The sequence below is a fragment of the Colias philodice genome, chromosome 25 (assembly GCF_061535455.1).
Source record: "Colias philodice isolate Cphi_HAF_F1 chromosome 25, ilColPhil1 Martin Lab GWU primary, whole genome shotgun sequence".
NCBI lineage: Eukaryota > Metazoa > Arthropoda > Insecta > Lepidoptera > Pieridae > Colias > Colias philodice.
The window spans coordinates 1-59,307 of record NC_143110.1 but is presented as its reverse complement, the minus strand read 5'-3'; the positions used below and the strand labels follow the sequence as shown (position 1 = coordinate 59,307).

General features: G+C 40.8%; 5 protein-coding genes and 1 pseudogene across 7 annotated transcripts; 3 read left to right on the top strand and 3 right to left on the bottom strand.

The window, feature by feature from the left end:
* The first annotated feature begins 18,062 nt into the window (after positions 1-18,062).
* On the top strand, positions 18,063-26,246 carry LOC149477120 (toll-like receptor Tollo; annotated as a pseudogene). Its single transcript, XR_016317601.1, has 4 exons — positions 18,063-22,108; positions 23,066-23,166; positions 25,443-25,556; positions 26,107-26,246. The product of XR_016317601.1 is annotated as a toll-like receptor Tollo (transcript).
* LOC149477119 (uncharacterized) lies at positions 25,668-27,107 on the top strand. The gene is made up of 2 exons (XM_089711032.1): positions 25,668-25,674; positions 26,120-27,107. Exons 1-2 carry the CDS (start codon positions 25,668-25,670, stop codon positions 27,043-27,045), a joined length of 933 nt encoding a protein of 310 aa, XP_089567158.1. The 3' UTR covers positions 27,046-27,107.
* A 2,460-nt stretch (positions 27,108-29,567) lies between these two features.
* Positions 29,568-32,655, top strand: LOC149477118 (uncharacterized). The gene is made up of 5 exons (XM_089710539.1): positions 29,568-29,982; positions 30,747-30,947; positions 31,019-31,151; positions 31,311-31,452; positions 31,631-32,655. The coding sequence occupies exons 1-2, from the start codon at positions 29,743-29,745 to the stop codon at positions 30,903-30,905; spliced, it is 399 nt and encodes a 132-aa protein (XP_089566665.1). The 5' UTR covers positions 29,568-29,742; the 3' UTR covers positions 30,906-30,947; positions 31,019-31,151; positions 31,311-31,452; positions 31,631-32,655.
* Positions 32,656-32,917: 262 nt separating this feature from the next.
* On the bottom strand, positions 32,918-36,970 carry LOC149477117 (uncharacterized). Of its 2 annotated transcripts, none has more exons than XM_089710537.1 (8): positions 36,563-36,970; positions 36,423-36,471; positions 34,750-34,901; positions 34,061-34,240; positions 33,914-33,986; positions 33,722-33,820; positions 33,420-33,488; positions 32,918-33,212 (listed from the first exon to the last, which is right to left on the bottom strand). In XM_089710537.1, exons 2-8 carry the CDS (start codon positions 36,460-36,462, stop codon positions 32,932-32,934), a joined length of 894 nt encoding a protein of 297 aa, XP_089566663.1. In that variant the 5' UTR covers positions 36,463-36,471; positions 36,563-36,970; the 3' UTR covers positions 32,918-32,931. The 2 variants fall into 2 exon arrangements, with proteins under 2 accessions (XP_089566663.1, XP_089566664.1); XM_089710538.1 differs by having other exon boundaries at positions 33,731-33,820.
* A 10,059-nt stretch (positions 36,971-47,029) lies between these two features.
* On the bottom strand, positions 47,030-53,161 carry LOC149477116 (uncharacterized). Its single transcript, XM_089711031.1, has one exon. It carries the CDS (start codon positions 53,057-53,059, stop codon positions 47,030-47,032), a length of 6,030 nt encoding a protein of 2,009 aa, XP_089567157.1. The 5' UTR covers positions 53,060-53,161.
* Positions 53,106-55,505, bottom strand: LOC149477115 (uncharacterized). The gene has a single exon (XM_089710649.1). It carries the CDS (start codon positions 55,176-55,178, stop codon positions 53,106-53,108), a length of 2,073 nt encoding a protein of 690 aa, XP_089566775.1. The 5' UTR covers positions 55,179-55,505.
* Positions 55,506-59,307: the final 3,802 nt, after the last annotated feature.

Genomic DNA, 59,307 nt, shown 5'->3' with positions numbered 1-59,307 from the left:
ACCTTCTCGCGGCGGAAGCTAGACGCCAATGAAAAACATCCAGCGCCCGACATTATCGTGCGCCCCGCCACCTGGTGGAGAGGTGTGCGAGAGAGATAGCATACATACAACGGAAAGAGAGGGAAGAATAGGCGGAAAAAGCTAGGTGCCTTCTCAATGAAGTAAGCTTCAAATTACGGTCAAGTGTTTAATGAGACTTGTGACTTTTGCCTCTAGCTCGTGGTAAAGAGAGTGTAGTAGCGATGGCCTCTCTAGTACGTAGTACATATTATCTCTATGGCTAAAATAAACATTTGAATGATTTTCTTATTAGTAGTTCTGAAAAGACCAACTCAAATCCTAGTAGTTACCTACCTACCTAACTACTGCTCAAGCACTTTTGTAATATTTTTCTTTTTACATTTATACATATAATTAGTAGGTACCTACTTACCTTTTCATTTTTAGCACATTTTAAGTTATTTATAATAAATAAAAATCAATATTTTTTAATTATAATAAGATCATTGTAGTTCTTTCACACATATAAACAATGTTGACTGAAATTGAAAGGCCCCCACAGCGAGAAACCTCTCGAAGCAGTTGGGCTGATTTTAGTCTCACGCTCACCGTCAGCGCTCATAGCTCAGCGCGTAGTTTGTCAGCGCTGAGGCTCAGCGTGGCTCGTTTTAGTATCGTACTGACCGCCATACTGTACAGACGACGACCAAAATGCGGAGTGTGTTAATTATTGCTGCTTTGTACTATCTATCCCAAAAAAATAAAAACCGGCGACGACGAAGACTCCATGTTCATCCATTGATTGAGCAGAGAGCCGTTGCAGGAGAATTTGTCTTGTTATATGGCACTTTGAGGGCTGACGAAAGTAAATTCTTTAATTACTTTCGAATGTCAACTAGAACTTTTGACGAATTACTGGCAAAGATCGATAATATCATCGATAACTCGACTTGTATCCACTTCGCGATTCGCCATGACTGTACGCGCTGACGACGTCCGCTCCGCTCGACGCTAGAACGCTCACTGAAAGCAGAGGCGCTCGGGCGATCGTCAGCGCCGACAGCTACGCGGGGCCGACGCGCGACGCGTACGGCCGCGTAACTATCAGCGCTGACCACTGTGCGCGCTGATAGGTACGCATCATTTAAAAACGCTTTCTAGAAGTCCATATATCTCGGCCATCAGCGCTGACGGTGCGCGTGCCGTCGGCGTAAAACTAAAACCAGCCTTACTGCGCGGAGCAGCACGGTCGGTGTGGACGATCACAAAATCATTTTATTTATTTATTACTCTTTAATAAAACTATACATGGGAAACTTATTGCTAATTTATACAAACAAAAAAAAAACAGTATAGTTTATTATCATTTATATAAAGTTTATTATTCAATAGAAAATACTGGATAGATCACACCGCAGGGCACAGCTAGTATATTATGCTAGCTCTTCACTCTCGTCGAGGCTAGGCGAGGGAACGCGAGCACGAGAGTGTAGTCGGAGCCCTCGCGTCACATCGCCGTGCCTCGTCTCGCCTCGTCTGGTCTCCGCCTGGAGTCGGTTTTTTGGGCGCGAGTCAAAGGACGCGAGGCGCGAGAGCAGACGAGGCGAGATGCGGCGTCCACATTCTCGCGTTCAGTCAATCAGTATGCCACAAGACTTTTCGTTATCAATCAATATTTCGTTATCCACCATCGCCTTCTTCTCCAATGCTAACTAACTTTATAAAGTGTGATATACTTTAAAAAAATACTTTTATTGTAGTGATTAATTTTAATAAATTTTAATATAATTGTAATTGAATAAAATTTGCAATTTTAATAATAATTATTTGAATTCTGTATATAATTAATTACTCATTAAATTTTTATTATATCATATTTTTTATAATTTGACGAATATAATTGTAATTTTAAATTTGTAATTGTAATACTTTTTTGGTTTACCTATATAATTAATTTTATTAAATTTCTTTAATTTTTTTTTAAACTAATATTTAAATTAATAAATTGACGAATTGTAATCGTAATTAACATTTTGAACGCTGTAATTTCCTATAATTAGATGTGCAGAAGATCATGTACTTGGATTAGATGTAACGAATGGAATCTGTATCCTCTGTCGGAAATTCTAAAATAAATAAATAAATAAATAAAATTAATATACGCAAAGACGCATAGAGTTGCGGCTATTGTCACTTCAAGCACGTCCATTATGCTCGCGACACAGAGAGAACTGAACAAAGGCGAGAGTGAAGATGGATACAACCTCGTGTTGTCTCGCCTTGCTTAACCTCGCTAAACCTCGCCTCGCCTAACCTCGACGAGAGTGAAGAGCTAGCGTTATATGTATATTGATAAGATAACTTATTGAGTTTGAGTTATTATCGGCGTTTTATAAGATTCGCTTACATTTTGTTACAATTTAATTGAGTAGGTAGGTATAAGGCTTCTTTTTCAAATTTATTATATTACAGCGGTCCTAAGCCATGGTAACACACGATAAAATTTAAAATTAAATAAATATCTTTCTTTCTTTCTTTCTTTCAAATAAAAAATAAATAAAGGTCCCGTGATATAAGTACCTATAGCTACGGTATGTTTCAGAATCACTAGCAGGTTTTATGAGAGTAGGTACCTACGTACAGTCACGAAAATTGGAAATTTTCCATGGCGTATAGGGTTAGTTAAAGATAGGTATGCGTTATGTTATATATTTAAAGTAAAGATTTTTAATAATACTTTTAGGTAGGGAAAATTGTAATTGTTTTATTTATTTATTTATTTATTTATACATTTATTCAGGAAAACATTTAAGTACAATTTTTAAATACTAAACAATAAAATAAAACAAAAAACATTTAAAATCTGAAATAACATTAAAGAAAAATTTATAAAAACATTGTTTCCTGAAAAGGTCTTGGCTCAGCACATTGTCATGGTTCTAAGAACCACAACGCTGATATTCTGCCAAGACCCATTTGAGGAAGTTCATCGTACCAAACATAAAATATAAATATTATAGATATTAGCATGTATAAAAGAAATAAAGTAAGTATATAGTTATTATTAAATTTAAAAACCAATAGTTACATAAAAGTAATTTGAATAAATAAAAATAATACATAAAATACAGATCGGATAGTATAGAAGTAAAATGTAATGAGAAAAAGAAATGATTTTTAGTGGCAGCCCTAAGTCTGTGCAGTGCGGAGTGAAATAAATATAATTCTACTTTTGAATTTGTGTGTTAAGTAAGTGGATTTTGTACTTTTTTTTAAAAGAGCCCTTTGAGCACACTTGTTTTATCGGCGTTGGGATATTGTTCCAACACTTTGTCGCACAGTACTTAAAGCTACCACGGAAAGCTTGCGATCGATGCCGAGGGACGGACAGCACGTTAGTTACGCTCCTTACTGGATTCAAACCATGATCTTTTCTCCATCTTAATTTTTCGTAAAGATACTCGAAGGACGCTTGGATTTAAACAGGTCAAAAAGTAGACAAGCCAAATATAGATCTTGTCTACTTTTCATGTTTAGCATTTTGGCGGAGTTTAAAAAAGGTGTTATATGTGATCTCGGAGGGACGTTGAAGCCTTGTTGAAGCAGTACCTAACACAAGCATTCTGCACTCTTTGAATTAGACGTTGCGAACGTTGAAGCAAACAAGGTCCATACACATTTATGCAATAATTTAACTTAGATAGTACTAGAGATTCAGCTAAAAGTATACGGAGGTTAGTGCTTATGTAAGGCCGAAGTTTGTAAATAACTTTTAATCGGTAGAAGCAACTACGCACAACTTCAAGGACATGACTTTCAAATTTTAGATGCTTATCGAAAGTAACACCTAAATTACGAGCCTCATTTACCTTCTGTATGGGAACATTTTCAATATAAAGAGAAATATTAGAGTTCTCTATTGCTTGCACTTGTCGCCTGGAGCCAACAATCATGTATTTCGATTTATTAGGGTTCAACACTAATGAATTATTATATGACCACTTTGATACACCATTTAAATCCTGAGATATTTTATTTAACGATGAAGACAAATCCTTACAATTCACAGGCAAATACACCTGCAGATCGTCTGCATAGATGTGATATTTGCAAAGGTTAAGGCAGTTAGTAATATCTGCTGCATATATTATAAAGAGAAGAGGACCTAGAATGGATCCCTGAGGTACTCCCTCGTGTCACAAAAAGTTCACTAGATGTTGAAGTGGAACCATCACTATTGTTAACAATAACCTTTTGTGAGCGACCACCTAGATAACTATGAAACCACTCTAAAGAACTGGTATCAAACCCATAGAAAGAAAGCTTAGCGACCATAAGCTGCAAATTTAAACAGTCAAAAGCCCGAGAGAAATCCAAAAGTACTAATGCTATCGCATATCCCTCATCCTGATTAGCAAGCAGATCATCGGTGACATTGAGCAAAGCTGTTGTAGTGCCTCGTTGCCTTCTGAACCCCGACTGTAACTCCGGAAAAATATTATGCTTATCACAGTATTTCACAACTTGAAAGTAAACAACCTTTTCGAGTATCTTAGATAGAAATGGAAGTATACTTATAGGTCTAAGATCTTTGAAGTCCACCGGATTGTCAGTTTTAGGCAGAGGACGAACGAGCGCAATTTTCCAAATAGATGGAAACGTAGATGTAGCCAGAGAGCGATTTACAATAGCTGTAATTACTTTAAGTGTCGTAGGAAGTGTGAGTAAAATCATATCTCTAGGAATACCATCATAACCCTCAGCATTGGACTTCAAATTAATAATAATTTTAGCTACGGCATTTTCATCAACAAGATCAAATTTAAAGACACCTTTGCCGTAATTATTATTACTGAAGTAGTCAAGGATGGATTGATCTACATTGCCAGTGCCAGGAATATTCAAAAATTGTGAGTTAATCTTATTTGGATCTCGAAGATGGTCAGGCAAAACGGCACTAGTTTTAAAATTAGGCAAAATTTGACTCTTTAATTTTTTCCACAAAACTTTACTATTTTTTGAATGAGCATTAATATGGGAATCATAAAATGATATCTTTTCTTGGTGCAAACATATATTGACAAAACTTTTTAATGATTTATAATAAATCTTGTCCTTTTCACACTTTGTTGTACGGTATTTAACGAGTGCATCATCCCGAACCGACATCAAATGTCTGAGATTACTTGTCAACCATGGAGAGCGCCTATTCTTAAGCGAAATGGTGGTTTTAGCAGCGTGTTTATTAAACAGAGATATAATATATGAATTAAAAGCAATCACCATATCGTTTACGTTTAGCATTTGGCAAACATTGTTCCAAGGAATTGAGGCAAGGTCGTTATTGAAATCCATCAAGTTGATATTTTTTAAAGGTCTGTAAGTGATAAAAGTACTAATTGATTTAGGTTTTTTAATTTTGAAGTTCGCAAAGACCATAGCATGACCGCCGAGCTCAAATGTGGCAAACGAGTGTGGAAAAAACGGACATATTTGTACATAGTAAATCGAGAGTAGATTCGCTGTGAGAAGTGAAATGTGTGGGTTCAGTAATGTGGTTATCTAAACCGCAACACTGAAGGAATTGTTTGAGACTAACCGACATACTGCTCTGGCTATCATGAATATTGATGTTGAAATCTCCAAGTAAAACAATGTTATCAAAGTCGGAAAAATACGAAAGTGATTCTGAAAGGGCGTCAAAGAAAATATCTATGCTTTGCCAAGGTGGACGATAAGCAGTCCCAACCAATATCTTGTTGCAATTATTAATATTGACAGATATCCACATCTGTTCAATACAGTGATTAATGTTACTAATAGGGTGTTTACATATACGAAAGTAAATTATTAAAAAAACAAAATACCCGACTGCACACTAAAAAAAGAGTGATTGAAATGAATCTAATGATACCGCATACATATTTTTTTAAAGGGAAATTTAGAAAAAATATTATTATGTCTTTATCCCGTGGGACTTTTAGGATAAAATGTATCCTATGACACTCCCGTAATCAAGACAAATCTAACGATACCTCATACATCAAAATCCATCAAGCCGTTTAGGCTACAGGTGGTCACAAAGGAAAAGACATACATACATACTTACATACACTCGAAAAACATTACCCTCCTTCTTTGGCAGTCGGGTAAAAAGAAAGCTGTTGACTAATAAAAAATCCTACTCCACCACCACGTGATCGCGTGCCCGGGGGGCGAGGAATGTGACGAAAAGTATAACCGGGGAGACGCGGCGCTTTCCCCTCATGACCTTGTCGCAGCCAGGTTTCATTAATCGCAAGAATATCTGGCATATGTTTCTCAAAAGCAACTTGGAACTCATCATGGTTTGTACATAGTGAACCAGCGTTAAACAATCCAATTTTTTGGTAAATATTTTTAACCATTTTTGTCATATAGGAAAATGAAAATAGAATAATTACATAATTTAAATGTGACTATAGAAGTTATTACATAACAAATAATAATATAAAGATGTGGATAAACAATGAAGTAGTGAAATGAATAATGTAAATTATAAATCTATACCTACATAAGTATACTTATAATAAATCTGTAGAACAAAATTCTTTCATAATAAATGTAACTGAAGAATCTAGCGATACTGAATAGTGATTTAAGTAATTTTAAGACATTTTTTTTCCATTAATAATAATTTAATGTTTAAAAAAATGTTTGTACTTTTTCTCCACTGTGAATACACCCTCATCCTGTAGTTGCACTGATGACTCACTATTTTCTTAACGCGAACGGACTATAAGTCCATAATATAAACAAACATCACCTTTGTAACACCGACACAGGAATATTGCGACGATGTGTTGAAACATTTATATAAACATACGCGTCATCGACGTCTCTCAATTACCGCTTTAATAAATAAATAAACTACCTATAAGAAATGACGTGTGGTTATTTCTCGTTAAAATAGTATTAAAAATTATGAAGTGCTAGAAAGGAATTCTCAATATTTTAATGAAGTAATAAATTTGAATGTAATTAGGTACTTATAGGTAATAATTTGTCTTAAATTTTATGTTATTATGATAACTATTACAATGTTATATTTAATCAGTCAGACAAATTGCAATGACCAAACATCTAGGGTTGCCAACCGTACTATCTATACATATAATAAAATCGTAGGAAAGTCAAAACTGTACATTGAATATTTTTTTAAAAGAATACATATTCCATGATCTATAATCGATATAGAAGCCAAAAATATAGTTTTTAGAATTTTTGTCTGTTTGTCTGTTTGTCTGTATGTTTGTCCGAGCTAATCTCGAAAAGTACTGCATAGATTGACTTCAAATTTTGCATGAATATTACTAACAGGTCGAGTGAGGTTTTTTTAAACATATAATCATGCTATCACCTCCGGGGGAGGAGCTGTGAGCCTTTACTTTTCTTACGTATTCCGTGTACTACGACAGCGTACAATCTAAAGACTCATGTTTAAATGTTGTTTTTGAGTAAGCCATGCTATTATCTAGCTTTACACTATAAAAACTACGTCATTTACGTAATTTGGGCAGAGAAACTGTTTAATGAATCTTAGTACTATAAAGACAAATTTGATTCAGCGCCATCTATGAGATTTCGTAAAATCAAATCAATTTACATGTTAACACTACTGAACACAATGTTAAAAATTAATAATTTAAATATAATTATGTTAGTTATTTATTTAACTCTTTAACCCATAATAAATCTTCCCTTCCCTATAAGGTGCGCTTATATAATTCGTGTGAATATACTACATTTTTAAAAGTGAGGGTAGATGTATATTATTTTAAGTCAAACTAGACACCATTACAGTTAATCTAATATTGATTGTGTTCATTGGTTACATTTTTAAAAATCTTCGTGTTTTAATAATTCGATCACGAGGCGGGACTCTAATACAAAAAGGTTAGTTCGTTGATAATTATTATTCCTTCATCATTTACATGTTGTTAGTAAAAAATAATATACTTTGACTGTTAATACTTTTGTTCAGTATTTATCTATATGATTATTGCTTGGTAATTAATATATTTTCATGTCGTATACCTAATTATAAACATAAGTGTGATGTGAAACTAGCTGGATTTATTTTTACACACTCACAGTCTTATATTTTGTGTTAATGTTAAAATAGTATTAATAATAGTGTAAATCATAATATTTTTTCAAAGTTAAAAATATTTCCTTTTTTCTGATGGTGTTGCCATCGAATTAAACCGCGCTGTCGTTTCGTTCACAAAAAGTCATGTTATTAGGACCGAATATGTAGCCGCCTCAACTTACGGAAACGAGAGTAACCTGCGTTGTCTGTTAGTTATTGTATAGTCGAATTTAACGTTACATGGAAATTGGAATCTAAATATATGTATACCTACTTATATTAAATCTGTAGAGGTCAATTCTGCACATGAAATATATTTCCTAAATAACTATTATTTTTCATATTCGTGAGCAGAGCAGCAACTCCATTTTTAAGCTTTCGTCGCGTGTGCGTTCTTAATGCGTGTATCTTAATGGTTAAAGCTACACAGAAATCAAGTATGAAAGAAATGTTCTCCATATTATATAAAAAATATCTCCCGACATCATAAATGTCTATCTTTTATGGTTGAGCTTAGGAGTTCAAAGCTTTCTGATTATATTTGTCTACTAGCTGTCCCCGCGACTTCTTTCGCGTGGAATAGTGACTATGGGACCTATGACCATGGGCTCAGGGTGGGGCAACAATAAAAAATCATTTTTATTTTCATGCTCCCACTCCCGCGCCCACTCGCACTCCCACGCCATATGCCACGTTCAGTCCCAATCCCACGCCCACGCCCACTCCCCTTCACAATTAGTACCTACCAGATCAAAGCCAGGGTAAGCGCCCCACCCAGCCCCACCGTGGCTACGCCCATGCTGAATTACTACTTAAGATACAATTATTGAGTAAATACGTACTAAAGTCCGGTCGCGAAGCAGAAAGAATTTCGTACAATGACCTCTTTACCTACTGACAGTGGTCACAAACATTTTTGAATGAAGTGCATGAAATATTTGGAGGAGAAAATGTTTTTTACTAATTTATTAAATAAATGTCCTCTATTCATTTACAATACTTATTAGTTAGTTACATTTTAACTTTTTCAATAACAACGATATATTATATAAAAAAAAGTGTGCGTGTACACACATAAGAAGTGAAACTTCTTTATGACCTTATTTTTCAAAAAATAATTTACTATGTAGGTACAATATTACAGAAATACGTTATTCTAACACGCGATTTCGACTTAGGCGGATTTTGATTGGACATAAAGAGTTTGAGGTTTATTCTTATAAATTTTGAATTCACAAAATCATAATTGAACACCTGACACCAATCAAGCAAACACAAACCTTACGCTCTCAGGTTAAAGGTTTACAATCCCTAAGGACGGCGGTCATTGCACCTGTGCGAGCAAGACACATTATTTTTACAAGGGAGTGACAGTGACAGGTTAATGTACGAAATTCTTCCTGCTCCGCGACCGGACTTTACCATAAATAATTAAAAGAATTGTTATTAAAATTTCTTACTAAACTGAGCTAAAAAACTTACGTACCAAATTATTAAAGAAAATCAAGAAATGAAATGCCTAACCTATACCAAATAGTTACTACATAATGTAATTAAAAATTATGATTAGTATATAATATCGAAAATCAAAAAAGAAACGCCTAACTAATTCTACGTACACGTGTACGTCTACGTAAAATTTCTTTTAAATTATGTCATATTATTTTTTAGGAACCAGGGGGGGGAGAGGAGCAAATTCTATTTCCTTCCTTTCTTAAACGGATGTTTTTAATAATCTATGGTGTAGCCACTGATCAGCTTAATCGATACTCAGTTTTTATCAAATCCAGCAACAAATCCAAATTAGATCTTTCCTGTCTCACGCACGTAACTAAAGGCTGAAGAGAGAGAGAGCACGTAACTAAACCGTTTAGACGAAGAAAAGTGTATAGAAAAAGGAATAAATAATTTCATAAACTTTCCTACGATCTTTAAAAATAAATTATAACTTTCATTTTTTTCATTCCCACTTTTACCCCTATGTAGGTATAATAAGTGGATGAACCAATTTTGATACACTTTGTCTAAGAACCAGCGTCGGAAAATATTCTGCCTAACAAAAAAAACCGCATCTAATTCGGTTTACCTGTTAGCCAGCTACGGTGCCATAGACAGACACACACACACACACACAGAAATACATAGCGGTCAAACACATAACACCAGTCTTTTTGCGTCGGGGGTTAAAAATATAATACGACATAATTTAAAGGACATTTTATGTGGAAAATTTACCTATACACCAGGGTAGATAATTTTTGAAACAAAAAAAAATCGCAGTAGGATGAAACCCATTAGAAAAGGATATGATAAAAATGTAAGGAAAAATAAATTACGGTCAATCGGAGTTCGGGAAGTGGGAGGTCAGGAAGTGGGGGGGGAGCTTTTAAGAGAAAAAAATGGTTTCTCTCGATTTCTCGATAATAATAACACCTGCTAATTTTTTTCTACATATTTTAATTGTACAGACATCACTTTTCCACAATTTTATTATATGTATTGCTTCACAAGCATTGGCAGACGACAAGCGCTTGTCGCCATCCGTCGCGATTTGAACTGAGCGTTCCCACGGCATGTGTGCGTATGGTAAGCACTGGCGAGCGACAAGCGCGCCGATTCCCATGGCATGTGGTGTGGTGTGGCGCGGTTGGATTTGTGAAGCAAACATGTCGTGGGAATCAGGCTTTAACTTAATTTTTATTCACCCGCATCAGTGCCACCTAAAAAATCTTTATATCGAAATTCGAGCAAAGTTAAGAAAATGAGAAATAAGAGTTCTCAAGGATCGTTAGAGATAAGAGGCTTACTATTGACCGAAAACAACATGTGTTATGCCGAACCTGAAACCGCTTCACAACGAGAATTGCGGCTCACAGCTGACCGCGAACGGCATGTACTATCCTGTGAGACCGAAACCTTCACTGAGAGGGTATAACGTCTCACAGCTGATCGCAAATGGCATATTGTACTATCCCGTGAGACCGAAACCCTCACTGAGAGGGAATTACGTCTCACAGCTGATCACGATCGTCATATTTTATCTCGAGAATCTGAAACTTTTACTCAATATGAAGACCGTTTGACAAATAATAGGGTGCACCATAATATTATTCGATCTCTCGAAGATGAACATGAGCATAAGCAATGACTAGAGTAGGGACGCGAATATTACCATTATTTGAGACAAGAACGATTAATAAGTTTGTTTAATGAAAGATTAAGAATTGAAACTATTGGTCTCTTGAAACGGACGAATAGCGAGAGGCCCGTCTTACTGCAGACAGATTTCGACATAGTCTTAATGACTTAGAGGTAAACATAGAAGATCAATCTACAAATTCGGTGGTGTGGTCCGACAAATATAAAAGTGGGTTTGCTTATAACCTCACAATTGATTACCTACAGATCATCTTCTGTATAGGCGATATTAACGTAGTATGTTCTTTTTGTAATGCTTTAAAGTGGAGTAAGGAGTCGGCTTTCGTTTGAAGATACGCCGGAACCTTTGAAATCACTACTTTTAAGTTTTAGAGGAACATGTGCAATCTAAACAGTTCTTAGACAATATTAGCTCTTATAGTATTGCGTTTTAAATGATCCTTTGGTGCTCAACAATTATCAGATGCTCCTTTCATTCTTACTTTTAAGATACAAGGTCAAGTTTATCATTTGATAGGATCCCTTTTGCCTGAAGGCCAACCTAAGTTTCTTTAAATATATTTTGTATTCGACTACGACGAATAATCGAATACAAGAAATCAATATTTCTCGAATTTAAAACTGAACTCATTTCACAATTTTAGAACATGTTAATTCATCAGGTTAATCCGTATATATGCGTTTTAAATCGACATTAGAAGCTTTTCCTCAAGATGGTGATATTAATATAAAATTGGTATAAATGCCGATAGACGGAAGTCTATCAGCACTCAGGAATTCCCTGAGCGTGTTATAACGCCCAGGCCACAGTATTACAATTTTTCCTACAGTAGGGCGACGAATGTATTTTCGCATAGCAACGGAGGGGAACTCGTGGGGGGTAAAGTGACGCGGGCCACGTACCACAAACATGCTTAGTTTGTGGTACCGAGCGCGAAAGAAAGTCATCGTGTTTTTAGTAAAGTTACTATGTACACTAACGTAATTTATTACTTAGGTACATATTCTATAATGGTGCGCTCAAACTGTTAATCTACATTTAATTTAGATTATTATTTTAATTACTAAGAAATGTAGAATTTAAATCACATTCATTCATGTTTTCGTCAGATATTCGATGTCTATGATTTTCGATGATTTTAAGATTTTCTTATCAGAGTATTCAATTTTAATGTAGTTAAATTTTATAAGAGACAATTAAGAACATTCAAATATAAAGTGTCACGTATTTTTTTTAAACGACGAATGATGAAAAACGACCGAATCGCGGACGAAGTCGCGGGCAACAGCTAGTAACATATAGTATTGTACTATATTTCGGGTCTGCGTACTATATACTGTTGAAAACATATATAGTACGCAAAAATACTATATTTTCAACACCGACAAATGTTACAAACAAATCTTTAATTAAAAAAAAAATGGCTAAGTCATATGACCGCATATACTAGTGGCGAGAAGAAAGAAACAGAAGTAGTGTTTCATTAATAAAAAATGAGCTTTTGATTTATATTAATTTAAAAATTGAATGTGACAAAGCTTGATACTTTTATTTTTTTAAACATAAAAATAACTGCGTTAAAAACAACCGACTTCAAAAACGGAAAAGTACAAAATAAAAAAGATTTGATATCATTAATTACTACATAATATTATTTAGATGTGCTTTTTATTAAATAGGTTTGAAGTCGGTGCCAAACACTTAGTATTAAGCCCGTGCACCGACATCAAACCTATTTAATAAATAGCATATCTAAATAATATGTAGTAATTAATGATATCAAATCTTTTTTATTTTGTACTTTTCCGTTTTTGAAGTCGGTTGTTTTTAACGCAGTTATTTTTATGTTTAAAATAAAAGTATCAAGTTTTGTCACATTCAATTTTTAAATTAATATAAATCAAAAGCTCATTTTTTATTAATGATACACTACTTCTGTTCCGACCGCCTCCTTGGTACAGTGGTTGACGCGTGAGCGTAGAACCGAGGGGTCCTGGGTTCGATTTCCGGTGGAGACGAAGAAAAAAAAATGTCTCGGTCTGGCAGGACACAGAAGGCTGATCACCTACTTGTCCCTAAAGAAAATTGATCAGTGAAACAGATGTATAATGCATCTGCCCCTTACCCCACTTGGGGATATGGGACTTCACTTACAATTAATGATATCAAATCTTTTTATTTTGTACTTTTCCGTTTTTGAAGTCGGTTGTTTTTAACGCAGTTATTTTTATTTAATACTTTTTAGTGTATTTTTCAACACGAATCAAACGAGCCCAATCTCAATAAAGTTGAGTCAATGTATTATGTACTAAGTTCCTATGGCCACCTTCCGATTCCATCATCAAATCAGCTCTCTGTCATGATAATTTTTCATCGCTATCCAATTTACATACGTACATACAAAATTTCAGCTCAATCGGTTACCGGGAAGTGAGTCAAAGTTACTTGGTACATTTCAATTAAGTCATCTAGTACAGACAAAAATGCTCATAAAATAAAAACTACTGGGCCTATCCGAATAAAATATTTCTGGGATCAATTCGACACCATTCCGCATCTAACAAAAAAAGAATCACGTAAAACGGTTAAGAAACCTCGGAGTAATCAGTGTACATACTTAAAAAAAATTATACCGGCCGAATTGATAACCTCCTCCTTTTTTTGAAGTCGGTTAAAAAAGCTGTTACACAGTGCAAGAAGTGCAAAAAAAATATAGTTTTTATAAAAATAAATATATATTTGTTAATTTTTTTGTTTTTCCTATAAAATACTATATTTTTTTTAAATGTACTATATTTTTTACACCTTTTTTGGAAAATACTATATTTTGATGATGAAGTGTTGGCAACCCTGCAAACATCCCCTAAACACTAAAATTACTCAACCAGTATGACCGCGAGACGCGAGAGCACTATAGGTACTTACATGCGTTTTAGATCGAGTGAGACATCCATGGTAGGTAATTGGTAACTCGGTTCCCCTTCTTAAACTCGCAATCTTGTAAGTATGTTAGTTTATTTTTCCCTATACAATGCAATATATTAAATTATTTTTAAAATGATCAATTATTACTTTAATTATAAATTTCATCTTAATCAAATAGATATACATATTAAAAGCAGTAGGTACCTAAGTATTTTTCAAATATTAAGATAGGGTAAAGTACCTTTAGTCGTACCAGCGCTTAAGTCGTACCACGTCGATATCTGCGCACCCGTCATGAAAAGGTGACATCTAGCGGTGCAATATGGTTCTACTCAGTACCACGGGTAAACAGCAACACGCGGCGGCTTGCCGGAATTCGCGATCAAAAAATAATGAAAAAGTAAGTTTTTTGCACCGTTTTCACTAATACTTTTACGTCATTCATAAGCAATTTCACAAAAGATTGTGTTGAAACGAATATTTTTTTTTATTCATGTCTGTTTTTATAGTGTTTTCTGGTTGATATGAGCTAGGTTAAATGGTAAACGGTTTCTAGGTTATGTTATTAATTTTGGTTTTTAACTTTGTACACCCCGTTGCCTAACGCGTACCTGCATAAACTTCCTAATTCGTACCGGTACGACTTAGGTGTTACAGAGATATTTTTTGCTAATTTCAATTTTTTCTTTTAGGTGATCAATATGGCAAAGAAAATTTATAACTCTTGGAAGACCTATATTAAATTTGAAAAACATTAAGAAAGAAAAAGGAACACAAGTCACTAGTAAAAAAAGAAAGATAGACAGGAAATCTAACAAAGATAAGAAACTAGACGCTAAAGAAAATTGGTTGTGCAAACTATGCAACGAAGATCGCAAAGAAAATATGACCCAATGTATTAAATGCAAAGGATGGGTACATGATTTATGTGCAGATCTCGAAATTAAAATTAAAAATTACATTTGTGATATCTGCATTTAAAAAAATGATAGTTTTATTTCCTAAAGGTACTCATTATTACGAAATGAAACTAACATTTTTTTATTATTATTATTATAAGTAAGACTGAAATTGATCTCGTAGCATATAAGTCTACGCAGTAATGTAATTGTCCTTAGAATTCTAGTTGGAAAGATATATGTTTACTCTAAGTACGACTTAGGCCATGGGTGGTACGATTAAGGCAACCGGTTGCCTAAGTCGTACCGAAGGAAGGTTTTTGTAAAACCTATAAAAAACATTTTATTAAAAGATTTTTATATGTCTTATTAGTCTTTGTTGATTCGTTAATAAATGAAGAATTTATAAATGCAAAGATTTTTCTTTTATTTATATTACAATAGAAATTATAGCTATTTTCCTTGAACTGGTAGGTACGACTAAGGCGACCTTACCCTATTTTACTTTGAAGCGCATGCGCATGTGCTCTCGCGGTCATAGGTAGGTACCTACTAATGGTTGAGTAATTTTAGTGTTTAGGGGATGTTTGGTCATTGCAATTTGTCTGACTGATTAAATATAACATTGCATTTAAAAATAAATTAACCCTTATTCAAACGCGAGCCTGTGGAGGAGCTAACAAAAAAGTAAGATACGTTCCTGGGTAATTTTGGGTCGTAGATTTCAAAAATACACACAAAAAAGGGGTTAGTGGGGGGGAAGTACCCTTTTTTCGGTGGGAAGTATATATCCCGTCATCTGTTCTCTCTTGTAAAAAGTTTGGATAGGTGGGAACTATAGCTCCCAGTGTCCACTCCAGACATCAATATTTTAAAACACTAGTTAGTTGCCCTGACTCCACTTGTGAATTTAATGTTATCGTAAAAAATTATAAAGATCAAGTTTTTTAATAAAGGAGGTGAAAGTACTCATCAATGCAAGTTTATTTTACTGAGGGAAGAATTCGGGAATTGAAAAATGAATGACTTCAACATAAAAATGGCATTTTTCTAAAACAAAATAAAAACAATAGGTAAATACTAATGAATTGAGTTAAGATTTCTAATTATCTGATCAGGAAATAACGAATAACAATAAACAAGTTGCTTATACCAACTAAAAAAGATTTTTTAGACACACAGATTTTATATATAGAATTTCCGAATGTCGTGTGCAGTGACGAACACTGGGATGATATCTTCCCACTTAAAGACTTAATTTCAATCGACTCTACCAAGGTATAAACGAAAGATTCTGGGCATATTTTTACGTTTCACGCAACCGTAATATAATCTAGTTTACATAGCTAGAACTCAAATCTACTTATCTAATTTTTTTTGAGCACTACATCAAAAACTAAAAAATAACGGTCGTTTTTGGCTGCAAAATCACGTCACCTGACTTTGACGTGTGTTTACCATGACATGTAATAATTCTCTGAAAAGTGTTTCCATGAAAAAAAGTTCTCTGAAATGTTAAGATTGCGTAGATAAATATTACACTGCATTAGGTTTAAGCATATAAAAATAAAACACGATTTACTTCAATCTGAGACGTGGGAAGTATAGCTCCCAGCGTTTTAATAAGGGTTAAGTTCATTTATTAGAGCTTTTTTACACGCTTTATATTAGCTTCACCTGTATGTTTGTATGTTTGTAACCGACTTCTTTGGGCGCGATTTTGACCAACTTTAAACGGCCAGATTTCGTTCAAACTTTGTAGATTTATTGAGGACCGATGACAATACACTAATTTGATAAAATTTTCTATTTTTTAGTTCGGTTTTCTATAAAAAGCGTGTTTTTTAGTTTTTTTAAACTATTATTTTATTTTAGTTTTGACTCAGGTGGCGCAGGTGTCACCGGTAGGTAGAGCTCCACAAACATTCAGATATTAAAAAGTACACTAGCGACTACTGTGAACCGAAACTTAATTGCTTTAGGAAATAAGTTGTGTCTTACGGCTCTGGGATCTTACTCTAATAGCCTTCCTCTATAAATGGGCTATCCAACACCGAAAGAATTTTTCAAATCGGACCAGTAGTTCTTGAGATTAGCGCGTTCAAACAAACAAAGAAACAATCAAACAAACAAACTCTTCAGCTTTATAATATTAGTATAGATTTAATAAGCTCTAGCTGCTAGAGCGTACGGTAGAGCTAATTCTCGTAGCTAAATAATTTTTCTATAAAGTTATAAAGTATGAAACAAAAACTTCATCGTTACATTTTATAGATTAGTGACAATTATAAATTTGGTTACTAATTTAGTAAGTACCCACTCAGGTAACAAGAGTTCCTTAGAAACAGTTTAATATTACCTAACTCATTGACCTAACTTGCGACTTACGACTTGCGTGATTTGTCAACAATGGTCTTAGTAGGTATAGAACAGAAATAATTTTGTTTACTTACATCTATAAACTGAAAAAAAATTGAAGGTACGTTACTAATTTTATACAAATTATTGATAAAATAAAATCGTTAAAATAATTAATCGTTTTACCAAATTTTGTTAAGTAATAAAATAAGAAATAAGAAATCCTAAAATACCTATCAAATATCAATAATAATATTAACATGAAAATGGTTTATTTTCACATTAATTATATCGTTCCTACTTATCCTAAAAAAATCAAATACCTACGACAAATCACCAAAGCGTTAATTAATAAATCTCCGAACAATTAACAAAATAAACGAGACGCGAAGTTCACAGGCAAATGATATCATCCATTTATTTACATTTTAACCAGCCCTACACAGACAGAGACACACATACTCAAAAGCACATGTCAAACGAGGATAGAAAACACCCCATGACCACGCCCACAAACCAGCAGGCATCGGATTGGTTTCGAATCACAATCACATTGACACTTCGAGTTTAAACTTTAAGTCAGTCCCACCCCAGTCCTCGGCGCGGACGCACGCGTGACGTGTCTCGCACCGCAACATACTTACGATCTTGTCCAATTAGTGTTCGCGCGGAACAAGAGTGACTGGTTTCGGTTGAGAAGTAGTTCAGTTGCAAGTACAAACGATATGAACTTGTCGATAGAATTATATAATTATGTGCAGTTATAGTGCGGCGAATAATAAATGAAAGTATGTTCGAGTTAAAGTGAAGTTTTTGATACCAAAACAATGTGTATAATGTGGTTCACGAGCGCTCTTTTGGCGCTGAGCGCTGTTGTACCAGCCTGGAGTGCTTCGTTGTCGACAACAGGAGCTCGTTATCAGGCTCCTGACGAGTGTCGGTGGACCACCGACGATGAAGATGCCGGAGTGGCTTTACAGTGCAGACTTAGGACTATCAATAGCGAATTGGAAAATACTAATTTTAGTGCTATTCAACCTCACCTCACAGTACGCCTGCGATTAGAATGTAGCGACGCACTATTCTTTCAAAGCTCTCTATCTCCCGGCAGCTTTCGTCAGTTGGTAGAGTTAAGAGAACTAACGATCGAGTATTGTAAAATCGGAAATCTATCCGACGGCGCTTTTACGGGTCTTCGAGAACTAAGAAATTTAACAATACGAACGCACAACACAGATTGGTCTACTATGTCACTTGAAGTTACACCTACTGCGTTTTCAAGGGATGTACAAAGTTTAGAACGATTGGATCTCAGTGAAAATAACATGTTGACGTTTCCCGATGGTGCTTTATGTACGCTGAGGAATCTAGAGTACTTAAACATGACTGGCAACAGAATGAGAGATGTCAGTCATTTTCAGTTTTCGACGGCGCATCGTCACCCTAATGAAAAATGTGGTGATAGTACTTGATTTATCAAGAAATTTAATAGATATGCTTCCGCCAGGACTTCTATCTGGTTTAAAGCGACTGCAAAAATTACATATACATTCAAGGGAATGGATTAACATCTGTGGCAGATAGAGCTTTAGAAGGGCTCATTTCGCTAACAACGGTTAGATTTTCTGACAATCAGCTGACAAGCTTACCACCGGAATTATTTAGCGATACAAAAGAATTAAAAGAAATTTATCTCAACAACAATACAATAACTGTTCTCGCTCCCGGATTATTTAGCGATCTATTCCAACTTCTTGTCTTGGATTTATCTCACAACGAATTAACATCTGATTGGATAAATACATCTACTTTTTCCGGATTAAAAAGATTAGTTTTTTTTAGACTTTTCACACAATAGAGTTTCAAAGATGGAAATCGCTTTGTTTAGAGATTTACACAATTTACAAATATTGAAGATGCAAGATAACTTCATTGAACATATTCCAGAAAATGTATTCAGTTCGCTCGGCAATTTACATACGTTAATATTATCAAATAACCGATTAACAAACATTGAAAGTTATTCATTCACCGGACTGTCCGCATTATCCGTCTTGTCGATAGACAGTAACCGAATAACAAAGATACACCCGCATGCCTTACGCAACTGCACGTCTCTACAAGATTTGCATATAAATGGAAATAGACTAGATGAAGTTCCCATCGCTTTGAAAGAAATCCCACAACTTAAAACTTTAGACTTGGGAGAGAATTTAATAGTGAGCATTGAAAATGCATCTTTTATGACTATGCAACAGATGTACGGTTTGCGTTTAACCGAAAATAATATCGGGAATATCAGCAAGGGAGTGTTTGACAAAATGACTTCACTGAAAATTCTCAACTTATCTAGAAATAAAATCCACAAAATTGAAGCTGGCTCGTTAGACGGAAACGTGTATCTACAAGCAATCCTACTAGATGGGAATTACTTGACCGACATCGGCGGTCTTTTCGCAAAGTTACCTAATTTGGTATGGTTGAACATTTCCGATAATCGCCTAGAATGGTTCGACTACGCTATGATTCCGACTGGATTGCAGTGGTTGTATATTCACGCGTTAGCGTGTTCCAAGTTCAGCTCTCATTCGAGATTGAATCACAACTGTCGCTGAGCACTTTTGACGCGAGTTCTAACAGGCTAACGGAAATAACAGGAAGTGCGATACCGAACTCCGTCGAAATGCTATATTTAAATGATAATTTAATATCCAAAGTTCAATCGTATACTTTCTTCAAAAAACCTAATTTAACGAGAGTGGATTTATACGGCAATAAAATAACTAGTTTAGACCCGAATTCCTTACGAATATCCGCAGTGCCTCAAGATAAATCGGTGCCTGAGTTCTTCATAGGCGGAAATCCATTAGAATGTGATTGTACGATGGAATGGCTACAAAAAATAAACACTGGGAACAGAGCGCGAACACAACCCAAACTAATGGACTTGGATAGCATTTATTGTAAATTGTTGTACAACCGCGGTAACTCATACGTGCCGCTCGTGGAAGCCGCGTCTCATCAGTTTTTATGTAAATACGAGTTCCATTGTTGCGCCCTGTGTCACTGCTGCGATTTTGATGCCTGTGATTGTGAAATGACCTTCCCGAATAACTGCACTTGTTATCACGACCAATCGTGGTCCGCGAACGTAGTGGAATGCTCGAGCGCGGGATATGTGAACACTTTACCCGACCGAATACCGATGGAGGCCACACAACTGTACCTATCTCGACGGTAATGACATAAAAATGCTTCCAAGCCATGCATTTATCGGCAGAAAAAGACTAAAGGTATTAGGTATATCTAAACTCGTCTAACATTGAAACTATTCATAATCGCACTTTCAACGGATTGAAGGAACTGGAAATATTACATCTCGACTACAACAGTTTATCTACAATTGAAGGTCAGGAATTTGATGGATTAGATAACTTGCGCGAGCTATACATAAATAATAATAAAATAAAAAGTATTGGAAAAGAGATGTTCAATCACATGGCGCGTTTGAAAGTTTTACATCTCGATCACAACAGATTGATTACATTGACAGTGTGGCAAATAAATCCTTCCATAACATCGTTAACTCTTTCATACAATCCGTGGTCTTGTGACTGTGAATATACAGAGATGTTTCGCGAGTGGACAAAACGAGTGTCTTCTATAACTGACTTATCAAGTATTAAATGTATATACTCCCGCAACGATACGAATGTGACAGTGTACAATGACAGTATGTTCAGTGATCCCAACTCAGGTTTTAATATAATTGAAGAAAACGGAACAATTTGCACGGGACTTCCAAGTATAAATAATAGCATCAACGGAAACTTAACCGCTACAAAAACTATAATCACAACCGAAGATGTTCAAGATTACATTCCATTATTGGTGTCGACGCTCGGAGCATTTTTACTCGTATTATTTGTCGTCATGATAGTGTTTATATTCAGACAAGAAATGAGGGTGTGGTTTCACTCCAAATTCGGAATGAGATTATTCTACAAGGCGAGTGAGGTAGACCGTGACGATAGAGAGAAGTTATACGATGCGTTCGTGAGCTACAGTTCTAAAGACGAAGCCTGGGTCACAGAGAAGCTTGCGCCTGTGTTGGAGCGAGGCGACCCCGCCTACAAACTGTATCTGCATTACCGCGACTTTCCCGTCGGCGGCTATGTAGCCGATAACATACTTTGAGGCCGTTGAGTCGTCGCGTCGTACAATCATGGTACTAAGTGAGAACTTTATAAAGTCTGAATGGTGTCGATTCGAGTTTAAATCTGCGCACCATCAAGTGTTGAGAGATAGAAGACGGAGGTTGATAGTGATATTATTAGGTGAAGTACCACAAAAGGATCTCGATCCCGATATAAGACTGTATCTGAAGACGAATACGCATATACAGTGGGGCGATAAGATGTTTTGGGAAAAGTTGAGGTTTGCGTTGCCTGATGTGAGTAACAAGCAGCGGTGTAGAGGCATGCCGAGTCCTGGGGCGAGCGCGATGGCGATGCACCGACACCATCATCCCAGGAACCACCTGGGTGCGTTGCCACCGCCGCCGGTGCCCGGGGCGCACCCCGTGCTGCCGCCGCACCCGTCCCACGCGGCTCACCAGCTGCCCTCCCGCTTAATGTAAAGATTATAAAGCTAGCAATACAAAAATAATATTATCATTACATAATGTCTGGATTAGACCACTAACGAATGTTTAGAGGTGAATTTATAAATGATAATTAGCTGACACTAAAGTAAAAAAAAAAAAAAAAAAAACAACCATTTGACTTAAATACAATCACGATTCACAACGACTTCCATCTGATTGTTTCTATTTCTGTAATAAAAATGTTTCAATTCACATTACTTTTTACCGCGGAGAGATTAAATTGCTTTCCACTTCCAACAATTTCTAGTATTTAAACAATAAATTATATTGTTTTACCTCTACTGGTTTGTTTTTCGAATATAACGAGGGTCACTAGAAATAATTGGAATGTTAAAGTTTAATTTACTGAATGTTTGTTCAAGTTATGATATGTGCTAGTGTTTTTTTGTTCGTGAAAATTATCGACAAACTCGCGAGTGGTCTTGAAACGGTTTTTATAGGACTAATTGGTGTTGATTTTATTATTTTGCTTTATGCTCGTGTCCTCCCACTGTTTGTTTGTATGGACGTTGGGTATGCTTATCAGTTTTAATAATTAAATTAATTATAGAATACAGATGCATTTTCATGAATATTTTTGTGGTATTGTGAATACAATAATTTAAAATGTATTGAAATAATAGCAGTGTTTTTAAAATATTTTTTTAAATATGCGAATCTCGAGCATTATCATCGAAATTAATACTAAAAAAAAGATCGCGTCATGGCAATACCGTCACGGCATAGACTGAGGCGACGATTTTAGCATCTTTGAATCTTGCTAAAGAAGTTTCACTTCTGAGACGTGTGCTTGGCACACGCTCTTTTTTTACATAAATTTTCATTTAACAGTCTATATAAAAACATATATGCCTATGTCCTTTCCATGGCAACAATTAATATGAACTGATGATCACGCACTCTAATGATAATTTGGAAAATTCCAGGCACAAACACAGATGGGAACAGCTACCTCAACCGGCGGCCCATCCCTCCGCCCTCCCTCGGGCCCGGCCACGAAAGGATACCTATACGACCACCTGGACAGGTAAGTTAGAGGATAATCTATGTAAACAATGTCAAAGATTAATATTTATTCAATTAGGGATCTTAATATAATCTATGCCAATTCAATACCATTTATTCATTCAGTTAGATATACCTAGAAGCATTTTTGAATTTTCATGATGTTTTTTTTTTATTTCCGATTTACCACCGTTCTACATTTAGTCCATTTCCTTGTGCTAAGTATAGTATGTACAATCTGCATTAAAATTTCGTCAAGTAGGCAGTATAAGGTAAAAGCACCTAATACGGAGGTATTTCACAACATTTGAAAGTAACTAACAAAAATAAGCATTTGTAAGTCTTTCTTAAGGTGCCAAACAACTTTATCGTTAAAATTGGAACTTAAATTTTGTATTGCTGTTGAATCTATGTTTATTTTCATGATATTTCTTATTGAAAAAAAATATTTAAATAGTCAGGTCGATTTTCCCTAATACGGAGGTATGATTTTGGTCAGAGCCTATTACTGCGGTAGACGGCTCCTAATACGGAGGGTCAGAAATTATATTCATTGAAGTTCCGTACAAATAATATTTATTAAATAATATGAATGTGTTAGTAAAGTAAATTGTAAGTTTTTCATTCATTGACCATTGGTTTGATTACGTTGATTCACTTTTAATGTGTTTCACTTATGCTTTTGGTTTAATCAACAAAAAAAAAAACACGCATATCAAATAAGAATCCACAAAAAAAGACACAAAACTTCTTATTTATTTACGCAACCCTAAATCTGGTAATTTTATGATTTATGAATAGGGCCGTAATAGGAGATCATATTATAACCTAATACAGAGTTACCTGGAAATAACTACCACCGTAATAGGAAAACTACTCGTGTTTTTAATAATCCTAAAGCGCAATACACATTGAGCCCGCCGGGCCGCCGACATATGTCGGCAACTTTTTGTCGGCGGTCTAGTTGGCGGCTTCACTTATTACAAGCCGGAAAATTTGGTCGGCGGCATGTCGGCGGCTTGAGATGAGAAATTTATTTGGCAGTCAGTCATTGCCGGCAACTGAGCGCAGGCGTACCCAAGCCGCCAACATGACGGCGGGTAACACGCGCGGGCGCATGTTGCCGACATGATTCTTTTCATACAGGCCGCCGGGTTGTGTCGCCGGGCTTTGTCGGCGGCCCGGCGGGCTCAGTGTGTATTGCGCTTAATTCTGACCCATCAAAAATTCGATAAACAAGAGAATGTAAATGCTTAATCAAACGATAACAGTTTTTTGGCTCAGATGTGTAAAACTCAGATCAACAGTTATACAAAATAAATGATTTGTGATAAATTAAAATACACCTTCCTATTTTTACCGCTTCAAAGAAACAAACATTTTGTACTCAACCGTTTTCATATTTATCTGGATTTCTAATTAAGAACACATACCGCAGAATATGGTTTCTAATTTATCCGATTAATAATTATTTCAACTAATCTTGGAACTAATTCAATAAGTAAATAAATTGAAAGTTATAAACAATTAAACATGCCCAGTATTTTTCCTATTTCGGAGTTATACCACCGTATTAGGATTAATCTATAAAATTCGTATCGTATTACGGCGGTATTTTATTTCTTATTTTTTGGGTAAAAAATGACTTACAAATATGAAACAAGTTATTTAAATAGTGAGTGTAATAGTACGAAAATGCTATAAACAATTCATATACAAACTTGAACAGCTTATTAATACGAAAAACTTAGTTAATAAATATTAGTGTACTTACTTTTGTTGTTTCGCGTTTGTATATGGAAACACCTCTCACGTCGATGCCGTTACACAGATTGATTGATTTTGTTGTGTTTTCTATGTGCTATTCTTGCAAACGTTAGTTAAGTCATGAAGTGATAAATTTGGAATAAATAGTTTACGTTTTGGTGTACTTAAAATTAATAAAACAAGAATAAAACACGAAAATAGAAATACCACCGTAATAGGAAGCGATTTTGACTACCGCCGCGCCGTGGAGCCTTTACCTTAGTCACAGTATTACAATATTATTATTGTAATACTGTGGTATAGTAATGAGTTCCATGGTCAGATAATTGAGTATGAAAATATGATGTATTTACCATTTAGGTATATCTGGGTTGCCTGGAAGAAATCGCTGATAAACGATAAGGATGACTATTACAAATAATTCTTGTTATTGTTAATTGTTGTTATTGACCACGTGACCACGCTCTCTGTGGTATCGAATGAAGAAATCGTGTTTAAAATCTGTTAAAAATATTCCAATTGCTATTCCAGGAGATATCGTCCCCGCAAGTGCCAGCCCCTCCCCCCGCGCCGGTCGTTCCGCCGCTGCCGCCCGCCGGCCTCGAGCCGCACAAGAAAAAGGCCCTTAATACTCCTAGCCATAAGGTAGGTTATTCTGTAAAGGCTAAAATTTATTACGAAAATATTTTTTTTGTTAACGCTCTTTGAGTTTAATAGTGTATTTCTTTCTTTCTACTTGTTAAGGTTGGTTGTTAAATGTTTAGTTAAACAATATTATATCGATAGAGAATTTGAAGAAAATTTGCTTAAAATATTTTTTCAATTTATTCTAAACTTATTTATATATAGACAAGCTTTGTTAGAAAAACTTTGATAACTTTATTAAATGCTTTGATAAATTTTTCATTTCATAAAGTTTAGAAACTTCTACTTATTTGTTGTTATAGAAAATAGGATTTATTTTTTAAAACTCTTGAAAAAGCATCTACCTATACTGTTTATTTATTTATTTAATAACAAGTAATTAACAGGTTTTACCCCAAAGCATTACATGTTTAGTTTTACACAAAATATTAAAAATAGGATACAATTTTCATTAACTATCGACTTAAGCATTTAAAAATATTGAATTTATATGTATTTATTTATTTATGTTTGATGTGTGCTAAATTTTATTTTTTTTAATTAATTTCAGCCTGATGAACTAGACGGTGACAAGCATGGCACGGATCAAGCAAACTTCACCGACTTCGTTCCCAATTCCCTCAACATCCCCACGATATCCGGGATCCTGTCCGGCTCCAACGGCAGAAAAGAAGACATTCCTGATGTCCTCCTACGAACCGTCACAGCTAAACCTCAACACAACCAAGAGAAAACATCCAAAAACGATGTCTTCGTAACAAAAGATGCAGGAGTCACCATCAGCGACAACAAAGATGTCTCCACAGAGGGCGTTCTCGCCGTCCTAGACCCAGAAATGAACAACCTAGATAGACCGCTAATTATAGACCAAAACGGCGAAACCAACACGCGGCGAAATCTCCAATACGCGACTAAAGATAAAAACGACAGTAGAAAAGATTACACCCCAGCTACCACGATAGGTTTCGAGCTAAAAGACCCTGAAATGTCCACGGAGCGATATCATAACTTAGCCAATGTAAACTCAGATAAAAAGATTCTCAAACAAGATACGAAAAACAACGGGCCCGTGCAAAGGGCCGGCGTCACGTGGCCGTTCGCGTGGAACGTGCACATATATCTAGCTACCGTCATGTTCACTATATTAGCCGTGTACTCAATATTCAAAATCATCTGCTACAATAAGTTCACTCATCTCTTCACTCAGTACTACTTTATCATTTTACATTTGATATTAGTGTTCGTTTGTTTAATGAGAATATTCTACATGTGCTACGATCCGTATAATATTAACAACTCGCTGCCGATATTCATCAGTGAGATTCTCTTGCACGTGCCAGAAATATTCTTAAGCATAGCGTTCTCTAGCACGATACTGTTTCTGTTGACGATAAAGTTCTCCATTTCTTGTCTGAATATAAACACTATCATGACGACAAATAATACGAGTAAAAATGCTCCGAGCGTCGACACCAATAATGGAATGTAATCTTGAACATCTTCGGTTGTGATTATAGTTTTTGTAGCGGTTAAGTTTCCGTTGATGCTATTATTTATACTTGGAAGTCCCGTGCAAATTGTTCCGTTTTCTTCAATTATATTAAAACCTGAGTTGGGATCACTGAACATACTGTCATTGTACACTGTCACATTCGTATCGTTGCGGGAGTATATACATTTAATACTTGATAAGTCAGTTATAGAAGACACTCGTTTTGTCCACTCGCGAAACATCTCTGTATATTCACAGTCACAAGACCACGGATTGTATGAAAGAGTTAACGATGTTATGGAAGGATTTATTTGCCACACTGTCAATGTAATCAATCTGTTGTGATCGAGATGTAAAACTTTCAAACGCGCCATGTGATTGAACATCTCTTTTCCAATACTTTTTATTTTATTATTATTTATGTATAGCTCGCGCAAGTTATCTAATCCATCAAATTCCTGACCTTCAATTGTAGATAAACTGTTGTAGTCGAGATGTAATATTTCCAGTTCCTTCAATCCGTTGAAAGTGCGATTATGAATAGTTTCAATGTTAGACGAGTTTAGATATAATACCTTTAGTCTTTTTCTGCCGATAAATGCATGGCTTGGAAGCATTTTTATGTCATTACCGTCGAGATACAGTTGTGTGGCCTCCATCGGTATTCGGTCGGGTAAAGTGTTCACATATCCCGCGCTCGAGCATTCCACTACGTTCGCGGACCACGATTGGTCGTGATAACAAGTGCAGTTATTCGGGAAGGTCATTTCACAATCACAGGCATCAAAATCGCAGCAGTGACACAGGGCGCAACAATGGAACTCGTATTTACATAAAAACTGATGAGACGCGGCTTCCACGAGCGGCACGTATGAGTTACCGCGGTTGTACAACAATTTACAATAAATGCTATCCAAGTCCATTAGTTTGGGTTGTGTTCGCGCTCTGTTCCCAGTGTTTATTTTTTGTAGCCATTCCATCGTACAATCACATTCTAATGGATTTCCGCCTATGAAGAACTCAGGCACCGATTTATCTTGAGGCACTGCGGATATTCGTAAGGAATTCGGGTCTAAACTAGTTATTTTATTGCCGTATAAATCCACTCTCGTTAAATTAGGTTTTTTGAAGAAAGTATACGATTGAACTTTGGATATTAAATTATCATTTAAATATAGCATTTCGACGGAGTTCGGTATCGCACTTCCTGTTATTTCCGTTAGCCTTTTAGAACTCGCGTCAAAAGTGCTCAGCGACAGTTGTGATTCAATCTCGAATGAGAGCTGAACTTGGAACACGCTAACGCGTGAATATACAACCACTGCAATCCAGTCGGAATCATAGCGTAGTCGAACCATTCTAGGCGATTATCGGAAATGTTCAACCATACCAAATTAGGTAACTTTGCGAAAAGACCGCCGATGTCGGTCAAGTAATTCCCATCTAGTAGGATTGCTTGTAGATTCACGTTTCCGTCTAACGAGCCAGCTTCAATTTTGTGGATTTTATTTCTAGATAAGTTGAGAATTTTCAGTGAAGTCATTTTGTCAAACACTCCCTTGCTGATATTCCCGATATTATTTTCGGTTAAACGCAAACCGTACATCTGTTGCATAGTCATAAAAGATGCATTTTCAATGCTCACTATTAAATTCTCTCCCAAGTCTAAAGTTTTAAGTTGTGGGATTTCTTTCAAAGCGATGGGAACTTCATCTAGTCTATTTCCATTTATATGCAAATCTTGTAGAGACGTGCAGTTGCGTAAGGCATGCGGGTGTATCTTTGTTATTCGGTTACTGTCTATCGACAAGACGGATAATGCGGACAGTCCGGTGAATGAATAACTTTCAATGTTTGTTAATCGGTTATTTGATAATATTAACGTATGTAAATTGCCGAGCGAACTGAATACATTTTCTGGAATATGTTCAATGAAGTTATCTTGCATCTTCAATATTTGTAAATTGTGTAAATCTCTAAACAAAGCGATTTCCATCTTTGAAACTCTATTGTGTGAAAAGTCTAAAAAAACTAATTTTTTTAATCCGGAAAAAGTAGATGTATTTATCCAATCAGATGTTAATTCGATGTGAGATAAATCCAAGACAAGAAGTTGGAATAGATCGCTAAATAATCCGGCTGCCTTATTACGGATCTTGCAGACGATCAGCAACAACCAAAAATTGCGCAATAGTTGTTGTCAATCGTCTATTTCATATTACGTAAAAGCAGACGACAAGCAGATAATCTGCCGTCAACAGTGCTGCCTCTGTCGAGCAACTGGAAAACTAAAAATGCAGTTGTCGCTAATGTAAACTCAAAGGTTGCTTTGCAAACGGTATTATCTATGACTTGCGACAGCCACACGACAGCAACTACCAAGCAATTGATTTGTCAAATATGCGACAGCTCTAATACTTGTTGTTGACTTGTTGCTGGTTGTAATAGGAACAATATAGTATATAAAAATCTCAAAATAAAATAAAAATTATAGTTTAGAAGATTGATTCTTATCTAAGATCATCGAATACTTAAAAAAAACTTGTTAAAATATATTACGGTAAGTGTGCAAAATATTTTCATCGGTCTAGAAAAGGTGTTCGACAAGTTTTCGAATATATTTTTACTAATAATTACATATTATATTTACTTTCGGGAATATTAATCATACCTTCTTAGACAGTTTTATATAAAATGGCACGAGCATTCTTATTAATTGAGGCACTCGAGGCCGAAGTTAGAAGACAAGAAGCTCATGATGTGGCTCAGTTACGGCGAAGTCTTCGTAACCAAGCAAGGACTTTGAGCATGACAGATGTTGAGTTCAAGGCACACTACAGAATCTCCCAAGATTCATTTGAAGAGTTGTGTTCTGAACTAGCTCCACTAATGGCTAGATCAAAGAGGCAAACAAAGGTTTCTGTAGAGTGTAAGGTAAGAAATTGTTATAAATTCTTGACTTGAATACATTCATAATATTGTTAGCAGCATTGTAAGACCATGTTTGTAGTCTGCCCATTTATTAAATTATAATAATCACTAGGGATGCATCGATACGCCTTATCGCCGATACGATACCGATACCGATACTCTTATAAAAATATCGGCGATACCGATACCGATACCGATACGCTTACTGTGAATTCAAAAATGAAGGTATAATAAATAAATCACAAGTCAGATTTTTCTTTTATTATGAAATTAGGCGATTAAAAATTTTAGTAATTAAAATTAACATTGATAAGATTTTTGTTTAAAAAACAAAGTAATCTTAAGTTTTGCGGAGAAAGGCGATTTCGCAAGTCTGTTTGAATAAGACCTGCGCTGGAAAACAGTCTCTCAGATGCAACAGAACTCATTTGGAAACTAAAGTACATCTGCGTAATTCTTTTCAAGTTTGGGCATAAAACGTCATTGCGCCAGAACACGAATGGGTCTGCATCTCTCGATATATTGGGACAACTCAACAACACACTCACAAGCGCGGGGTTTCCCCGAGCATAGTTCATGCCTCGTTTGCAACGGAATAGACAAGACAACACGCTCGTTTACACTACATTGCAATTGTTAAATTAAAAAGTATCGTTGAATCGGTTATTAAAATATCGTCGATACCGATATATCGGCTAACCCGAAGTATCGCCGATATATCGGTATCGGTATCGGTATCGGATGCACCCCTAATAATCACTTTTCAGGTCTTAACAGCTCTGTCTTTCTTTGCAACGGGTTCATACCAAAAGCCAGTAGGAATGAGCTTTTTGCATGGTTTAAGCCAGCCTAGTGTGTCAAATGCTGTGAGAGAAGTGACAACAGCACTAAACAATATTAATATACTGAATAAGTATAGGTATTAAATTTCCACAAACACAGCAAGAAAGAAATATCATCATTAACAAGTAAATTTCTATACCTATTTGATATGTACCATGAAAGTTTCACTTAACATTAATTTTGTCTATAATTCCAGATTTTATAATAAATTTGGAATTCCTGGTGTCCTGGGCTGTGTTGATGGTACACATGTGGCATTAGTGAAGCCTTCAGAGCATGAAGAACGTTTTTTTAATAGAAAACACTACCATTCTAGAAATGTTCAAATAGTGAGTACTTACTTAACTAAGCTTTAATTTATTTATTACCTATATTAATTATTTTGTACAAACCTTTTATTATTACAATTATTAAAAAACTGACTTGCACAATGTTTCTAATACTGTGAGAATAAAAGAATTAATTTCTTGTAAATAATGTTTTTTTAGATATGTGACAGTGATCTTAATATTTTAAATGTGGATGCTACTTTTGGCGGAGCTACTCATGATGCATATATTTGGCGCAATTCGGAAATAAATAATCATTTGCAGCAGCTTCATAATAATGGTGAAAGCATTTGGTTATTAGGTAATTATTTTTTGTATTGTTAATGTAGTATGTGTGTGTGTAACAGAATTAATGTTCAAAAAATACCTATTTACTAAATATTTTAATTTTATTATTTATTTTATTTCATTTTTAGATAGGTATCAATGTTGTAGTAATTTATACATTATAAAACACTGACTATGCTTTACATTTGCAGGCGACTCTGGATATCCACTGCGGCCATGGCTTCTGACTCCTATTGTTAACGCTGTTCCTGGGACTGCAGAAGAGCATTACACAAAATGTCCACTGCAGTGCTAGGAATACTGTTGAACGTTGCATAGGAGTTTTGAAAACTCGTTGGCGATGTTTGTTGGCACATAGAGTACTGCATTATGACCATCACACTGTGGCAAAAATCATAAATGCATGCTGTGTTTTACACAACATCGCTAACCAACAAGGAACAGAAGTCATAGAGCTATCAGATGAATATACTAGACATGATTCTGCTCGCCAAATATCTGACACCATCAGCATTGATGATGAAACACAACAATTAGAACGTGGTCGTTTACAGCGATCACTTATTATGCAGCGTCTATGGAGGGAGAGGAGACCATAGCCTTTATTTAGACAACTTTTTCTAGTATTTAAACCTAAGAATATTTATATATTTTATAAAGCAGAAACCAATGATGATATCATTGTTAATATTTGTGTGTGGTTAATAAATATACTGAAATAAAGGCACTAACTCACCACCTGTAATGTAACGTTACAAAGTCGAGCATTACATAGGTAAGCTAGGAAAAACTGTCATCACAAAATCGAACCTGAAATGTTAGATTATAGATTGTGAGGAAGCACCTTATTCAAAAAGTTTTTACTTGAACTATCTGTAGGTACTTACTAATAATTGTGTAAAGATAAAAATATTATACAATATAGCAAAAGTAGTTTATGATAATAAGTAGTTAATTTAATACTGTTCACTGATGATATTATTTTAAATTTAAGAGTTTTGTTTGGGCATAGGCAAATAATTGTTTAAATTTTTTCTGGTTATTATAATGTATCGTTATTATTTAGTTACTTATTTTTAGTTTTACAATTTTTAGATTATTAGAAGATTTAGATTATGTTTAGATTATAAATATAATGATTATCTTGTGTACTGAACCTTTCTATTTTTGTGGTGTGAATTGTGTGATGCAATAAACATGTCTATGTATGAGTCAATGTGTACTGAAACTGTAGGTATGTACCTTCTACCTTCATATTTCACTTGTATCGTGTAAATTAATTCAATTTTTTTATATCAGATATTTCAAATATTAATAACTATATTAGTAAAAAAAATGAAATATTTTCAAATAAAACAATTTTAAAAATGTGAATGAGAAAAATGTCACAATCTATAAGAATAATAATTAACAGGTTTTGAATAGTTAATGTCAAAAATAATGAATTTGGAATTAAAATAATGATAACACAAACAATTAAATAAAATAAATGTTATTTATTTTCTACACAATTTTTTAATAAATTCGTCAGTTCACGCAGCGCCTGAGCCAGAGTCTCTGTAAGGGCTAGCTGTCTGCGCGATACATCTAACTCGTCCCTCCTAGCCTCTGCAATAATTATCATTATTGCATCTACCAGCTTCTGCTCCGCGTCGATCCGTCTATTTTCCATATCAACGATCCAAGACGGGTCAACTCTTTGACGAGTCCTGAGATCAGATATATTTCGGCTCCTAACAGAGCTCCTGGGTAGTCGCCGTGACACTGGACTATCTGAAAAAACTAAATAAATAAATAAAACTAAATATTTTAAAGCATTCGTATTTCAACTTTCAGTTCATGGGAAGCAACACCAGCTTTCAAGTAAAAAAAAAAAAGAAAAATTAAAATTAGTTCACCCAGTCGATAGTTCTGACTTCTGACATCAAAAATATTAAAAAATAAAAGTGACAATTATTAGAACTATATCTCACCAGTCACCAGCATTTGATCTAGGACCCCGCCTCCTGTTAGGGTCAGCAGAAGCCGGTGCCTGCACTCTATCTGAAACTAATAAGATAGGATATTTTGAAGCAACAGTATGTTTGCAATTTTGAAATATTTGAATCATTTGTCAGGTTTAATACAATATAATAAATATTATAAATGTGAAAGTAACTCTGTCTGTCTGTCTGAATTTTACCTAAATTGTTAAGAGTTACATATAATAACAATTGATTGTTTAAGTAGGTATGTTTTTCTTATATTATTTAGGTAATGTAGATAGTCTAAGCTCAACTAACAAACTTTACCAGTATTTCCTCTCGTTGATGGTGATATTGGCGTTGTGGTCTGCCCAATATCTATGAGCTGTTCACTGGCTGGTGGTGGTGGAGAAGACTCTAAAATTGAAAGGGTTTTGGATAAATTACCTATATACTTAAGTAACAGATTTTTTTTCACTCCGAAGTTGGTTAAAATAAATGTCTGTTTACCTATGGTTATCTCTACACATTCAGAGGCTATATCCTCATAGATGGCCGAGGAGGTACTTGGTGTTGGTATAGGCTGCAATGCAAAAATATGATTATAATCATTATATATTAATTTCAAGGATAAAAGACTATTTTTTTTTCTCTTACAAATGCTGGCACTCTATGTTGAGTATCTCCATATGCAGCACCCTCTCCAATAATGGCCAACACCTTTTTATCAATTTCTGATAAGTCGTCTTTACAAGCCGGCCCACCACCAGTACCAGAAGCTGCCCGTCTTTGGGCTGATGCCCTTGCCTTTACCTTATGCTTCAGGTCAGCCCAATACTGTAAGCATAATGCATGCAAGCTTATTTAAATTTATTTGTTCGAAACCCACAGCTCTTAATATATAATATATTATATAGTTACTAGCGGCCCGCCCCGGCTTCGCCCGTGGTACATATGAAAAATAGATGTTGGCCGATTCTCAGACTTACCCGATATGCACAGAAAATTTCATGAGAATCGGTCCACCCGTTTCGGAGGAGTATGCAGACTAACATTGTGACACGAGAATTTTATATATAAGATATATATATATATATATATTATATAGTTTATAAACTTTTTTTAACCTTTTATAAACTATAATTTTATGCATCAATATGGAATTTATGTACTAAAAACTAAAAATGCAAGTAGGTAGGTATAGACAGTTATTTAGTATTTCTGTGGTGTAAAAATACACACATGGCGGTGTGAAATCAAGTGATGTGTTAGAAATACGAGCAAAAAGGATTCAAATTGTATAGAAATAGCAAATAAATAATTATTTATCAAATATACTTAGGTACACGTTTCCAGCGATATCCAGATTTTGAGGCACCACTGCCATGGGCGTTTAATTTGGAAGCTAGTTCTTCCCACTGGCGATCGACTGTTTCTTTCGATCGTGGACCCAAACCAATGCCTTTGGCCAGAGCCTGATGCTCCATTAAATAATTAACCCTTAAATTGATTTCGTCCGTTTTAAAGGACATAGTATTTACACACATGCTGGCGCTGTTACAGTAGATCTAGGCATTGCCAATCGGTATATTGGGAAGGTACTAGCTATGTCCTTCGCGTACATGCAGGTTTTGTTAGCGAAGCGAAGTACAGCCGCGAATGTTGACCATTTGAAATTTGCAAAAAACGGATCTTTTGACTCTCCTGATAAAATTGGTAATAAGTAATAACTGTAAGTATTTTGGCTATTTTGCTTATAATGTTATATTATTAGTTAGAATACGATTGTAAGTAAAGTATTTTGACATAACTTTTACATATTTTACAATATTTGGAATAAAAATCTTAGTTTATTTATGATGTCCCATAAAACGGACGTTGACAACTTGGAGTATAGACTAGGGTATTCTTCACATGTCCTATGTAGCGGACGTTGCCAATAAGGCCCTCCATTTTCAACGTCATCATTTTGATATATTTTTCTCTATTTTTATTATGTTTTACAGGATCATGACTTGACAATCAATAAAAAATTCCCTCACTACCTCTGGCGGAAGCTGAAGAGTCTGGCGTTGAGTTGAGATGACGATTTCGAAGGAAATGTAGACCTACGGGAGTGATTTCACTATGATAACAGCGTCAATTATTTACCCCCAGCACCATACTTCCGGAATTATACGACATATTGATTTGAGAAACAATGAAGACCCAAAAAGTCAGAATTTTTACCATCAACAAAATATTATTGCTGCAGAATTACAGCCATTACATGCGGTGCGAGATGAATCTTCCCTACTTCTCAGTAGTTCTTCAGCCACAGCATCATGTTACTTACCAGAAATACCACCCAATGTTTGAAAATTTAAATAATATTACCTTACAACTTACAAAAAAAATGGCAGCAAATGGATAAATATGCCTAAGAATCCAAAAAAAGCTATTTAAATTTCCTGTTTATTTTGGTACTTCAGGCATGGTATACGACTTCCTTGCATACGATGAAGCAAACACATTTCAATCTGTACAATTTAGTGAATGGGAAGAGGACTTTCTTGGTGTATTAGATAAGTTCTCAGGCTATGTAATACTATTTTCTATTCCAATTCTTAGCATATTCTTATGCTGTTATTTTTGGTAGGGTCGTTTTTTAAAATCCATTATTTTTAACGATATCGTTAAAGTTTTAACCAATATTTTAAGACAGATGTTTGAAAAGCTTATACTAGATCGTCCATAATTATAATTTGATAATAATTTTGAATTACAGAGTTGAAAATGTGCATTGTATTCATGTACCACGGTTGGAGGAATAATGTGCAATGTCCGTTACATGTGACGGTTCGAACATGTACATATAATTGGCAATGTCCGTTTTATGTGACATAGTGAAAACAATAGAAAAAATTAAAATTTTTAATTTTTTTTTTCATTTTCCTCTTTTCTATCCTAATTCCAACACATCCTCCAAATTTGGACATTATACACACAAGTTATCTAGGGGTGACAATTTAAGGGTTAAGGAGGTCCTCTAATTGAGACTTGGAAACTCGGTGTTCCATTTTTTTCAACTGAAAAATTCACAATATTTTGTGAGTAAACAAGTAACGTTTAATGCATATATTGTAACTAGCGCCTTCACAAACAAAGAGTTAGACTTACCTACTTGTGCAAAATTACGAAAATTGTAACACTAATATTCACCGCTGAGCACAAACTAAGACAAATCACATTCACGAACTTATTACTGAATACCTTTCCCATAACCCAGTAATAATATATTACGTTGTTTATGTGACAAGACCCACTTACAAGGGTTATCGCAAAAAAAATCCCTGGAGTGGTCATGCTGGGATCCATCCACTTCACAAGTTTCTTAACTTTCTTAATAGTTGTTTGCTAACGCAGATGTGACGCAGTTATGAGAGCGAGTATTGTTTAATGTTTACAAACATACGTAGTACCACCAGTTGCCACCTGATTGTGAGTGGCGCTGCTTTCCATACAAAATCAAGTGCATCGGTCGCAGGAAGCAGATGTTGTGCGACAGCGGCGCAACAGCTTACATAATACGAAATTTGTCGCTTGCTATCTGCTAATTTTTAGCTAATAAGGCTGCGGGAGCGAGAACAGTTATTGTATTGTTGTTGAGATAAATTTCTTTTAATTCTTTTGTATCGCTAAATAATTCCGGTGGTAAGCTTGTCAGCTGATTGTCAGAAAATCTAACCGTTGTTAGCGAAATGAGCCCTTCTAAAGCTCTATCTGCCACAGATGTTAATCCATTCCCTTGAATGTATATGTAATTTTTGCAGTCGCTTTAAACCAGATAGAAGTCCTGGCGAGGTTAGGTTAGGTTAGGTTAGGTTAGGTTAGGTTAGGTTAGGTTAGGTTAGGTTAGGTTAGGTTAGGTTAGGTTAGGTTAGGTTCCCGTGTGGAGTTTCTGGTCTCCCATCGGGCGCGTCCTCAGGTGGCGGATAGGGGGAGGCCTCCCAGATATGGGGGGTACCGGTGGTCTTGCCGGCGCGGACCAAAATCAGCGTGGAGGAACTCGAGGGCTACCACGTCCTCGTTGCATTCTCTGCTTTGCAGAGAAATTGTTGGGTTTGTTTTCGAACAGTGCTGCTTTTGCGGCGAGGTATGGCGACCAGTGGTTGCGGACGATTTAGTCCTACTGGACGACGGGCTGCTTTGCAGCGATGGATGGCGGTTGTATCAATCGCGGCGCGGCGGGCTGGGCGGCAGGTTTTTCTGTCGCCTGGTTAGAGGCTTCGGCCTCCCGTCGGGCAACCTGTTATCCGTCGTAGTGTTGTTGTCACGTCTAGCAGCTACGACGGACCAGGAGGCTTGCCTTAATCGGCTGGCCTGAGAGGAAGGACACCTCATCAAAAACCCTCAAATCCGCGTTGTAGTCCAGCGGCGTGGATTTCCTGTCCTTCTTGGACAGTTTGGCTCGGGAGAGCGTGAGCTTTTAGCTGTGTACACCCATGGATACCGCCCGACCTCCATGGTGTAAAAGGGTTATCCGGGTGCAGGGGGCACCGCCCGGATGGACGTTTTATATCCCCCATACTCGTGGGAACAAAAATGTCCTTTAACTCCGAACCGATCAACGACGACTTTAGCAAAAACACAATCATGGACACCGAAAACTTTTATGATATCGAAGATACTGACGGGAGTATGTCTCCGGCACGTGTCAAAACAAGGCGGGGCAGGGCTGTGCTGCTTTCGAGCTCCAGTTCTGTCAATAGCATTATTGAAATGGACGGAAAAGACAGGCTGTGGCGGAAGCGGACGCTGGACACCAGTTGTTCTGGTTCCGACACAGAAGATGGCACAGGGGTTTTTACATCCCCATTTATTAAGACCACCTCAAAAAGAGGGAAGGGCCGCCCATCGGGTTCAAGCGCCACTCGGCGCGAGGCCACATTCGATATGACGAGGTTGCGTAAGAGGGAGTTGGAGGCGCAGGCCGAGAAGGAGGTTGCTGAGTGCGCCGAGCGCATTGAAGTGGCGCAAGCTAGCGCTCCTCTCCCTCCCATTCCAGCAAAGACAAACACGTCCGAGGCTCTCAGTCGCCGCATTGCCGATGACCTGGCTGCAATCGTGAAGGTGATGACCAAGTCATCAAATCTCAAGGGCACTTTCAAAAAGGCCTTGAAATTGGCCCACGATGACATTGAGCAGTCAGTAGCTCTACTAGAGAAACACACTGTCTCTGAGGAGACGAGATTGCTGCAGGCAGCCAACTCCCGCCTACAGGCGGAGCTCGACTCCCTGAAAAGGGAACTCCAAGAGGTGAAGGCCTCTCAGGGCTCGTCGCTGCCTGCTCAGCCCCAAGATTCGGATATCTTGCGCCAGGTCGGAGCAATGATTAACGCGAGATTTGAGGCTCTAGAGGAGCGTCTGCTGCCGGAAAAGCGCATAAGACCTCCGCTGGCGGCAGATAGCAGGAAAGCGGCAAAGGCGGCTGAACAAGCGATGGCCGATGACCTCGCACCGCCCCCTCCATCAAAGGCGAGGACATATGCAGGTGTTGCGGCTTCATCACAACCGGGTAGATCGGTGTCTGGGCCCGTAATTAAGAAAACCGCGAAGCAGACGGCGGTCCCAGCTTTGGAGATCGAGGCAACCTCGAAGAAGAGGAAAAAGAAATTGGCGAAGGGGAAGGAAAGGGTCCCCGTGCAGCCTGATCCGGCGGGTTCAAAGCCCCCCAGAAAAGATACGCTGGCCACGTCATCCGGCCCCCCGCAGCAGCCGTCAAAGGACGGAGAGTGGACTGTGGTTGGAAAGCGAGGAAAAGAAAATAAGGGGAAAGGGAAGAAGCCTGCGGCTAAGTCCCGCAAGAAGAAGTCGCGAAAGCTCCACGCTCCGAATTCCTCGGCTGTCGTCCTTACCCTGCAGCCGAGTGCGAAGGAGCGTGGCGTAACCTACGCCGGTGTTTTGACGGAGGCGCGGCGTGGAATAGACCTCGCCGAAATTGGCATCAGTGCAATGCGTTTTAAGCGCGCTGTCACTGGTGCCAGGATACTAGAGATCCCCGGTGCTTCCAGCACCAAGGAAGCGGACTCCCTTGCCGCCAAATTGCGGGAGGTCCTCGGTGAGGATAACGTTAAGGTGTCCAGGCCGGTCAAGTGCGCAGACTTGCGAATCACTGGCCTGGATGACTCGGCCACAGTCGAGGACATTGCGGCTGCGGTATCGCGCGCAGGGGAGTGTACCGCGGAGCATGTAAAGTGTGGTGGCCTGCGCACGGGCCCCCGAGGTGCTGTATCAGCCTGGGTTAGTTGCCCGGTGACTGCGGCGAAGAAGCTGGCGCAGGCGGGGCGCGTAATGGTTGGGTGGGCTTCGGCGAAAGTCTCTCTCACCGAGCAGAAGCCCCTGCGCTGTTACCGCTGCCTGGAGGTGGGCCATGTCAGCGCCACGTGCTCCTCGCCGACGGACAGGAGTGCCACTTGCTTCCGCTGCAGTGAAACAGGCCATAAAGCTGGTGGATGCGATGCCGCCTCCGCTCGCTGCGCCCTATGCACGGAGGCAAAGCTACCGGCAGAGCATCGGCTTGGAAGCGCAGCCTGTAAGGCCCCGAAGCCTAAACGAGGTGGAATGCGGAAGCAAGATGGCGCTCCAACGCCATCACGCTCTGCTCCGGTGCCTGATGAGGTACCGCAAACGGAGGCAGCCATGGAAACGCAGTAATGGCCCCACTGCGTTTCCTACAGGCCAACATCAACCACTGTGCCAGGGCCCAGGACCTTTTACATCAGAGTCTGGCAGAGTGGGAGATTGACGTGGCGGTAGTGTCTGAGCCATACAATCTGCCCCCCCGGGATAACTGGGTGGGCGATCTGGACGGCTTGGTGGCGCTGGTTGCTCAAGGCGACACACAGCTTGAGCAAATCATAAGGCGACGGGGATGCGTCTCGGCGGTTGTCAATGGCTTCACCGTTGTGGGGGCGTACTTCTCGCCGAACCGCTGCCTCGCCGATTTCGAGCAGTTCTTGGTTGAGCTGAGGGATCTGCTAGACTTCGCACAACCTCAATCTGTGCTTCTGGCCGGGGACCTGAACGCCAAGTCGGTGTCTTGGGGCTGCGTGGCAAGTGATATACGTGGCTCGACACTCGCTGACTGGGCAGTTGCGTCGGGACTGTCGGTTGTTAACCGTGGAGCAGAATTAACGTGTGTTCGGCAGAGGGGTGGATCCATTGTAGATGTCACGTTTGCGAGCCCCCCTCTCGCTCGTCGTATACAAGACTGGAGGGTTCTTTTGGACGTGGAGACGCTCTCGGATCACCGTTATATCCGGTTTAGCGTCTCCACGCCCTCGACGGCTCCCAGTCAATTCCCCCCTGGCGATTGTCGTCCGCGCTGGGCACTTGGTAGCCTCGATAGGGAGCTCCTCATTGAGGCTGCCTTAGTGCAGGCTTGGCTCCCGTCGCAGCAGAATGGCAGCGAAAACGTAGAGGAGGAGGCCACTTGGCTTGCCGAAGCCATGTCTCAGGTGTGCGACGCGAGCATGCGGAGGGTGCGGTCGGTTCCACGTAGGCGCCAAATGTATTGGTGGTCCGCCGATGTTGCCCAGCTGCGTGCTTCATGCGTGGCTGCGAGGCGGGCGTACACCAGGCACAGGCGCCGTAGGCGGCGTGACGAAGAGGAGGAAGCGCGGTTATACGCCGTCTATAGGGACTGCATTGTGTCTCTGCAGGACGCCATCAGCAGCGCTAAGACCCGTGCATGGGAGGAGATGCTCGAGAGTTTGAACCGCGAACCTTGGGGTCGGCCGTATAAGAGGGTGAGGCAAAAGCTTCGCCCTTGGGCCCCGCCCTTGTCTCAAAGTCTCGAGCCACGATTTCTGGAGCAAGTGGTGACGTCCTTGTTTCCAAGTCGGGGAAGACATTCTCCCCCACCGATGGCACCCACGATGACTGCGCAGGAGGAGCTCAACAACGAAAATGTCCCTCCAGTCACTCGCAACGAGCTCGCTGTGGCAGTAGAGCGCCTTAAGGCGAAGAATGCCGCCCCCGGCCCTGACGGTGTTCCCGGGCGGGCCTGGGTGCTGGCGCTAGAATCTCTTGGACCCAGGGTGGAACAGCTGTTCACAAAATGCCTCCAACAGGGCCAATTTCCCCGTAGGTGGAAGACCGGGAACTTGGTCCTGTTGCAGAAGGAGGGACGCCCGCGCGACTCGCCCTCGGCTTATAGGCCGATCGTGCTGCTCGATGAGGTGAGCAAGCTCTTTGAGCGCGTCTTCGCAGCTCGCCTCATCGACCATCTGGAGGGAGTGGGGCCGGACCTAAGCGAGAACCAATTTGGATTTCGCCGGGGAAGGTCCACTATCGATGCGATTGCTGAATTGCGGAACCTCGCTGATCATGCAGATAATGAAGGCGGAGTGCTTTTGGCGGTGTCCCTTGACATCGCCAACGCATTCAACACTCTGCCGTGGAGTTGCGTGATCGAAGCGCTCCGCTACCACAACGTGCCCGGGTATATGGTGCGCTTGTTGCAGTCCTACTTATCGGAGAGGGCTGTGGCGTACCCCACGCGTCGTGGGTGGCAAGAAAAGGAAGTGACGTGCGGTGTTCCACAGGGCTCGGTTCTTGGGCCCCTTCTGTGGAACATCGGCTACGACTGGGTCCTGCGTGCCACTTATCTACCGGGTGTCAGCGTGCTTTGCTACGCGGATGACACCCTGGTAACTGCACGCGGGGCCTCGTACAGGGAGGCAGCCCTCATTGCGACCGCTGGTGTGGCGGATGTTGTGCGCCGAATCAGACGACTTGGCTTAGAGGTCGCTCTGAACAAGTCAGAGGCAATTTTGTTTCGCGGCCGTCGAAGGGCGCAGGCTGCTGGTTCAGCTATCCAGGTGGGTGGCACGTCCATCGGCGTCGGTTCCACTTTGCGCTACCTGGGCATCGTGCTGGACAGCCGGTGGACATTTGTGGAGCACTTTCGTTGCCTCGCCCCCCGTCTTGTTGGGGTGGCCGGGGCACTTGGAAGTCTGCTCCCGAATCTAAGAGGGGCTGGGGGTGCGTGTCGTCGTCTATACACCGGCGTTATTCGCTCCATGGCCCTCTATGGTGCGCCCATTTGGGCCGACTCTTTGAGCGTCCGTACCAGACCATACTTGCGTAGACCGCAGCGGGTCATGGCGCTCAGAGTCGTGAGGGCATATCGCACAGTGTCCTTCGAGGCCGCGTGTGTCATGGCTGGGACGCCCCCGTGGGACCTGGATGCCGAGATGCTGGCGGACGTTTATCGCCGCGTCACCGCGTCCAGATCGCATGGAATTAATCCATATCTGGAGCAAGTCCAGCAATGGAGGGCTGATGCTCTTGAGCGGCGGTTCAGGGAGTGGGAACGCCGGCTCGAGAGGCCCAGCGCAGGAGCGAGGACGGTCGAAGCTATCCGACCGGTCCTACGCGAGTGGTGCGACAGGCGGCATGGGGCAATTACCTTCCGCCTGACACAGGTGCTGTCCGGACACGGCTGTTTCGGGTGGTACTTGTGCAAAGTCGCCAGGCGGGAGCCGCAAATGGCTTGCCATTGGTGTGACAGTCCGGAGGACACGGCAGACCACACTCTCGCCGTGTGCCCCGCGTGGTCCGAGCCCCGTGCTCACCTAGTCGCAGTCGTCGGCCCTGATCTCTCCCTGCCTTCCATAGCTCGCGCAATGGTTGGCAGCGACAGATCGTGGCGCGCGGCTATCACATTCTGTGAAGATGTGATGTCGCAGAAGGAGGAAGCAGAGCGGGTCCGCGAGGGAGATCCCAACGCGGATCCTATTCGGCGGCGACGTCTTATTGGGCGCCGTCGCCGAGTCGCGACCGCTGTACACGGTCGCGACTTGCTTCCCTAATGTTGGGTGCCGGACGGTGGAACGGGGACATAATCCATCGTCCGGTGCGGTGAGGCGGCGTGAGACGTGTTCCGTTCACGCCGCCCCCCAGGAAGGAGGAACTGGCGAACACTAGCCAGGTCTTAATCGCGATGGGCCTATATAAAAAATAGGCTGCCGCTGACGGGGTTACGGATGCGGTTACACCAAATACCCGCGACCCTGCCAATATAGCGGAGTGACGGAACACAGTGGAGTTTAGTCGGTAGTCGCCGCATTCTGCGGTGTGAGTCCGACATAACCCAGGGCTCTTTCCCCGAGCGCTCTGGGTATGCCTAAATGCATTCTCCACTATAAAAAAAAAAAAAAAAAAAAAAAAAAAAAAAAAGGTTAGGTTAGGTTAGGTTAGGTTAGGTTAGGTTAGGTTAGGTTAGGTTAGGTTAGGTTAGGTTAGGTTAGGTTAGGTTAGGTTAGGTTAGGTTTTTTTTTTTTTTTTTTTTTTTTTTTTTTTTTTTTTTTTTTTTTTTAAAAAGCACCCGCCATCACAGGGTGTTGTGTGCTTTCCTCTGGAATATTGTCCAGAGATGTTTGTTTTGCTTTTAATCAATTAATTACCACACTATTATTTATTAATACATTAGGCCTAAATGAATGCAATTTAAAATAAAAATACAATTTAACAATTTACAATAACATTTCCAAATTAATAATAAAATTCTAAAATTAAATATTACATTTAAAAACTTACATTAATTAAAAACATTGCAATGGAAATAATAAAAAATAAAATAAAACAAATTAATACAATTAAAAGTACATTTAAAACTTACATTAATTAAGACATTACAATAAAATACAATTGAAACAGTACGGCACAACAATAAAACTTAACCCTAACATCACAGCTTATCACAGTTTCGTTTGTTAACCACCCCAACAATGTATTTACAATACTCCAAGAATTCAGTTCTCGTCTCATCCCCCAGGGCCGCGGGCAGATTCTCACCCGTCATCGCGATGCCCAATTTTTGCTCAATAACATATCTATCTCTTGCAAAAATCGGACACTCGAGCAACAGGTGAGAAACCGTCTCGTCGACTCCGGGCTGACACAGGCACGATGGATTCTCCTTCAGCTTGAATCTGTTCAAGTAGAAGGCGAATCCACCGTGTCCAGTCAGTGCTTGTGTGGTGTGGTGTGTGATGTCTATTTTCCGTACTATTTTGTATGCAGCAGCAGCGCTTGGGAAAAAGAGCTTCGTGCCTCCAGCCGTCTCCCCCACATCATATCTCCTGTCCCATTCCCCGATCGTATCCTGTCTCAGGATACGCTTGACGAATGAAACAGGACACAAAAGCGTGCGCTTGTTGCAGTCCTACTTATCGGAGAGGGCTGTGGCGTACCCCGCGCGTCGTGGGTGGCAAGAAAAGGAAGTGACGTGCGGTGTTCCACAGGGCTCGGTTCTTGGGCCCCTTCTGTGGAACATCGGCTACGACTGGGTCCTGCGTGCCACTTATCTACCGGGTGTCAGCGTGCTTTGCTACGCGGATGACACCCTGGTAACTGCACGCGGGGCCTCGTACAGGGAGGCAGCCCTCATTGCGACCGCTGGTGTGGCGGATGTTGTGCGCCGAATCAGACGACTTGGCTTAGAGGTCGCTCTGAACAAGTCAGAGGCAATTTTGTTTCGCGGCCGTCGAAGGGCGCAGGCTGCTGGTTCAGCTATCCAGGTGGGTGGCACGTCCATCGGCGTCGGTTCCACTTTGCGCTACCTGGGCATCGTGCTGGACAGCCGGTGGACATTTGTGGAGCACTTTCGTCGCCTCGCCCCCCGTCTTGTTGGGGTGGCCGGGGCACTTGGAAGTCTGCTCCCGAATCTAAGAGGGGCTGGGGGTGCGTGTCGTCGTCTATACACCGGCGTCATTCGCTCCATGGCCCTCTATGGTGCGCCCATTTGGGCCGACTCTTTGAGCGTCCGTACCAGACCATACTTGCGTAGACCGCAGCGGGTCATGGCGCTCAGAGTCGTGAGGGCATATCGCACAGTGTCCTTCGAGGCCGCGTGTGTCATGGCTGGGACGCCCCCGTGGGACCTGGATGCCGAGATGCTGGCGGACGTTTATCGCCGCGTCACCGCGTCCAGATCGCATGGAATTAATCCATATCTGGAGCAAGTCCAGCAATGGAGGGCTGATGCTCTCGAGCGGCGGTTCAGGGAGTGGGAACGCCGGCTCGAGAGGCCCAGCGCAGGAGCGAGGACGGTCGAAGCTATCCGACCGGTCCTACGCGAGTGGTGCGACAGGCGGCATGGGGCAATTACCTTCCGCCTGACACAGGTGCTGTCCGGACACGGCTGTTTCGGGTGGTACTTGTGCAAAGTCGCCAGGCGGGAGCCGCAAATGGCTTGCCATTGGTGTGACAGTCCGGAGGACACGGCAGACCACACTCTCGCCGTGTGCCCCGCGTGGTCCGAGCCCCGTGCTCACCTAGTCGCAGTCGTCGGCCCTGATCTCTCCCTGCCTTCCATAGCTCGCGCAATGGTTGGCAGCGACAGATCGTGGCGCGCGGCTATCACATTCTGTGAAGATGTGATGTCGCAGAAGGAGGAAGCAGAGCGGGTCCGCGAGGGAGATCCCAACGCGGATCCTATTCGGCGGCGACGTCTTATTGGGCGCAGTCGCCGAGTCGCGACCGCTGTACACGGTCGCGACTTGCTTCCCTAATGTTGGGTGCCGGACGGTGGAACGGGGACATAATCCATCGTCCGGTGCGGTGAGGCGGCGTGAGACGTGTTCCGTTCACGCCGCCCCCCAGGAAGGAGGAACTGGCGAACACTAGCCAGGTCTTAATCGCGATGGGCCTATATAAAAAATAGGCTGCCGCTGACGGGGTTACGGAAGCGGTTACACCAAATACCCGCGACCCTGCCAATATAGCGGAGCGACGGAACACAGTGGAGTTTAGTCGGTAGTCGCCGCATTCTGCGGTGTGAGTCCGACATAACCCAGGGCCCTTTCCCCGAGCGCTCTGGGTATGCCTAAATGCATTCTCCACTATAAAAAAAAAAAAAAAAAAAAAAAAAAAAAAAAAAAAAAAAAGGTTAGGTTAGGTTAGGTTAGGTTAGGTTAGGTTTTTTTTTTTTTTTTTTTTTTTTTTTTAAATAAAACAAACTCCACAGACTCAAGGTCCGTGCCTTTTTTTTTAGATAATATAATTTTTTGTTTTTCATAAGGATGGTTTACTCGTCACAATTAATGAGGTAGTCCCGTCAACTACCATAATACAATTACATATTATTTTTAGTCTCTTAACTAGTTTTATAACATGCATAATTTTTATAATATAACATGCAATTTTTTTTTTTTTTTTTTTTTTTTTTTTTTTTTTTATAATATAACATGCAGTATTTTTTTTTTTTTTCTTTTTAATATTATATATATATATATATATTTTTTATTATAATATAATTAATAAATAATTTTTTTTTTTTTTTTTTTTTTATGTGTTATTTTTATTTATTTTTATTTTTATTTTTTTTGTGCATGCTATTTTACATAATATTATTATAGGTGATACGATTTATACAATTAATTTATAACAGTTTCAAACTTAATCTAATACAGATAGTGATATTTGTTAATTTTATCAATTAATGAATGAATTCTAATACAAATTAAGTACTTTAATCTATTACAGCCAAAAACACAATACATATTATTGAGTGGATAGGTAAGGAGTATGAAGTATTGGTTATTGTTGCCGCAATCCAAGCTTTTGGAGGTGTTGGTTTTATTTTATTGATTTTGTGAGGGCCTCCACGACTCTGCCGTTTCTATCCTTGAGGGCCATTTTTAAACAGTACTCCATGATGTTCTTGGTACTGGCCCTCTGTGCCCTCCCTATCAACCTGCCGATCGCGTCGCCACAGTCGTCAGCGAAGTAGACACAGGTCTTCGTGTGTCTGGATATTGCGACAACCGCGTGAGGTACACTGTCGTGCAGGCTGAGTTTTTTGGCGTTTGACTTCAGGATGAAGACGGTTTCGTACGTTAGGCCTTGTGCCTCGTGGATGGTTAAGATGCGGGAACCCGACCCCGCTCCATAGCCCTGGTTGGAAAGGGTGCTCTTTTCCTCCTGTGTGTGTACGAGGTAGAGGGTATTTTCCAAGGAGCTTGGGATAACCGTATCTCTATATCCCTTTTGGATTAATGAGTGCACTCTGGGCTGAGATGAGTATATGCCAGAGTACACTTCACTGAGGGCGAAGGCAACATCCATCAGATTGCGGTGTGTGCAGAGTAAATTTTGGTGAATGGTTGTGATAGAGTCGGGCCGACAGTATCTCATATGAAAGAGATTATCTCTGTCGATAAACGGCAGTTGGTTTACATCTCCGACTAAGACCACTTCCACTGCGCCAGACAGCTTGGCGGCCATAATTATAGAGCCAAAATGGTTCATGAGGGCTTCGTCCACGGTTAACCGTTTACAACTGAAGGACCCCCTGAATCCATTTGTTAGGATTGAAGCTATTGTGCGCACTCGTATTTTTTCCTCTCCTTTTATACGGTGCGCTAGCTTCTCTCTCAGATCTTTTGCCGCCTCTACTGTGGTTGTCGCAATTACGTCATTGGCCTCGTCGAAGTGTTTTACCAAATATGTTGTTTTGCCGCAGCCCGGCACTCCGTTGATCCACTTGATGTCAGGTACCACCCAGTCACTCCCGTACGCCGAGATGTCAGGCTCCGGGGCAATGGTTTTCGCCATGTCCAGGATCCTGTCATCCAGCATAATCTTGGTGCAACGGGCGGTCACGACAATGGGATCTCCCTCGGGGGTTTTAAAAGTGGTGGTTCCCTTGATTTTGAGTGCATCCTCGTCTATAGGAACAAAACCGACGCTAGCGCTGAACGCAGCCATGTAAGGACCGGACATTTGTCCATGTATGACCTTAGACGTTGTGTTGTTATAGATGGCTGCGTCCGCCTCCTCGAGTCTGACCCTTAGCAGCGCAAGGTTTTTAAGCTGATAGGCATGCATAATGTTTCTGCATGTTGTCAGACTGACCTCTCTGGTTGCCTCGATGACAGCACGGAATTCCAGAAAGGCGTTGATGATGTGGTCGAGGGGTTTTGCGACGGTTCTGTAATTTGGTGGATTGATTTGCCCGAAATCAGCCCGGGTTCTCTTAGCTCTCTCCGTTGGCCGTTGTGTGGCCTTGTTTGGCGTAAGAAATCTCTCCATCGCTGAGGTTTGCCTTCCACTCGGGTTGCCTTCAGTTGGCCGACCCATGACTACTTTAAAGAAGTCAGAGAGGGCCTTCATTCGGCTCCGGGTCTCAGGGCACTCTTTTGGACTTCGACTACTCTCTAATGCTGAGAGCCTTTCGGCTGCAATTTTTTGTTGCAGCCGCTCTGAGCCACTAATTGTTGGTGGATGGTTGACGCCGGTGGGTAGGTGATATGGTGCAGTCGATGCGGCGCGTGCGTGGGGTTTGAGGTAGTCTAAGTTTTCCCCTCGGTCTTCATAAACTATAACCTCATAATGTTTTGAGGCAGTGACGCATCCGCAACGGTCCACAACTTCACCTTTCTGATACCCGATGGCCATAGCGTCGACGCTAATAATGCGGGGTAGGTGTGCACCCGCTGATTGGCAACTCTGCGCAAGACTGGTAAGTATCAAACATGCCTGGGCGAATGGGGACTCGACTTTCCATTCGAGGAGTACGACCGCCTTGTTTTGCAATCGTACCACCCGGCAGGAGTGGCCCATGAATGTTGCCTGAGGAAGAGCTATGTAGCTACTACGCTTCATCACGGCTTTGTTGGTACTTCCAAACCGCAGAGCTGCGAGGCCGGGTGAGATGGCCAGCTGATTGTTTGTAATTTCCCGGCAGAAGGAGATTCCAAATGACTCATTGTCGTTGTCCATGAAGAGTGCGACGCTACGAACTCTCAGCTTTGGTACCCCTACTTTGGCGCACTCCAGTAGTTGTTCACTGGAGTTTGTCGGCGCTGGGGTAATAACGTTATTTACACCTGCTGTGGTTGTGATGAGTGGCCTACTGGTTGCAGGCGTTGTAGGGGTGGGGACTTGTGGTTGATGGGGCAAATCCTTGGATGCGATTGTTGAGCCGTTGTTTATTGCTGCGACTCGTGCGATTTTAGCGGCAAAGGCCAAGAATGGCTTCCTCAGACTCTCAGTCTCCATGATGGTGGGTAGAGACTCTTGGCTCAGTTGGGTCTGAGTTTGAATTTCGAGTGAGAGTCTGTCTGCACCAAATCTTGGGCACTCGAATAAAATGTGCCAGATGGTCTCGTGGCACGACGAGTCGCAGACGCAGGATGGGCTGTCTATTATGTTAAATCTGTGTAAATAGGCCGCGAATCCTCCATGGCCGGTTAAGACTTGGACTAAAGTTGGTGTCAATGTGGTGTCCTTAAGTACTCGTCTCGCAGAAGAGACGGTCGGCAGAAATGCCTTGGTGACCGACCCTGTAGTGGAGGATTCGTAGCGCTGTTGCCATTTTTGAATTGTTGCCTCCCTGATTTTCCGCTTAATGTATGAAAGGGGCACTTTGCTGTAATCAGGTGCAGTCTTTTTGGTGAGAGCAGCCTTTTTTGCTAGTTGGTCTGCTCTCTCATTCCCGGGTGTTCCCACGTGAGCCCTTAGCCAGAAGAGTCTCACCTCTCTGTCTTCTGCTCGGGTTTCCGCGATGAGTTTTTTAATCTCCAGAGCTAGTTGGTGTGTAACACATGGGTTTTTTAAAAGCTCAAGCGAAGATCTTGAGTCGCTCATGATATTCACAGTTTTGGCTTTTGAGCTCCTTGCCATCTTGACCGCTCTGTAGAGCGCGTACATCTCCGATTGGAAGACAGTGTTGTGTGACTCTAGTCGGAAGGTGGAGTACCTGGTCTCTTTACCTTTGTCCCACCATGTTAGGGCAGCACCTACCTTCCCCTCTATTTTGCTGCCGTCGGTGAAGATTTGGGGACCGACTACATGATAGGTCTCCAAAGTATTGGGATCCAGATTTTCAAGACGCTCGAACTCTGTTATTATCAGAGTTGAGGGATGTGGGTTGTGGAGATATCCCACTTTTTGCTCCACCTCTCTTCCTGGCGGGATATGCTCCTCCGAGTAGCCTTTTTTGATTTTGAAGAAGGCTGCCGCTTCCTGGACCCTGAGGTCGAGTGGCAGCAACCCGGAAAGTATGAGCGCCGATGTTAGAGACACCGTGCGATAGGCTTTGCAAATCTTTATTGCAAAGCCTCTCTGCAGCGAGGACAGTTGGTCTCTGATTGATAGTTTTTCCGCTGCAGGATACCACGCGCTTGCCGCGTATAGCACGATTGGCTCTATCACCGACACATATATGGTCCTTATTATCTCTTTGTTTAGACCCCAACTCACCTTTGCTGCACACGCTAGCTGTTTATATATGTCGGCTGCCTTTCTACAAGTGGCCGCCACGTGTGAGTTAAAGGTGAGTTTGCAGTCGATGATAAGACCCAGCAGCTTTATTTCTTTTACGAGTTTTAGCTGGATCCCTGACATGTTTATTATGGGGAGGTCGAATTTTAGTTTACGAGTTATTATCATCGCATTGGTCTTGTGTGCGGCAAAGTTCAACTTGTTTTGTTTTCCCCATGTTTGCACAGCCTCTAAGGTGGTGTTGGCTGTGCTTTGAATTTTTTCAACTGTCGGGGCTGAGAATATAAGGACTACGTCATCTGCAAATGCTTGGCAGTAGACGCCTAGGCTATTAAGTTTTTGGAGGAGCGTATCTAAAATTAGGTTCCAGAAGGTAGGCCCTCCTATGGAGCCCTGGATGCACCCTTTGTTGGTGCCCCTTTCGAATACTGCTCTTGCGTAATTGACTCTGACTGTCCTGTCACACAGGTAGGATGTTATAAGGCCGTAAAGGTTTTTTGGGCACCTCTTGTTAATAAGTTGTTTCTTTAGGGCAGGCCACCACGCGTTGTCAAAAGCCCCCTCTATGTCCAACGACACCATAAGCACAATTTTCTTGTAACTTACCTGTGTGTTGATATGCTGTAGAAGGTCATAGAGGGCGTCTTCTGTGCTACGCTGAGGAGTGAAACCGTATTGCTTGTTGTTTAGGGTAGGGAGGAAGAGCCATTGCAGTCTGGTGACTGTGAGTTTTTCAACTATTTTGCCTAGGACCGATAAGAGACCAATTGGCCTGTAGGATTTTGGGTGGGTGTAATCATCTTTCCCTGGTTTACGGATGATGCACACGTGCGCTACCTTCCACTGCTTCGGGAAGTGCTCTAGCGCCAGACATTTGTTGGCCAGCGCCAGGAACACCTCTCTGTCACAGCGAATTGCAGCTGTGCATATATCTGCCGTGAGCCCGTCAGGGCCGGGAGCCTTCTTTGGATTAAGCCTGTTTAGGACTGTTTCCAGTTCCGCGGCCGTAAATGGGGGATCATCGGCGGATAGGTCTTCGATGTCCGTGGATTTCCTGTTTTCAGACAGGTTTCTCACCAGGGTCTGATGTTCCGTTTCGGTATCTACAGTGTCACGAGGGTAAAAAGTCTGGGCCAGGAGTTCCGCCGATTGCTCCGGGGAAAGCGTTAAGCCGGCGGAGTCCCTTAACAGCAGGTCTTCTTGTTTTCTGGCCGTTTTCCTTATGACTCTGTAGATTCCGTCCCACATACTCTCACGGTCTTGTGTCTCACAAAATTCTTTCCAGCTTTGGGTTGCTGCCTCAGCTGCCTTGGTTTTGTATTCTTCCTTAGCGTGAGTGTATTCGTTTATAACAAACAGCCTGCGACTGGCAGCTGCATTTTTAATTCTCCGTTTTTTGCGGAGTACCTCTCTTTTCAGATCTTCTAGAGAGGGGGACCACCAGGGTGGCTTAGGCTCTCCCTTGTTTATACCAACTTTTGGGATTGCCGTTTCACACGCTTTATGGATGATTTCAACATAAATTGCGAGAGATTCCTCCAGTTCTTCCGGGTTTGAAATATTCCCTATTCGGGTGGATGTGATATCTTTTTCAGAGAGTCCTGACCGGAAAGAACCGTTGAAGTCCGTCCACTTCGCTTTCCTTGTGTTGTATATGCGCGTGGTGACAGGTCTGATGCTTTCCAGGGCTGTCTCAAGACGCATACCGAAAGTTATAGCGTTGTGATCGGATGTTGTTAAACCTCTGCGGACTTGCCAGCCAGAGATCTTCCCGAGGAGTGACAGGCTGCACACAGTTACATCTACTATACTTGTGTACAGCCTGTCGCCCCTGTAGGTCTCAAAGGTTGGCGTAGCTCCTGTGTTAAGAATTTGGAGGTTCATCTCGCTTAGGAAATTGTTGAAATCTTTACCACGGTGGTCCTCGGAGTTGCTGCCCCACCAGTGGCTCCAGGCGTTGATGTCGCCCGCAACCACCAGATTTTCTGTTGGTAATTTATCGCAGACTAGTTTGATGCGTGATATGTATGGGTTGATGTCCTGATCCCCTTCCAGGTAGATGGAAATTATTCCTATCTTCAGTCGCCCTGCTTTGATGAGGACCGCGGCCACATTCTCGGTCACCAGCTGAGGATCGTGTATGACCTCTAGCTCTGTTCCCAGAACAATTACCGCAGCCTTCACTGGTTTTTGGCGGCCCATGGTGCACTGGATGACTTGAGTGCCACTGCATTGTTTCACAACACCGGTCCTGCCTACGTATGGCTCCTGGACCAGTGCTATCGAAATGTTTTCCTTTTGGGCAGCCTGGAGCAGTTCGACTGTCGCTAGTTTTGAGCGCTGTAGGTTTGCTTGTATGAACTTAAGTTCCCTTTTGCGCATACTTGTGGATGGGGATTCTGGTTGCCCGGGTGTAGTAAGGGTGACCTTAGCAGTAGGAGACTCGAGACCTCGCTATGTTGTCCCACTTTTGTCTTTCCTGACACTCACTGCTGAATGCAGTGTGTTCCAGGTCAGAGCCGTCTCTTTTGGCCTTTTGGCAGTTGACGCACGTGGGAGTGTTTCCTTGCGCCTTAAGAGGACACTCCCTCTCCTTGTGGGTTTTGGCACAGTACGAGCATGATTGCTCCTGTGCCTTGCACAGCGCTCGAGTGTGCCCGTATCCCAGGCATTTGGAGCACTGCACCAAGGGGGATTGGTCCTCTATGGGGCATCTTTTTAGGCCCACGTAAACTTTTTCTGCCTTGCAGAATGCCTTCCAACATTCTGGAGAGACCTCCAAGACAGGGTGGCACTCGTGCGGGTTTCTCGCGCGCTTCCTATACCGCACCTTTAATATTGAATTTTTCTGGTCCAGTTCACTCATCAGGTGTTTGTTTTGAGTTTTTAAAAGTTCAATTATTTCCTCGTCCTTGTGACAGGACAGTACCCCTCTGATGCAGACAAGGGGATTTATTGGTTTCGGCTCCTGTGCCGATAACCCCTTGCTACTGTTGACCTGGTTTTTGATCAGATTTAGGTCGTCTGAGCTTGGACAGCTCAGAACGACCTTCTGATTTTTGGCTTTCCTAACTTTTTCCACTTTGGCCCCCGTTTTGGTAAGATCGAGGGCCCCCCTAACTCTCTCGATAACCTGTTCCCCAGTGTGTTTGGGGTCCGTCGAGGAGATAATGAGGGTATGGTTAGGGAGTCGTGGTGGCGGTGTTTTTGCCACTGCCTGGGCGTAGGTGATTGGCCCTTTTATTGGTCTGTCAGCCGTATTAAGACCCGTGACTCCCTTTTGTATGGAAGCCAAAGTCTTCTTTACTTCCGCCATTGCCAGCTCCGTGCCCAGGTTGTGAGCTGTTTGTGAGGGTGGGGGTTGTGCACTGGTCGTTTCGCGCAGCTCGCGTATTTCTGTGCACATTTGGTCAAGGCGGTGAAAGACACGCTTCAGGTCATCAGATAGCTGTTCTGTCGGCAGTGGTGTAGGGGGGAGTGGAGGGGGTGGTTGAGGGAGGTTGTCTATTTTTAGGGAGATTGCGTCAAGATTGTTTATTATTTGAGATAGGCACAATGTTTCTTGGATAGGAGCTTCTCGGGTAGACCCCTCTCCGCCTGAGGATGTCAGTAATTTTGTGAGCTCGGCCAGCTGGTTTGATAAGTGTCCAATGCCATTGTTAAGGCTTTGGACCTTTTTTTCCAGGGAGCTTAATTTATCGTCCCTGGATTCGCTGCCGAGCTCCTTGGCAGAGAGTTTTGTTTTGATTTCGGCAACGAGGTTGCCAGTCTCCCGGTGAAGCTCCTTCAGCTGGCTGAAGGGTTCCACGGTCTCGTACCCTAGCCAGCTGCGTACAGCTTGCGTCTCTTTGAGGGTTTCCGTAATGCCTGCTCTGGCGAGACTCACTTCCGAGAGGAGGGCCTCCTTGATTTGCTTCAATTCTGCAGAGTGGGCCCTCTCCACTCGCACCAGCTCTTGTGCGTGGCGCGAGCGTTCTTTTTCGAGATTGAATTTATGTCTCGAGCGTGAGTCCGCCAGAGACAAGACAGTTTCGTACAGTCCCTGCAAGCTGTTGAGGGCTACGGTCTTGTTTTCCCTCTTCATATTTCCGGCCGTCTCTAGAGATTCTTTGCCTCTGAGAAGCATGTCATTTGCAACCTTTGTTGCCACGTCCATTTCCACTCCTGTGCCCCTTTTGGGAGACGTGTAGAGGAGACTCACTCGCCTCCCGATGGATGTCTCGGATCCCACCGACGAGGTCTCCATCTCATCTTGGGTGTCGCCACCTGCAGCCAGTGAATCTGGCGTTTTGAGGTCATCCATCTGTAATGCGGATGACTGTGGCAACGATTCCGGTTCCGGTAAAGGTGGTAGGGGCTTAGGAGCTGTTGTTTTAGATGTTGATGGCAGAGCCGTGGCTGCTCTCACCATTGTCTTTTCGCGCAAAGTGCGCGTTGACCTGATAGACGCCTCCGCGGCTTGGTTGCGGGAAGTTTTAGCGGGTTCGCTTTTGCTTGACATTTTTGTTTTTGTTTAAATATATAAAAATAAGTTTAAAGATTGCTTAGAGTTAACTTAAAATTATATTAACTTAAAAGGTAACTTAACTTAAATTAATTAATTATAATGTAGATGACGGGGACGCTGGTGTTGTGCGCCGGTGGCTGATGGTGACGAGTACACCCAGATACGCGCCGGAGATTTCTCTCCTAGGTGGTGGTGAGTGTCGCTGAAGATGTGGTTGCTAAGTGAAAAATCGTTGGGGCTAAGTTCTTCCTCTCCTCGTGTTGAGTAAAATAAGCCCAAACACGAAGGGTATCGGCCCAGAGGTTTACAAGATAGTGTGAGGGGGGGTGAGGTAAACTTTCCAAGGGGAGGGGATATTGAGCTGTTGGAACCACGTGGTTGTTCTTAGTCCAACAGCTTAGGAGATTGGGGTGAGGGGGGGAGGGGTATTTTTTTCTCGAGGGGGGGGGGGTAACTGTTGGGGCCAAAGGACAGGTCTTAAGAAGGCGAGTTGAACGAGCCCTTACACGGGGGTGTTTGTCCAAAAGCTTAGGAGTTTAGAGTGAGGGGGGGTGGGGTGTGTGTTTTCTCGAGGGGGGGGAGTTTAACTGTAGGGGCCAAAAGATTGCTCTTGAGAAGGCGAGTTCAATGAGCCCTAACACGGGGGTGTTGCTCCAAAAGCTTAGGAGTTTAGGGTGAGGGGGGGTGGGGTGTGTGTTTTCTCGAGGGGGGGGTTTAACTGTTGGAGCCAAAAGATTGCTCTTGAGAAGGCGAGTTGAATGAGCCCTTACACGAGGGTGTTGCTCCAACAGCTTAGGAGTTTAGGTTGAGGGGGGGTGAGGTTTGTGTTTTCCGGAGGGGGGGGAATTTCACGAGGTGAAAGGGTATGGACTCCCGGTTTGAACAAGCCTAACACGGGTAGTAGGTTTCTCGGCTTCCGGTGGTGGAGTGTCAGCGCTGGACTGCAGACTGGTGATATTAAATAAATAATAAATACCGCGGGCGGCTTCGGGGTCTTCAATTATAGTTTGCGTTTTGCGTCGCTAAGCCAAATAAAGTTAGCTTGTTTTGTCGTGATGTCGTGACCGTATTGAGGTCACCTGCCTTCCGCTTGACGCAATATGTAAGTACGACGTTACTAAGTCGAAAAAAGGGTTACACGTGCGAAGTTTGGATCTTAATAACTTCCCAACCGTGTACCCGATCGCCAAGATAGTGGTGTCGATAAATTGGTCACAATTAGGCCTACGTGTTGATATAAAAACCTTTTTGGTGCGACGCAAGCTGTGGATGTAATAGCCTTCCGAAGTATTCTCCTTCCCTGGGATGAATCCCGTCCGCTCCAGACACTACAAACACTGGATATTGTTGATGGTTATGTTATGAACGCGATAACTCACTTTTACGCGCGTGGCTCTAAAATTACTATTTTTTAATAATTTTATTTCGCAGAGCCAATGTTGATCGTGTTAAGTCTAGGTGATTACTCGGTTAGGTTAGGTTAGGTTAGGTTAGGTTAGGTTAGGTTAGGTTAGGTTAGGTTAGGTTAGGTTAGGTTAGGTTAGGTTAGGTTAGGTTAGGTTAGGTTAGGTTAGGTTAGGTTAGGTTAGGTTAGGTTAGGTTAGGTTAGGTTAGGTTAGGTTAGGTTAGGTTAGGTTAGGTTAGGTTAGGTTAGGTTAGGTTAGGTTAGGTTAGGTTAGGTTAGGTTAGGTTAGGTTAGGTTAGGTTAGGTTAGGTTAGGTTAGGTTAGGTTAGGTTAGGTTAGGTTAGGTTAGGTTAGGTTAGGTTAGGTTAGGTTAGGTTAGGTTAGGTTAGGTTAGGTTAGGTTAGGTTAGGTTAGGTTAGGTTAGGTTAGGTTAGGTTAGGTTAGGTTAGGTTAGGTTAGGTTAGGTTAGGTTAGGTTAGGTTAGGTTAGGTTAGGTTAGGTTAGGTTAGGTTAGGTTAGGTTAGGTTAGGTTAGGTTAGGTTAGGTTAGGTTAGGTTAGGTTAGGTTAGGTTAGGTTAGGTTAGGTTAGGTTAGGTTAGGTTAGGTTAGGTTAGGTTAGGTTAGGTTAGGTTAGGTTAGGTTAGGTTAGGTTAGGTTAGGTTAGGTTAGGTTAGGTTAGGTTAGGTTAGGTTAGGTTAGGTTAGGTTAGGTTAGGTTAGGTTAGGTTAGGTTAGGTTAGGTTAGGTTAGGTTAGGTTAGGTTAGGTTAGGTTAGGTTAGGTTAGGTTAGGTTAGGTTAGGTTAGGTTAGGTTAGGTTAGGTTAGGTTAGGTTAGGTTAGGTTAGGTTAGGTTAGGTTAGGTTAGGTTAGGTTAGGTTAGGTTAGGTTAGGTTAGGTTAGGTTAGGTTAGGTTAGGTTAGGTTAGGTTAGGTTAGGTTAGGTTAGGTTAGGTTAGGTTAGGTTAGGTTAGGTTAGGTTAGGTTAGGTTAGGTTAGGTTAGGTTAGGTTAGGTTAGGTTAGGTTAGGTTAGGTTAGGTTAGGTTAGGTTAGGTTAGGTTAGGTTAGGTTAGGTTAGGTTAGGTTAGGTTAGGTTAGGTTAGGTTAGGTTAGGTTAGGTTAGGTTAGGTTAGGTTAGGTTAGGTTAGGTTAGGTTAGGTTAGGTTAGGTTAGGTTAGGTTAGGTTAGGTTAGGTTAGGTTAGGTTAGGTTAGGTTAGGTTAGGTTAGGTTAGGTTAGGTTAGGTTAGGTTAGGTTAGGTTAGGTTAGGTTAGGTTAGGTTAGGTTAGGTTAGGTTAGGTTAGGTTAGGTTAGGTTAGGTTAGGTTAGGTTAGGTTAGGTTAGGTTAGGTTAGGTTAGGTTAGGTTAGGTTAGGTTAGGTTAGGTTAGGTTAGGTTAGGTTAGGTTAGGTTAGGTTAGGTTAGGTTAGGTTAGGTTAGGTTAGGTTAGGTTAGGTTAGGTTAGGTTAGGTTAGGTTAGGTTAGGTTAGGTTAGGTTAGGTTAGGTTAGGTTAGGTTAGGTTAGGTTAGGTTAGGTTAGGTTAGGTTAGGTTAGGTTAGGTTAGGTTAGGTTAGGTTAGGTTAGGTTAGGTTAGGTTAGGTTAGGTTAGGTTAGGTTAGGTTAGGTTAGGTTAGGTTAGGTTAGGTTAGGTTAGGTTAGGTTAGGTTAGGTTAGGTTAGGTTAGGTTAGGTTAGGTTAGGTTAGGTTAGGTTAGGTTAGGTTAGGTTAGGTTAGGTTAGGTTAGGTTAGGTTAGGTTAGGTTAGGTTAGGTTAGGTTAGGTTAGGTTAGGTTAGGTTAGGTTAGGTTAGGTTAGGTTAGGTTAGGTTAGGTTAGGTTAGGTTAGGTTAGGTTAGGTTAGGTTAGGTTAGGTTAGGTTAGGTTAGGTTAGGTTAGGTTAGGTTAGGTTAGGTTAGGTTAGGTTAGGTTAGGTTAGGTTAGGTTAGGTTAGGTTAGGTTAGGTTAGGTTAGGTTAGGTTAGGTTAGGTTAGGTTAGGTTAGGTTAGGTTAGGTTAGGTTAGGTTAGGTTAGGTTAGGTTAGGTTAGGTTAGGTTAGGTTAGGTTAGGTTAGGTTAGGTTAGGTTAGGTTAGGTTAGGTTAGGTTAGGTTAGGTTAGGTTAGGTTAGGTTAGGTTAGGTTAGGTTAGGTTAGGTTAGGTTAGGTTAGGTTAGGTTAGGTTAGGTTAGGTTAGGTTAGGTTAGGTTAGGTTAGGTTAGGTTAGGTTAGGTTAGGTTAGGTTAGGTTAGGTTAGGTTAGGTTAGGTTAGGTTAGGTTAGGTTAGGTTAGGTTAGGTTAGGTTAGGTTAGGTTAGGTTAGGTTAGGTTAGGTTAGGTTAGGTTAGGTTAGGTTAGGTTAGGTTAGGTTAGGTTAGGTTAGGTTAGGTTAGGTTAGGTTAGGTTAGGTTAGGTTAGGTTAGGTTAGGTTAGGTTAGGTTAGGTTAGGTTAGGTTAGGTTAGGTTAGGTTAGGTTAGGTTAGGTTAGGTTAGGTTAGGTTAGGTTAGGTTAGGTTAGGTTAGGTTAGGTTAGGTTAGGTTAGGTTAGGTTAGGTTAGGTTAGGTTAGGTTAGGTTAGGTTAGGTTAGGTTAGGTTAGGTTAGGTTAGGTTAGGTTAGGTTAGGTTAGGTTAGGTTAGGTTAGGTTAGGTTAGGTTAGGTTAGGTTAGGTTAGGTTAGGTTAGGTTAGGTTAGGTTAGGTTAGGTTAGGTTATGTTAGGTTAGGTTAGGTTA

What these genes read in the sequence shown, in the direction of transcription:
- LOC149477118 (XM_089710539.1), top strand. Translation starts at nt 29,743, where the DNA reads ATGGCACGAGCATTCTTATTAATTGAGGCACTCGAGGCCGAAGTTAGA. An exon ending in AGGTTTCTGTAGAGTGTAAG is followed by an intron (nt 29,983 to 30,746) that starts GTAAGAAATTGT and finishes ATCACTTTTCAG; the next exon opens with GTCTTAACAGCTCTGTCTTT.
- LOC149477117 (XM_089710537.1), bottom strand. Translation starts at nt 36,462, where the DNA reads ATGGAACACCGAGTTTCCAAGTCTCAATTAGAGGACCTCC. An exon ending in AACATAGAGTGCCAGCATTT is followed by an intron (nt 33,987 to 34,060) that starts GTAAGAGAAAAA and finishes TTTGCATTGCAG; the next exon opens with CCTATACCAACACCAAGTAC. An exon ending in GGGTCCTAGATCAAATGCTG is followed by an intron (nt 33,213 to 33,419) that starts GTGACTGGTGAG and finishes TAGTTTTTTCAG; the next exon opens with ATAGTCCAGTGTCACGGCGA.
- LOC149477116 (XM_089711031.1), bottom strand. Translation starts at nt 53,059, where the DNA reads ATGCGCAAAAGGGAACTTAAGTTCATACAAGCAAACCTACAGCGCTCA.
- LOC149477115 (XM_089710649.1), bottom strand. Translation starts at nt 55,178, where the DNA reads ATGTCAAGCAAAAGCGAACCCGCTAAAACTTCCCGCAACCAAGCCGCG.